The following is a 72,089-nucleotide window of genomic DNA, read 5'->3' as shown; positions in this document are numbered from 1 at the left end:
GGTTCATCAAAGACTTCTCTAAGATTTCTAGGCCTCTTACCAATCTCTTACAAAAGGATATTCCTTTAGTTTTTGACGATGATTGTGAGGAAGCCTTCGAAATACTTAAGAGGGCTTTGGTAACTGCACCTATTGTTCAACCACCTGATTGGAACTTACCTTTTGAGATCATGTGTGATGCTAGTGATTATGCTGTTGGTGTTGTTCTAGGGAAAAGAATCGATAAGAAGTTGAATGTTATTCACTACGCTAGTAAAACTCTAGACAGTGCCCAGAGAAACTATGCTACTATGGAGAAGGAATTTTTAGCAGTCGTGTTTGCATGTGAATAGTTCAGGTCTTACATAGTTGATTCCAAAGTCACTATTCACACTGATCATGCTGCTATTAAGTACCTCACGGAGAAGAAGGACACTAAACCTAGACTTATCAGATGGGTTCTCTTGCTACAAGAATTTGATTTGCATGTCGTCGACAGGAAGGGTGCTGATAACCCAGTAGCAGATAACTTGTCTAGGTTGGAGAACGTTCTTGATGACCCACAACCTATTGATGATAGCTTTCCCGATGAGCAACTGAATGTCATCAATGCTTCACGTAGTGCACCGTGGTATGCTGATTATGCACACTATATCGTTGCCAAATATATCCCACCTAGTTTCACGTACTAGCAAGAGAAGAAATTCTTCTTTGACTTGAGGCACTACTTTTGGGATGATCCTCACATTTATAAGGAAGGAGTAGATGGTGTTATTAGACGTTGTGTACCTGAACATGAACAGGGACATATCCTACAGGAGTGTCACTCTGAGGCCTACGGAGGATACCATGCGGGAGATAGAACTGCACACAAGGTATTGCAATCAGGTTTCTATTGGCCCACTCTCTTAGAGAATGCCCGTAAGTTTGTCTTGTCTTGTGACGAATGTCAAAGAATAGGTAATATCGGTAAACGTCAGGAAATGCCTATGAACTATTCACTTGTCATTGAACCATTTGATGTCTGGGGCTTTGATTATATGGGACCTTTTCCAAAATCCAACATGTATACTCATATCCTAGTTGTTGTTGATTATGTCACTAAGTGGGTAGAAGCTATCCCCACTAGTAGTGCTCATCATAACACCTCTATCAGGATGCTGAAAGAAGTTATCTTCCCTAGATTTGGAGTCCCTAGATATCAAATGACCGACGGTGGTTCACACTTCATTCATGGTGCTTTCTGTAAAACACTTGCTAAGTATGATGTCAACCATAGAATTGCGTCTCCCTATCACCCTCAGTCCAGTGGTCAAGTAGAGCTAAGCAACAGAGAGATTAAACTGATTCTTCAAAAGACTGTCAACGGGTCTAGAAAGAATTGGTCTAAGAAGCTCGAAGATGCACTGTGGGCTTATAGAACTGCCTATAAGAATCCCATGGGCATGTCTCCGTACAAAATGGTGTACGGTAAAGCATGTCATCTACCTCTTGAGCTAGAGCATAAAGCTTATTGGGCAATCAAAGAGCTCAACTTTGATATCAAATTTGCCGATGAGAAGAGGTTATTTGACATTAGCTCACTTGATGAGTGGAGAACTCAGGCATATGAGAATGCCAAGTTGTTCAAAGAGAAGGTTAAGAGGTGGCATGATAAGAGAATACAAAAGCGTGAGTTCAACGTAGGTGATTATGTCTTGCTATATAACTCTCTTTTAAGATTCTTTGCAGGCAAGCTTCTCTCTAAATGGGAAGGTCCCTATGTTCTTGAGGAAGTATATCGCTCCGGTGTTATCAAGATCAACAACACGGAAGGTAATTGTCCGAGAGTTGTAAATGGGCATAGAATCAAGCATTATATCTCACGTACTCCCATAAATGTTGAAAGCAATATTATCAATACCATAACTCCGGAAGAATACCTAAGGGATATTTATCAGCCTGTTTGAGACTCCGAGAACAAAGAGGTATGTGATTCGGTAAGAAAACAGAGTCCAAAACTTTTCCAATAGGAAATTTTCTCCGTTTTGGAATATTTGAAAAATACAAAAAATGGAAGTAGTCCGGAAAGTGCGCGAGGAGACGGCAAGCCTGCACGGCACGGGCCCACCCCTGGCCGCGCCGCGAGGGTTGTGGCCACCTCGTGCGCCTCCCGGACTCCATTTTCATGCAGGGTACTCCTTCTGGTCTGGAAAAAATCATTATATATACTCCCGTTTGGTCTGACCCCTGCATCACACAGATTTCCTCTGTTTTTTGTTTCGAGCCTGTTTTCTGCCACAGATCTATGTCAAGATGTCTTCTTAGGATTCAGAGGGGGAGAGCTATGTGGCTAATTACCTTGCTAACCCCAAGGTCTATGGGAACTTTGATCCATATGGCTGGACCACTAATGAGGAAGAAGACTATGATCCCAAGGGGAAGGAACAAACAAGTTCCGATGAAGAGGAGGCTCCTCTACCTCAACCTGGACACACACATGTGGAGTTCAAGAAGTCAAGCCTCCCTGACTCAAGGAAGAGGCCTCAGACCTTGTTTATCCCTTTTCGTTTCTTGCAGGAGAGTAGGCAGGAATTATGTCAAAGGGTGTTGAAGCCTGAAGAGGAAAATGATGATCTGAGGGAGCAGAATTTTATGCTCAAGTGGAAATTAAACAAGCTCCAGACCTCTGCAACAACAACTCCACCATCACCACCAAAGGAAGACAACTGAGCATGGGTATATATGGGCAATCCCCTTGGCTTGTGCCAAGCTTGGGGGAGTTTCCCCGGTATCGTATCACCATCACATCTTTGGCCTTTAGCTTTGTTTTAGTTTTCCTTTTTCAGTTTTCTCTTTCTCTAGTAGATTAAAAGTTCTAGTGTTTTAGTCTTCAGTTTTGCTTTGTGTCACCCCCGATGTATTCGAGCTTGCGAGCCATATAATAAAGAGTGTCTTAGTTGAAGGGCTTTGCCTCTTGCCATGATCAAAAGAGTGAGAATAGAACAAAAGCATGAAAGATCATGTAATGATCTTATGGGAAGTGATGGCTTCACATATAAAAAGAATGAGGATTGAAACTTGTTGAGGGTAGGCAAACGTAGACCTTGGTCATGGTTGCACTTAATAGGAAGTGATAAAGAAGGAGAGGTTCACATATAAATACATCGTCTCTGACACCATCTATGATTGTGAACACTCACTAATCTATTACATGCCAAAAGTAGATGTTGGACAAGGAAGACAACATAATGAATTGTGTTTGCTTGGTTCCGAACAATGTTATATGATTCGAGATCCCTTACCATGTGACGATTGCTTCCACCTCATATTAGCCATACCTCCCGCACTAAGTAGAGATACTACTTGTGCATCCATAAACCATCAACCCAGTTTTGCCTTGAGTGTCCACCATACCTACCTATGGATTGAATAAGATCCGTCAAGTAAGTTGTCATCAGTGCAAGCAATAAAAATTTCTCTCTAATATGTATGATCTATTAGTGTGTGGAAAATAAGCTTTATATGAACCTGTGATGAGGAAGACATAAAAGCGACAGACTACATAATGAAGTTCTTTATCACAGTAGGCAATATAAAGTGACGTTCCTCCGCACTAGGAGAACACACATCCAAACCTAAAAAGCGCATGACAACCTCTGCTTCCCTCTGCGAAGGGCCTATCTTGTACCTTCACTTTTTTCCCTTGAAAGAGTCAAGGTGATCTTCACCAATTCCTTGTTCCGCCTTTATCTTGGCTAACGTGATATGCTTGGGAAAGATCTATATTCATATGTCAACTTGGAAGTAAGTATTCATGAATTATTATTGTTGACATTACCCTTGAGGTAAGCAGTTGGGAGGCAAAACTATAAGCCCCTATCTTTCTCTGTGTCCAGTTATAGCAATTGTAGAGAATGAAAGAATGATTGAGTATGTGGATTTGCTTTACAAGCTCTTATTTGACTCTTTCTGATGTTGTGATAAGTTGCAATTGGTTCAATGACTAAAGGCTATCGGTTGTTACTTCTCGGTAAGGTTCTTGATCCATGCTTTACTTTGTGAAGGAATTATCACTTTGGCATGAGAGATTATATGTTGGTATTGCAGTTCTGATCATGATGCATGCATGTTTGTATCTTGTTTTGTCGACACCTCTCTCCCTAAACATGTGGACATATTTACTGAGCTAGGCTTTCCCTTGAGGACAAGCGAGGACTAAGCTTGGGGGAGTAGATACGTCCATTTCGCATCATGTTTTCATGTTGATATTTATCGCTTCTTGGGCTTTTATTTCACTTCACGGTACAATTCGTATGCCTTTTCTCTCTTATTTTGCAAGGTTTACATGAAGAGGGAGAATGCCGGCAACTCGAATTGTGGACTGAAAGTGGAGCAAGTTTGAGATACCTATTCTGCGCAACTCCAAGCGCCGTAAAAATCAACGAGGATTTTTTCCGGATTTATAACAAATACTCGGCCGAAGAAGAGCCAGAGGGGCGCCAGGAGTTGGCCACAAGCCTGCACAGCGCGGCCACCTCCCAGGCAGCGCCATGAGGGCATGTGGGCAACCTGCGAGCCCACTGGGCCCCTCTTCTGCTATATGAAGGGTTTCGTCTGGAAAAAATCAAGGAGGATCTTTTCCATGGATTCGTCGCCGCCACGAGGCAGAACTTGAGCAGAACCAATCTAGAGCTCTGGCAGGATGATCCTGCGGGGGAAACTTCCCTCTAGGAGGGGGAACTCGTCGCCATCGTCATCACCAACAGTCCTCTCATTGGAGGGGACTCGTCACCATCAACATCTTCATCAGCACCATCTCATCTCCAAACCCTCGTTCATCACTTGTAACCAATCTCCGTCTCGCGACTCCGATTTGTACTTGTAAGGTTGCTAGTAGTGTTCATTACTCTTTGTAGTTGATGCTAGTTGGATTGTTTGGTGGAAGACTTTATGTTCAGATCCTTGATGCTACTCATTACCACTCTGGTCATGATTATGATTATGCTTTGTGAGTAGTTCCTTTTGTGCCTGAGGACATGGGATAAGTCATGCTAATAGTAGTCATGTGAATTTGGTATTCGTTCGGTAATTTGATGAGTTGTATGTTTTTTTTCCTCTAGTGGTGTTATGTGAATGTCGACTAAATAACACTTCACCATTATTTGGGCCAAGAGGAAGGAATTGGGAAGTAGTAAGTAGATGATGGGTTGCTAGAGTGACAGAAGCTTAAACCCTAGTTTATGCATTGCTTCGTAAGGGGCTGATTTGGATCCACTAGTTTAATGCTATGGTTAGACTTTGTCTTAATTCTTCTTTCGTAGTTGCGGATGCTTGCGAGCGGGGTTAATCATAAGTGGGATGCTTGTCCAAGTAAGGGCAGTACCCAAGCGCCGGTCCACCCACATATCAAACTATCAAAGTAACGAACGCGAATCATATGAACGTGATGAAAACTAGCATGACAGAAATTCCCGTGTGTCCTTGGGAGCGTTTTGCCTCCTATAAGACTTTGTCCAGGCTTGTCCCTTTCTACAAAAGGGATTGGGCCACTTTGCTACACCGTTGCTATTTCTTTACTTGTTGCTTGCTACGAATCATCTCACTACACAATCACTTGTTATCGACAATTTTAGTGCCTGCAGATTTTACGTTGCTGAAAACCACTTGTCAGATCCTTCTGCTCCTCGTTGGGTTCGACACTCTTACTTATCGAAAGGACTACGATTGATCCCTTATACTTGTGGGTCATCAGTCCCTAATCTACATTTAGGAAGCTCTGCGTCGGTAGGTCCCAGTCCCGCACATTTCCCCGCCGTCGTGAGGCGCAACCTGTTACCAATGTGGTTCCTCACGGGGCTGGGCCCTGGCACCGGGTTGCCAGGTGGCCTTGTGACTGGTAAAGCTCCTGGGGAGTTATGTTCTGGATCCCCCTTAGGCGCTCAAACTGTCCCAAGATAAACAGATGTTGTGAGGAAAAACCAAATGTTTTTCCCTCTCCATGGTGGTGCGTCGAGCCGCGCTTAGGTCTCGTGAGCGAGTGCTAGTTGGCATGAGTCTGCCGACTCATCAATGAGTACCACATGTGTATTCGGGCGCCAAGGCCTTGGCAAGGTGTCGGCACCGTGCCCCCAGCCCCTCCACGTGTGGTACGAGCGGGTGAGGGAAAACGGACGCATGACTTAGAGGAAAAGAGCATGCTACGAAGAATGTGGGGAAAATAAGTTTTTGCGGAAAGCTTCATTTGGAAAGGCCCCGAGTTTTGGCTTCGTAAATATCATTAAATCCAAGTTAGAAGAAAGAAAATGCCAGCCGCGTCCGGCACCTAATCTAGTCTCGGCCTCCATCGCCACCCAGCGCAGAGCTAAGGTCTTCAACTAGGCGTGGGGTCGACACCTTCCGCGTCCTCGGGGGGTCCTGCGCGTATACAGCCTCAGCTCGTTATTACGTGAGAGTGTCATGGTGGGGGTGTATCTGGGAGGTCGCGATGACGCTTTGGCCTCGTGAGTGTCCCTACCCCTGAGGCATTAGGCGCCTGATTCCGGAAGTCATTGGTGGACTTTGTTAATTTCCTTCGTCTTCCCCACCAGCGTGGGATGGACCCCTTCCGTATCCTCGGGGGCCCTAGGCGTATATAGCCACGTCTCGTTATTACGTGAGAGTGTCATGGGAAGAAGTAGGTTCTGGAATAATTGAAGGATCATGCAGGGTCGATGCAGAGGCGGCGCGGAGGCAGTGCATGGACGGTGCAGAGTCGTCATGGGTAGAACTTGCGGAGGTCCTGGATGTTCCAGGCATTCTAGATGGGGACTCCATCTTGAGTCTCGAGATGCATGGAGCCAGGCCTGGAGACGTGGATGACCTTGAAAGGGCCTTCCCACATAGGAGAGAGCTTGTGCAAGCCTTCCCTGGATTGGACCCGCCTCAGGATGAGGTTGCCGACTATGAGGGTCCTGGAGCGGATGTTGCGGCAGTGGTAGCGCCGTAAGGCTTCCTGGCACCTCGTGGATCGGAGAGAGGCCCGACGACGCACCTCCACTCCGAGTATGAGGTCCGTCCCTCGCGCGGCCTCCTGACGCTCCTCATCGAACGCCAGGACCCGCGGGGAGCGGTGCTTGATTTCGTGGGGAAGAACCGCCTCCGCTCCGTAGACGCGGAAGAATGGGATCTCGCCGGTGGGGTTGGTGGCATTCGTGCGGTGGACCATAGTACTGACGCGACCTCATCGACCCAATCTCGGCCGCACTTCTTGAAACTACTTACTTTGAGACCCCGCGGGACCTCCGCGTTGGCGCGCTCTGCCTGGCCATCGCTCCGCGGATGGGACACCGATGCGTAGCATATATGTGTACCGAGGTTAGCACGGTAAATCTTGAAGAGCTGACTGGTGAACTACGAACCGTTATCCGTGATGATGCGTCTGGGGACGCCGAAGCGGCTCAAGAGGCCCTTGATGAACTTGACGGCGGACCCGGCCGGGATGGTGCGCACGGGCTCCACCACCGCCCACTTGGTGAATTTGTCGATGGCGACGTACAGGTAGAAGAAACCCCCCGCGGCCCGGGGAAAGGCCCAAAATGTCCAACCCAGACCGCAAAGGGCCAGGTGAGAGGGATGGTCTGGAGGCCCTGCGCGGGCTGGTGGATCTGCTTGGCATGGAACTGACAGGCCTCGCAAGAACTAACCAGCTCGGTAATGTCGTCCAAATCTATGGGCGAATAAAAACACGACATGGACGCCTTACCTGCTAGTGCGCTCGAGGAAGAGTGATGTCCGCAATCCCCTCCGTGAATGTCGGCCAGTAACTCGGACCCCTTGTCCCTGGAAATGCACCGCAGCGTGATGTCGTTCGGGCGCCTGGGATAAAAGGCGTCGTCTCGCACGCAATAAGCCGAGGCTTGTCGTACTACATGCTCCGCATCCTCCTCCTTTTCCCGCAATGCACCATGGAGAGATATGCCCCGATTTCTTGCATCCATTCATCGTCTTGAGCCTCCAGTGCTAGGAGCAGTCGAGCCCCCGAGGCTTGACTATAGTCCAGAGCCCCCGAGGGTGGTGCAGGGGGAAATCCTTTCCACGCGGTGCCGGGTCTTCGGGTGACAACGTCGTAGAAGGCATGAAGAGCCGCTCCTCAAAGATGCATGGCTCCTGAGCCTCGTGATGCGAAGCTCTTTTGGCGATGTCGTCTGCCTCCTAGTTTTCGCCTCGCGGGACGTCTTGCAACTCCAGGCCTTGAAAAAGTTTCTCTACTTACGAACCTCTTGCAGGTATGCCTCCATATGCTCATCTTTGGCCGTGTACTCCTTGTTGGAGAAATTGACGAGGAGCTTAGGGTCACCCATCACGGTGAGGCGCTGGACCCCCAGGGCCACCGCTACCTTGAGGCCAGTGATGAGGCCCTCTTACTCTGTTATGTTGTTGGAGACCGTCTCCCCCCTTTGGAAGTAGAGCTGCACGGCGTAGCAAAGTTTTCTCCCATTAATGACCCTGGTCATGCTGAAAGAGGACGCCAGCCCCTGCTCCCATTCGCGCGAAGGCTCCGTCGAAGTGTATTGTCCATCCCGCGGGCGCGTCTGCTCCAAGGGCAAGGGATTGGTTCCCTTCCAGCCCCCGGTCCGGCGCGTCCGTCCATTCTGCCACGAAGTCGGCCAAGGCGGCTCCATTGATGACCCTGGTCATGCTGAATTCGATGTTGATGGCCTGAAGCTCGATGTTCCACTCTGCAACTCTTCCTGCATCATTTGGGTGGTGCAAGATCTTCTCCAAGGGGTAAGCGGAGATGACCTTGATCGGGTGTCCTTGGAAGTAGTGACATAGCTTGTGCGAGGTGACGAGGAGTGCCAGAAGGAGTTTCTGCTGCATGGGGTAGCGCGAGCGGGCGTCCCGTAGTACCGTGCTGACGATGTACAAGGGGTGCTCGACGAGGACGCGACCGCTCGGTGCGTCGTGATCCTTGGTGACTTCAGGAGGTTGGAAGGCTTCGTCGTCTGGAGGGAAGGCCGGGGCCTTGGGAGGACAAGGCTCTTCAAGGCCTGCTTCACCAGTCTCGACCTCGGGTCTCTCTAGTCACGGGGGAGTTGGAGCTTGCGGATCGCGCGAGCCCTCTAGAGCATCAGGCGAGGGGCCGTTGTGGCTTCCCAAAGTAGTGCCTTTGTCGGCTCGCTCCTCCCTTACTGCCACCAAAGCAGCGCTGGTGGAGTGTGGGGTAGCAGCAAGGTACAGAAACAGGGGCTCCTGAGGGCGAGGTGCCACCATGGTCGACGGGCTCGTGAGATAACGCTTGAGCTCTTCGAAGCCACCATCAGCCTCTGGGTCCACTCGAAGGGCCCCTTCCTTTTCATGATCTTGAAGAAGGGCAGTGCCCGCTCGCCAAGCTTGGAGATGAAATGACCCAGGGAAGTGACACACCCCGCCAGCTTCTGCATTTCCTTGAGGGTTGTGGGCGCGCTCATCTTGTTTATGGGATTCACCTTTACAGGGTTAGCCTCGATCCCCTGGTGCGACACTAGGAAACCAAGTAGCTTGCCTGACGGGACTCCAAAGATGCACTTCTCGGTTTGGAGCTTCAGGTTCACCTCCCACAAGCTGGCGAAGGTCACTTCCAGATCCTCCACAAGGGTTTTGGCTTGCCTTGACTTGACCACGATGTCGTCGACGTAGGCTTCCGCATTCCTCCCGAGTTGCGGCCCCAACTCAATGTGCATCAACCGTTGGACGGTCGCCCAGTGTTCCACAACCCGAAAGGCATACACTCATACCAGTACACCCCGCACGGAGAGAGGAAGGCCGTCTTCTCAACGTCCTCCACCGCCATCTTGATCTGGTTGTAGCCTGAGAAAGCATCCAAGAAGCACAAAAGGTCGCATTCCGCGGTGGAGTCCACGATCTGGTCGATACGTAGTAGAGGGAACGGGTCCTGAGGGCAGGCCTTGTTAAGGTTCGTGAAGTCGACGCACATGCGCTCCTTCCCCCACTTCTTCGGGACAACCACCGGGTTAGCCACCCACTCTGGGTAGCGCACCTCCCTGATGAACCTTGCTTCCTTCATCTTCCGCACCTCTTGAGCTATGAAGGCATGCTTCTCCGGAGCCTGCATCCTTGCCTTCCGCTTCACCGGACGCGCGTTCGGGCATACCATGAGGTGGTGCTCGATGACGTCCCTGGGGACCCCCACAAAGTCAGAGGCACTCGAGGGGAACGCGCTCTTGTTGGCCTTGAGGAAGTCCAGCAATGCCTTCTCTTGGTTTTGGGGAAGATTCGCGCCGATGGTGAAGGTGGGGGTCAAGCTCCCTTCGTCTACCGGCGCTTGCTTCGTCTCCGCCCTATCCTGGGAAAACAACGGCTTCTTCTTCACGGGTCAAGGGCATATCTTGGGTCCCCCGTGGCGCGCGCCTTGCCCTTGGAATCGGCACATGCAGCAGCCGCGGCCTTATGGGTTAGCACGAGCAACCGCAAGGCGTCCATGACGTCCCCCACGACGGTAAGCACGCCGCTGTTCCCTGGCATCTTGACGGCGTTGTAGTCGGGTGCTATCACACCCTGTTTTCACTTCACTTTTACTATGGTTCAAAAATCTGAGTTTATTAAAACTTTTCAAAAACCAATGTTGTGAGTGCCACTTTTGTCATTTTATGCTTTTATGCTTGATTGTGTGATATCAACACCCATATTTTCATAACCTAAATATTCTCAAAATCCTTTTTCTTATTTCTGATGTGAGGACCCCGACTTACGAGTCGAGATCGCCGAATGAACGTGCTCAATGATCCCGCAGATCAATGCTTTCCGAACACACAGAAACTGAATACAAGAGTCTTACATCCATACATACCGTTTCATATTATAAATAACCATTGCGGTCAAGTCCTACATATATATGTCCTTGAGGGCCAACACACCAAACTTGACCAATAGCGGAAATATTGGTCGAAAGCGTGAACCCATGCCATCAGCCTTAACCTGCAGGCATTCTGAGTCGGAAGCGTCCTACCTCCCAGGAACATCACCAAGCTACTCTTCACCATATCCTGTTGTCTCATACCTGGTCAATGAAATAACCAGCAGCAAGCCAATGAGTACTTTAAATGTACTCGTGAACAACCCATGATATGGATAATGCAGCTAGTATGGTAACAAGTAATATGCAATATTGGTGGATAGCAGCTTAATAGTAAATAAACATGATCATAGGTGGATGTGCATCATAAGCTAGATGGTATTAGAAGAACAGGTTACAGATGTCAATATATCTGTCATGGGGCGAACACTTCGGGTTCACCCGATATGCCATGTCACCAAACTTGGTTATTCAACTATTTTATATTAACAACATTTACCACACACTCACACACACCATATGACAGTATCATCCATGCGGGGACCAACGGTGTGCCTGGAACACGTAAAAACGGCATAGTCTCCCAACCTGGCACGACCCCATCACGAGAGTGACCACACATCACTCCCGCCACTAGTAATGTGGCTCTTTGCTAGCACCGACCAGAGTAATCAACAAAGCCCCATCCCATAAAGGGGTGACATGGTCGTACATGTAAGGTTTGGATGATCGACACATCATAAATCTAATCCCATTTCCAAAACCATACACACTCAAAATACCCAGTGCACCACTTCACCAAAAGTGGCCACCTAACTCATCATCACCCTCGAACATTAGTGGCACCCGACGGGGTTTTCATAAACCTTTGATTTCTACCATCATCATGCTCACGCTACTATGGTTATCTCTATTTGTCAACATGATATTAGTGTGACCCTCATAGGTGGTAGGATCGTGCTCAACATGCAGGTACTCCGGAGGAGCCATTGGTAACATCACTTCAATGATTTACCGGTACTTATGATCACATGCAACGGAAATATTTTTCTTGTACCATCCTGTTCAGAAGAAAAATACGTGAAGCTTGCTATAGGAGGTTTGGACCATCAGTGATTTTTGAATGGATGAGAGGAGGAATAGGGAATCCTTTATGAAGCCCACGGAAAATATTACGATAAATATGAGTGGAGGCACTCATTAAGAGAGAACAATTTTAGAAACATTTAGGAAGTTGTTTCACTGGATTTGGAGTTGAAGTGAATATTCTATGGATTTTCCAATATTGGATAAATAGCAAAATGAAGCTATTTATTCATTGCAGCAGAAATATGCGAGATAAAAATGTTGGCTGTGGCTATAGAGAGTTATCTCTCCAATAATTGACCAGTGACCATGGACATGTTACTAGAGGTAAAAGGTAACTAGAGAGGTCTGTGGTTGAAAGTTGAGGTCAAGGGTAAAAGTGGAAGGGGCCAAAGTAGCCATTAAAGTGAGTGCACACAAGGTGTTTGATAATTCTAAGAGCAACCAAATGAACTTCAATGGATATGAAACTTAACAGGATCAATTAATAGATGAAAATAAGCTTGGACACCAAATTTGGGATTTGGTGGAGAAGGTTTCCAATGTAGACTTGGAAAAACCATGAAATGGGCAGAAATGCACTTTTGCTTACAAAACTATTGAAATAAATTCCTACAGATCCAATGTTTGGTGTGGGGGCCTTATTTGAGCATTAAGATATGCCCAAAAAGTTTGGCGTCAATTGGAGAAACTTTATAATGTAAAGTTTCCCAAAGTCAAAAATCAACAGAGAGGGTTTTGAGGCGCTTGGGACAAGTTCTTCTACTCTCCTTGATGCACCACTTGGTGTGGATGCATTATTGGAGTATCAGAACATGTCCACCAAATTTGAGCACAATTAGAGATACTTGAAAATGTAGAGTTGCTCAAATTTGGATCTGGACAGATAGGGTTTTAGACTAATTAGGAGAGTCAAATCAAGTTGGATTGAGATGAAACTTGGCAAGATCATCAAATATCATATGTGGCATGCTAGAATTTTAGTGGAATTTATGGAGAGAAATATAACAAAAGCTTGAAATAGGTAGGAATGGTTTTGAAGGGTTTGCCCAATATTTTGAACATGGCAATGTGTTAAAACTCATATATATGAAATATATGTGTACTGAGTTTCCCTAAATTTTCACAAATATTTTGAAAGCAATAAAAATAACTTTCCTTCATAAGAGACCATTTCGGGCCTCACAGGAAGGCATTTAAATAAAATAGACAAATAAGTTTTAAAATAATAATATTGTGGTTTTGTGAAGCTATTTTGATAATGGGTTTTAAATAAAATAATTGGTGCAAAATAAATTCCCTAATTTGAGGACTTGTAATACAAATCCCATCTCAGGGGTTTTGAAAGCTCAATTCAAAAGAAATACTTTTTGATGAAAATAATATTTGGTAAAAATAGTTTTTGGTCCTAAACACATCGCATGATCATTACGCGGGAGTTTTGGTCAAGGAGCTAAGTCTGGAGAGTAACATGAATCATTGAGAATCAAACACAAGCATACAAGCAAGCAAGCAAACAACAGTTACTTCAAGCATCACAAGCACTCACAAAATTTTTAATTGGAACTAATTTTTGAAATAAGTTTACTAGTCAGGAAAGCTAAACACAGGGTGTTACAGACCTTACCCCCTTAAGAAAATCTCGTCCCCGAGATTTCTAGGCTAGGGGTTGGAGAGATACAAAATCTTTAGTTGGAGGTAGTCTTCATGTCCCCATGTTGCTGTTGTGGGTCTTGGGGTGCTTGATGATACAGCTTCGAATGCTCCGCACGTCTTTGCTTGACTGAGCAGGTTCTGGCATTAAGTTAGGCTTGACTGAGGGTCAAGGGCTTGGTGAACTAAGTTTGTGCAAGGTTCTGGCTTGCAAGTGCATTCCAAGATAACAATATGTGGAAAGATAATGTGTCTGGTTTGGGTCCAAGGGCCGCTCATGTCGGTTAATGACATCTAAATGTCTCGCGTTAGAACATAAGGGTCAAGGCCTTCACGTAGCTCCCTAGTGACGGGGAAGTCATAGAGTCCCTTAAGGCAGGCAAGCTATGGTCGCGGGTGGTGTTCCTCCTCGAGGGTGTTGTAGTGGTATTCGAAGGCTTCTCGCGAAGGGTATGGGTTGGGTCTTTCTCATGAGTCTAAGCTCGGAGACTAAGAGTACAGAACATGCCCTACCATCTCGGAGGGTTTGCAAGGGGTTCTAGATGGGATGGCAACCCAAGAGTATAGACCAGTCATCCACTCCAAAGGTTTGCGGATGGGCAAGCGGGTGAATCACCTTTAGCGGGTTTTCACCATGATCCAATTAGGACTCTCGTCCTTCGTTTGGACTAAGATGAGATTCTCTGATTTCCCTCGCTGTCCAAAGGCTTCATCGTCTTGAATCGCCGAGGTTTCTTGACATCGTTGATGTAGTAAGCGCGGAATCGGTGCTTGATGTTTTCTGCTTGCTTATCATTGTCGTGGTTTCCCAACCATGGTGGTTCTTCGTATTGTCTTGGGTAGGATAGATTCTCGCAGCCTTGAGGTCGCTTCGAGAAGCCCACCTTCTCGAGATAACACCCTACTCTCGAGGGGCATAGCGATCGGCGTTCCTGGGGCTCGTCCAAATAGGACTAAGGTGTTCTTCCTCTTATCGGGTGAATAAGTATGTCATCCGTGAGGATAACAACATATATTCCCCAAGCATGACATAAGCACAGTGCTCATGAGATAAGTGAGGAGAACGAGAACTTGCTATGGGTGGTTGCTGGCCGAGGGGTTCGGGGTCCAGCATGATCTAGTTCTTCATGCCCATGTTCGTCATGGACACGATGGGTGGTGGTCGGGCGGAGTATTGGCCATATTCCAATGACTTAGAGTCGTCTTCTATGGTCGTAATCCAACCACCTTATGGCTGGGTGAAGCTTTGGGGTGTCAAGGAATTTAGGATGTGGGTGAGTAGTCACCATCTTATCTCTAAGCACATTCCTTAGATGCCAATAGTATGACCTCTCACTCTGGACAAAATCACCCTATTTCATCAAGATACCATCTCACATAAGTCAACTCCACACCGCTCATGCTAGTCCACACGAGGGTTGAGGAAAGAACTAAACCCAAACACTACAAGTATCATACAACATACATTGCACATGTGTCCCTATGCGAGAACCACGGGGAAGCATACAAGCTGCTAAGCTTGAATTGGGATTCTACAAATCCAAATGTCCAGCTAGATCATCCATCGGACAGGGTAATGCATTCTATATTAAGGAAACACGTAGTATTTCAATCCAAGATACGGTTTCCTTCCTCCTAATCCGATCAAGTGGTTCACCAATCTGGTCGATCATTACTGGAACCATCACTCCTACAAATCCAATATTGATGGGGTTCTACATAATCGCTTAGAGACCTCATAATTCACATATTATTGCCAGAACTACTTCGTAGTGTATCCGCCAACTTCCAATATCATGGCCAACTAATCTCCAAGTCCATGCTTATAAAGGTTCATAAGTTATTTCTAGAACTCCAATTACTTCCACTTGTTATCCAACGAGAATCATGGTATCGTGATCGGGATCATCGGGCTAAATCCAATTTACTCCGAACCATGTGGTGTGTGTCATCAACCATACACTATTGATACTACCGATTTAAATCCAAAACTCAAGTCCAACAAGAACTCTTACTCGATACTCCAAGTCATTATGGTAAAAGCATCAAATCATTTCAACTACTCGATAAAGTCAATTAACCACCGAAAATTATCACCCGCGATCATAATCATCCTACTGAATCCAACCTTACTCCAGGAACATGTAGGTGTGCTATTATATCAACATTGTTCCACAAAATTCACCTACCTTGGTAAGGGTCTGATGATCCACCAAATATAGTCTAGCTATATCCTCCAGGCAACTATCATCATCACAACAATCTTTAGTCTAATACTCCTATATCCGAGAATGGTCCTTCTTATGGTGCTAGCTTAAGAATGAAGGATACTCATTCTCATTGATCACTCGTTCCATAAAGAACCCGGTGCTAAGAGGGGGTTTATCGGGGCTCGACGGGTGTACTGGAAAATCTGTGTATTAGACACGTCACCAGAAAATAGAGCCGAAAGGCTTGGGGAGGTTAGTCTGGTCTAGAGAGGGTTTCCGATCTTGAGGGAAAAGTATAACTCCTACGGGTTGTGTGTGCTTAAGCATGGTATAGTTAGTGTCTTCAGTGTGAGCCGTCCATCGAAGTGGATCCTTGGTGCATCTTGTCTTGCTGGTCTTCAATTATCGAGAGGGGTGAGAGAGATAGTAGCTTAGAGCGGAGTGCCTAAGGGGTGCTACAGTGCGAGTGCAATCAAACAAGTGTTGGAAAGTCAACTCAAACATGTGTCAAAATCATTTCGAACATCAAGATAAGACAAGTGATATAATCGCGTACTAGTTTCCTAGAGCAAAAGCGTGACTTATATCAAGGCACGAACAACAAAAACAAACAACACACATTGTGGTTCCATCGGAACCATTTCACGGACTCCACTTCGCATAGGGGATTTATGACTCATCCTACTCTAGGTGTTCTCGGACTCGGCAGTCGTGCTTGCTTCGTGCTCCAGGGAGGAGTCCGCTAAGTCTTTTGGACCTTCTCATGGTGTTGTCACGCCTCTTGTTGTTGCTCACCGAAGCGACTCAGTTGAGTTGGAACGAGTTCTTGATGTCTTCTCGTCTCGGGAGTTGCTGATGAAGGTGGTTCTTCATGGCTGTCATTGAGAGGGTCTTCTTTTGTCTTCATAATCTTGTCATTGTCTTCTTGTCTTCTCAGGCTTCAAGAGTTCCAATTGGACAGCTTCATGCAATGAAATTTGCAAGGTATGATAGAGTTCCGACCTGTCAGTCTAAATGATCGTGATATAGACACCTAGAGCAGGGATGAAGAGAACTGTTTTCCTGCTCACTAAGGTGAGGCGGACGAAATGGCGAGGTTCTCATCCACCGGTGGTGGTCGACACAACCTTAAGGTTGACAGTGTCACTCTATTAGCAATGCAAATCATGGTCTTGCACACATTATGTCCTGATTATCGTAGGTGAAGGTTGCATCACTCTGGAACAGTGTCGAGGGTGTCACCATCTTCTAAGCCTCGATGTCCTTGTTCCTCTTGGAGGTACTTCTGTTAGTGTCGTCTGGTCGTAGAGTAGTTATCTTTGTCCTTCAGGACAGGGGTGATTGTTTGGAAAGGTTGCTTCCTTCCAAGTTGCCCACGAGGATTTCAAGTAATCCCGTGCTCAGAGGGCATAAGGGTGCTAGCGACCATTTGCAAGTTTTGAAATAGTTGGCGAGGAGTGTCAGAGAATAAGGGTGGAAGTCTAAAGTATAACCTTCATTTTCTTTGAAGATTTAGGAGAGGCGAGAAAATATATAGGTTTTGCAAATACTTTTAAAGGTTCTGGAATGCAGTTTTACCCTAACTAACGTCCGTGCTAACTAAGGGCTTCCTACAGTCAGGATGGCCCTGATGCCAGCTCTGTGAGGACCCGACTTACGGGTCGAGATCATCGAATGAACGTGGTCAGTGATCCCAGAGATCAATGCTCACCGAACACACAGAAACTGAATACAAGAGTCTTACATCCATACATAGAGTTTCATACAATAAATGACGGTTACGGTCAAGTCTTACATATATAGGGCCTTGAGGGCCAACACACCAAACTTGCCAATAGAGGACATATTGGTTGAAAGCGTGAACCCATGCTATCAGCCTTAACCTACAGGCATTCTGACTAGGAAGCGTCCTAGCTCGTAGGAATGTCACCAAGCTACTCTTCAACATATGCTGTTATCTCATACCTGGTCAACGAAATAACCAGCGGCAAGCCAATGAGTACTTTGAATGTACTCGAAAACAACCCATGATATGGATAATGCAGTTGGTATGGTAACAAGTAATATGCAGTATTGGTGGATAGCAGCTTAACTCTAAATTAACATGATCATAGATGGATGTGCATCATAAGCTAGATGGTATTAGAACGACAGGTTACAGATATCAATATATCTGTCATGGGCTGAACACTCCGGGTTCACCCGATATGCCAAGTAAACAAACTTGGTCATATCAACTGTGTTATATTAACAACATTTACCACGCACTCACACACACTTGGTTTATGCGGAAACAACTAGATGTAGTTTAAGCAGCACCACCCAACTGTCCTTGCCCGTGGACACAGCTATTCGAATAGTTTTACACTCTGCAGAGGTAGTACGCTGGACCCACGAGATCCGACTAACTTCTGTGTCATCCATGACTCACGGTATATAATATACCCGAGGTAAGTACCCAATCATTGCCTTTCCCCTGACGATACTAGACAAAGAGGTCCACTCGATTGGTACCCGGCCCACATGATGTACGTCTTACCAGAACCGACTCTAGACAGGATCATCCATGCGGGCACCAACAGTGTGCGTGGAACAAGTAAAAACGGCATGGTCGCCCTAGCTGGCACGACCCCATCACGAGAATGACCACACATCACTCCCGCCACTAGTAATGTGGCTCTTTGCTAGCACCGACAAGAGTAATCAACAAAGCCCCATCCCATAAAGGGGTAACATGGTCGTACATGTAAGGTTGGGATGGTCAACACATCACAAATCTAATACCATTTCCGAAACCATACACACTCAAAATACCTGGTGCACCACTTCACCAAAAGTTGCCACCTAAATCATCATCACCCTCGGGCATTAGTGGCACCCGACAGGATTTTCATAAACCTTTGATTTATACCATCATCATGTTCACGCTACTATGCTCATCTCTACTTGTCAACATGACATTAGCGTGACCCTCATAGGTGGTAGGATCATGCTCAACATGCAGGTGCTCCGGAGGAGCCATCGGTAACATCACTTCAATGTTTTACTGATATTTATGATCACATGCAACGGAAATATTTGCTACACTAGCGTGCAATATAACATATGCTCAGACATGGTCAAAGGGCTGCTTGCCTTTGTTCTCATATGTTCTCGGGTCTTCGAGGTCTTCCGGTCCAACGCGGAGTACTCCCTCTACTCCTTCAACTATCGTCCAAAACCACAGAGTAAGACACACAACAAGCAGAAAGAAAAAGTGCTAAATAAATGAAAGTTATATTTTTCTTGGACCATCCTCGTCTTAAGGAAAATACCTGAAGCTTGCTATAGGAGGTTTGCACCATCAGGGATTTTTGAATTGATGAGACGAGGAATAGGGGATCCTTTATGAAGCCCATAGAAAATATTACCATAAAAATGAATGGAGGCACTCATTTAACAGAGCACAATTTTAGAAACATTTAGGAAGTTGTTTCACTGGATTTGGAGTTGAAGAGAATATTCTAGGGATTTTCCAATACTGGATAAATAGCAAAAGGAAGCTATTTATTCATTGCAGCAGAAATATGTCAGATAAAATGTTGGCTATGGCTCCAAAAATAGGGCCTGATATTAGAAGGCTCTGGAATTTGGTATCACTCCCATTGGAGTTGATTTGAATCCTCTAGGATTTTTTAAAGGTGAGGCTAGGAGTATTTAAATTTGTTTTCGAATAATAGCATAACAGATAAGTTGCTTCGAAAAATGTCAAAGCACATATTTGGATAGGTCTTGATTTTAGGAACGTGTAGAAATTTGAATCATCAAAATTGGAGCTCAAATGAATTATCTATTGATTTCTGAATTTACGAGAAAAATAAAAATAAAAGGTGATTACTTTGGGTTAAGATGCGCTCAAGCACAAGATGGCCATTGGGCCGGCCCATCTTCTCGGCTCACCACCAAAGGAGCATCGCCGAAGGCGTATTCTGCTGAATACGCCTCCCATGCAGGGATGCATCATCCAGTCAGAGGCACGGCCACTTAAACTAGTGGCCCCGGGTCCTAGTCGCTGACCGAGGGGCCCACCCATCAGCTCCTTCGTCGTCCTCCCACCCGACACAAAGGAGGGCAGGCGAGGCTGGTCCGCGCACGTACCGGTACTGATCTGGCTGCTCAGGCCATCTCCCGCAGCGATTCGGCCACCAGCACGCTCGAGGCAATGAGTCGCGTCGTCCTGGGGGGCCCATTTCGGCCGGGGAAACATGGGGACGAGCGGGGCCTTGGTCGCGGCAGGTCGGCCGATGGGTTGCCGTGGCTATGGTGCTCCGACGACGGGAGGGAGAGGGGAAGCACAGGGGAGCTCCTCGAAGGGACTGGGGCTCTAGGTGTGCTTCAAAGGAAAGGAACAGAGGTGGGGCTGCTCGCATATGCCCGAGGCTGAAGCGGCATCCTTGCTGTCATGAGAGGCTTGGGGAACTCGGGAACTCCAGTGGCTCGATCCAGGAGGTTCCTCGGAGGAGGGGAGAGCGATATGGGGACAGAGAGGGCTCGGGTTGAGAGGATAAAGGAGAGGGGCGACATGGTGAAGCTCGGGAGCTCTCCGGATGTTCTGGGCGCGATGAGAGCACGCGTGCCACAAGGGCTTTGGAGGCATGTTGGCGTCGAGGAGGGGTTGGACTGGTCAAGGGGAATCCCGTGGCATGCTCAGACAAGGTGCGGTCGCCTGAATCGAGCTATGGGAAGGACACAAGGTGTAGAACACCATTCTTGCACGCCACGGTAGTGGCCACCACCCCACTTAGTGCCCTGGGCCACCCCTTGGCCAGGCCAAGGTGTCAAGCATGCAAGGCATGCGTGCCATGAAGCACTGGTGGAGTTTGAACCGAAGAGGATCAGTTTAGATTGGGGTTTGACTGCTATTAAGTTTGCAACAGAAAACTTAGAGTTAAGGAAAGTGAGTCTCAAATGGGGAGTCTTGGGAAAACGCTATGTCTGGCAGTGTTAGCTATGCAAGGACAACACCACTACCAAGTTTGATCTCAAGCAATGAAGGATAGCTAGTACTTGTTGTACAAAGCTACATTTCAGTCAGAAATATAGATGTAGATGTGCTGCTCATTTTGTCCACATGAGCATGCCATATCTTGATTTGAAATAATGCTTTGGGATGCTAGGGACCCTCTGGGAAGAGGTGGAGACTTTGTCTTAAGCAGAGGTGGGTCAAGAGGGGTAAAGATGTTGATCCTAGGGTAAAAATGAGGAATAGCTACAAGTGTCTCTCTCCAATAACTGACCAGTGGCCATGGAAATGTTACTGGAGGTAAAAGGTAACTAGTGAGGTCTGTGGTAGAAAGTTGACCTCAAGGGTAAAAGTGGAAGGGGCCAAAGTATCCATTAAAGTGAGTGCACACAAGGTGTTTGCTGAATGTCAGAGCAACCATATGAACTTCAATGGATATGAAACTTAACAGGATCAATTAATAGAATAAAATAAGCTTGGACACCAAATTTGGGATTTGGTGGAGAAGGTTTCCAATGTAGACTTGGAAAACCAATGAAATGGGCAGAAATGCACTTTTGCTTACAAAACTATTCATATCTATTCCCACAAATCCAATATCTGGTGTGGTGGCATTATTTGAGCATTAATACATGCCCAAAAAGTTTGGGGTCAATTGGAGAAACTTTATAATGTAAAGATTTCCAAAGTCAGAAATCAACAGAGAGTTTTGAGGGGCTTAAGTTCTTCTACTCTCTCTGATGCAGCATGTGGTGTAGATGCATTATTGGAGTATGAGAACATGTCCCCCAAATTTGAGCACAATTGGAGATACTTGACAATGTAGAGTTGCTCAAATTTGGATCTGGATAGATAGGGTTTTAGCATAATTAGGAGAGTCAAATCAACTTGGATTGAGATGAAACTTGGCAAGTTCATCAAACATATCATATGTGACATTCTAGAATTGTAGTGGAATTTATGGAGAATGTTTCTTATAGAAATATTCCAAAATCTTGAAATAGGTAGGAAGGGTTTTGAAGGGGTTTGCCCAATATTTCGAACATGACCATGTGTTAAAACTCATATATATGAAATATATATGTCCACTGAGTTTCCCTAAATTTTCTCAAATATTTCGAAAGAAATAAAAATAACTTTCCTTCATAAGAGACCATTTCTGGCCTCATAGGAAGGCATTTACATAAAATAGACAAATAAGTTTTAAAATAATAATATTGTGGTTTTGTGACGCTATTTTGATATTGGGTTTTATATAAAATAATTGGTGCAAAATAAATTCCCTAGTTTGAGGACTTGTAATACAAATCCCATCTCACGGGTTTTGAAAGATCAATTCAAAAGAAATGTTTTTTGATAAAAATAATATTTGCTAAAAATAGTTTTTGGTCCTAAACACATGGCATGATCATTAGGCATGAGTTTTGGTCAAGGAGCTGAGTGTGGAGAGTAACAGGAATTATTGAGAATCAAACACAAGCACACAAGCAAGCAAGCAAACAACAGTTACTTCAAGCATCACAAGCATTCACAAAAAAATTATTGGTCCTAATTTTTGAAATAATTTAATTAGTCACGGAAGCAAAGCACACGGTGTTACATCTCACTATTTGAAAACCCTCCTTTGGGTTGCACTACAAGTCCTTGGCAGCAATGGAGTGCTTTCACCAAAAGATGGCGATCTAGTTTTAAAACTATTTTAGATCACCAAAACCATAAAATAATTATTTTATAAATTATTTTCCTGTTTTATTTGCATGTCAATTTCTGAGACCAGAAATGATATTCCTATATGGAAAAATACATTTTTGCCTTAGAAAAATCTGAGAAAATATGGAGATATTCAGAGGACATATATTTTCCATACATAAGATTTTCAACCTCTATTTATGTTAAAAATATTTGAGTAAACCCTTGAAAACCTATTCTGTCTATTTTTATGTTTTGGAATATTTCCAAAGGAAATATTTCCAATAAAATCCCAGAAAATTTCAGCAACCTTCCCAAGCTATATTTAGCGGCCACACCAAGTTTCACCTGATTCCACTGTGGTTTGGTTCACTAAATCATTCCAAAACCATTTTTGTTCAGAACCAAGTTGAATCATGTCTACATTGCAAAGTTTACCCAAATGGGTTGAAACTTTGCAGGAGTGTTGAACACCCAAAATGAGGAGTCTACGCCAAAAATGGGATTTGCTGGAGGCAATCTACCCACATTCCCTTTGGAAGGGACATAACTGCCATTTGGGGGGTGATTTCAAGTTTACATTACCAAACTCATCTAATGAGGCTCAAATCTGGTGGAGTATCTTATTTTTGCACCCAAGCTAATCTTGTTAACTCTCACTACGAGTGGTGAGGTGTTGCTACTCCAAAAACCTGTCGAACACCTACTGTCATAATAGCAAAATAACTCCTACCCCCCTCCACACTCAAGCTCTTCCCTCCAAACTCTTTGACCAAGTAACCAGCACCACTCCCCAACTGCAGTAGAGTGGCCGCCCTTTGAATCGAAGCTGAAGGCCCCAAAATCCTCATTCTAATTTTTGGTCTAGCACTGGCATCTCTTATTTCCTCTCCTCCCATGGGCAACATTGAGCCATCGGCTCCCAAACGACTAGGCATCTCCAAGCAAATCCCCAGGACAGCCCAGACATGGCCAAAGCGCCCCAGAGCGTGCCAGCATGCCGCGGCATGCCAAAACTGTGCTCTGGGCATGTTGTTGGGCACACCCGAATCTAAGGTGGCCAGCCCGGCCGGTTCAAGCCTCCCCATGTTGCCATTTTGAGTCCCCGACCACCTCTGTGCATCAGGGTAGCTCCACGTCCCCTCCTCCCTCGTTCTGTTCACCGGAGCAACGCGTGCCCACGCACGCCAGATCCACCAGAAGACCGTGGCCACACGTGCACGCTCCTCCTCGCTCTCTCTCCCTCTTAGTGGGTCTCGTAGGTCCTAAACCACGTCCGCACACCGTGGTTTCAAGCCCGAAAGCTCACTACTCCTCCTGCGAGCTATGGTGAAACCATCGGGCCACCGGCTCTGTACACCGTCGGGATCCTATAAATAGGGCCTCCCCATCGATCCAGCAGCTCCATCCCACCTCTCCATTTGAGCACATCGAGGTCCTGTGCTCGAGATGGACCGAGGACCCACCGCTTCAGTGCTGTGTCGATCTTGGGCTACGGGCCAGCTCCGGTGCTCCTTTTACCTCGTACGGGTTCCTAGCAACCTCAGGGAGCTTATCCATCACCTCCCCGAGCTTATCCATGCCCGTATCACCCAGTTCATCAACCTCCCGAAACTGCTCCGCCATAGCACCTCGTCGCCGGTGAAGCAAGACCTCCCCGTCGACCTCTTGACCACCAGTAGGTAGGCGATGGTAGGCTGGTTCCATTTCATCCCTTGGTTGGGCTCAAGGACATCAGTAGCATCACTGGCGAGCCTCCCCTCCTCTCTGTCCCGAGGTGGAAGACGACCCTGACAGGTGGGGCTCACCTTTCAATGGCTCGGGTCTCTCCCCCTCTCTCCTCTCTGCCGCTAACCGTAGGGGCCCACGCGTCACGTTTGAACCTCGCCGCGCGCGCGCCTGGGCTGGCTGGCTGGCTGGCTAGCTCGGCCAGCCCAAGCCTCGGGCCAAGCCAGGCATGAGCCTAGCCTCTTTTCTTTTTCTGTTAAATCTGGTTTTGAAAGATTTTTATAAAAATAATTATTCAATATATTTTTATTATTCTTCCACAATAATTCTTCTAAAAATGAGTAGTATTTAACAGATCCTTTTGAACAATTTTTGAGACAATCTTTCTGTTTTATAATAATTAAAAAGGTTATTTCGAATAGTTTTGCTTCTGTTAAAATAATAGTAAAAATAATCCTTTCACTAAAACCAGAGACAAATATTTTTAAAATAACAATATGGATTTATCAGAATTAAACAACATTTTTAAAGTGACTTTGTGTTCTGTTTGTGAGTGAGCTACTTATTCCTTTTTATTTATTACGACGAAAAAAACCACGTGTGACGAAGGAGTTGGACTTGAAGATCCCGAAGTCCCTGGATACTTAGCTGATCAAGGCAAGCAGCCCTTTGACCATGTTTGAGCATATGTTATATTGCATGCTGAGTAGAACAATATTCCCGTTGCATATGGTCATAAGTATCGGTAAATCATTGAAGTGATGTTACCGATGGCTCCTACGGAGCACTTGCATTTTGAGCAAGATCCTACCACCTATGAGGGTCAAGCTAATATCATGTTGACAAGTAGAGCTAAGCATAGTGTAAGCATGAGCATGATGATGGTATAAATCAAAGGTTTATGAAAACCACGTCGGGTGCCACTAATACCCGAGGGTGATGATGAGTTAGGTGGCCACTTTTGGAGAAGTGGTGCACCGAGTATTTTCATGTGTCGACCGTCCCAACCTTACATGTGCGACCACATTACCCCTTTATGGGACGGGGCTTTGTTGATTACTCTGGTCGGTGCTAGCAAAGATCTACATTACTAGTGGCGGGAGTGATGGGTGGTCACTCTCATGACGGGGTCATACAAGGTAGGTCGACTATGCCATTTTACGTGTCCCCCCATTGGTCCCCCCATGGATGATACTGTCCAGACTTGGTGATAGGAAGACTTACATCATGTGGGCTGGGTACAAATCGAGTGGAACTCTTTGTCTAGTATCGTCAAGGGGAAAGGCGTTGATCGGGTACTTACCTCGGGTATGTTATATACCGCGAGTCATGGATGACACGGAAATTTCCCGGATCTCGTGGGTACAGCGTACAAGCTCTGCAGAGTGTAAAACTATTCGAATAGCCGTGTCCATGGTCAAGGACAGTTGGGTAATCCTTCTTAAACTACATCCAGTCGTTTCCGCATAGACCAAGTGTGTGTGTGTGTGTGTGTGTAAGATTACGGTGTTACCTGGAAGAGTTGATATGAACAAGTTTGGTGACTTGGCATATCGAGTCAACCCAGAGTGTTCATCCCTTGACAGATATATTGATATTTGTAACCTGTTCTTCTAAATACCATGTAGCTTATGTTGCACATCCATGAGCATGTTTATTTTTAGTTAAGGTGTCATCCACCAATACTGCATGTTACTTGTTATTCCGTCAATTGCATTGTACATATCATGGGCTGTTTGCGAGTACATTCAAAGTACTCATTGGCGTGCGACTCGTTATATTATTGACCAGACATGGAAGGACCGGAGTTTGGAGATGGGTACATCATCGGAGACGGCCCTGCGAAATAGGACGCTTCCCAGTCAGAATGCCTGTTGGTGTAGGCTAATGGCATGGGCACCCGCTAAGCCCTAAGATTTCCGTTACTAGTTGTATCAATGTGATTTGGCCTTATAGGCCCTACGTTGTGAACTTGACCTTATCGGTCATCTGTTGTGATATTTCGGTACTTGGATCTAACACTCTTAATATTCAGCATCTGTGTGTTCGATGAGCATTGATCTCTGGGATCACTTAGCACGTTCATTCGGCGATCTCGACTCGTAGGTTGGGGTCCCCATAGGTGCGTCACAGCCATGAACTGCGCGAGGGCATGGTAGCCAAGTATAGCATTGTACGGAAGGTGGATGTGAGCGACGTCGAAGTCGATCCGTTCGGTGCGGAAGTTGGAGCGGGTGACGAACGTAACAGGGAGACGGACCGTCTGACGGGGATGACAGATCCCGCCACGACCACTGAAAAGGGCTTCGATGGCGCGAGCTGCTCTCGGGGCAACCACAACGCGTTGAAGGCCTCCACTTCAATGACGTTCAGGACCGCGCCGACATTGAGGAGGGTCCTAGAGACAGCCACAGCGGAGATGGTCGGCGTGCACAGCATGGGAAGCGCCCCGGCGACCGTCGTGGCTTTAGGGTGGTCGTCGGGGCCGAAGGTGATGTTGACCTCTGGCCACACACGGCGTTCCGAGGGCTCGGGCCTTAGGCAGTCAGTTCCCCGTGATGCAGGAAACGCTTGACGTGACGGCTGGAAGGTGGCACCTGCGATCCGCTGAGGATGCAAGCGACCGCAGGGGCGGCACTCCCTACTGGGACGCCGCCCGCCACCGTGGGCCGGCGGTTGTCGATGGTTGCACTTGCCATAGTGCTGCCGAGCCGAGATCTGGTTCCTGCTGGTCGCATGGAGGCTCCAACACGCGCCCCTACCTGGCGTGCCAAATGTCGGATTTTGGGCTCCGCAAAACTCTAGGGATTCAAACTTGGGGGTGCACACACAGACCACTTAACAGGTTCAGTTTCCTGGACTCGCTACACGTTGGGCAAGGCTAGAACTCACTCGACGGTGAGGAGAAATCGGGACACAGTAGTTTACTCACGTTCGGGCCGCTGTGAAGCGTAACACCCTACTCCTCCTTTGGTGTATTGCCTCTCTCGGAGGTTGATGAACGAGATAATACAATGCTTTTGAGCCTCCGGAAGCCAGGTGGCTTGGTTTTTTCCTCTAGGGTTGTGATGATCCGATCCCTCTCTGAGGTATCCTATCCTCTCTATTTATAGAGGAGGCCAGGGTCCTCTTCCCTTATTGTAGGCAAGAAGGAATCCCACAATGGCCAGTTTCGGTGGGACACAAGGGAACATGCTTCCCCTGTCAAAAGTGGTCTTTGCCTGCAAAGTAACTGTCCGCGCTGCAGGGAAAGGCCCGTGGTGACTTCTTCTCTATTGACGGGTGGCGATGGCTTTGTTGCACTAGAAGGGAAAACTTTGGGAGATGCCTTTGGGGCCCATGTACGCTCCTGCCCTCTTTGCACCAAAGGGGCAACTACACGGCTCTGCCATCTACGGGTAAATTGTCCACCTTGTACGTCATCCTTGATTCCCGAGGCTGGGCTTTGCCTCGGAATGTCCGCCGCTCCGGAGGGGTCCTGAAGAGGACCCTGCAGGTCTTGATCCCATTCTTCCTCGTGAGGCTTGGACCCTCAGGAGGGCCTTGCCGTGCCTGTTGGTGCTTGATCGATGGAGTGGGCCAGCCTAGGGCAGCAGACAGGCAAGTCTGGGGACCCCCATTCCTAGGACGCGACAGTTACCCCTATGCCTTGTGATGCATGTCACACGAGAATTTGATCATTTTATTACACTAGGGAAAAAATTTCTTTCCGCAAAATGAACAAACAAGTCATACATCATATTCCATTATTGCCTTGTTCCACAACATGGGTTGCTTGCGAGTACATTCAAAATATTCATTGGCTTGCCACTGGTTATTTCATTGACCAGGTAAGAGAGAACTTGAGATGCCGAAGAATACCTTGGTGACATTCCTGCGAGCTAGGACACTTCCCAGTCAGAATGCTTGTAGGTTAAGGCTGATGGCATGGGTTCATGCTTTCAACCAAGATTTCCGCTATTAGTTGAGTTTGGTGTGTTGGCCTCCAAGGCCCTATCTACGTAAGACATGACCTCAATGGCCCTTATTTGTAACATACGGTATTTATGGATGTAAGACTCTTGTTATTCTATTTCTGTGTGTTTAGTGAGCGTTGATCTCTAGGATCACTGAGCACGTACATTCGGTGATCATGACTTATAAGTCGGGGTCCCCACAGAGCTGGTATGAGAGCCTTCCTGACTGTAGGAAGCCCTTAGTTAGCACATACGTTAGTTAGGAAAAAGCTATTTTCCTGACCCTTCAAAAGCACTTACAAAAAATTTACGTTTCCAAAGGAAGCAAAGGTTTTTTGCTTTAGCACTTCCACCCTTATTCTCTCGACTCTCCTCGTGTGCTTTTACAAAACTTGCAAATGGTCGCTAGCCCCCTTATGCCCCCGATCACAGGATTACTTAAATCCTCATGTGTAACTAGGAAGGGAGCAACCTCTCCAAGCGATCACCCCTATACTTGGAAGACAAGGTTGGAAACGCTGCGACAAGACAACACTAACAGAAGCTACCTTCTCGAGGAATGAGGGCGTCGAGATGCTGACACCCTCAACTCAGTTCCAGAGTGATGCGGCCTTGGCCTGCGATGACCAGGACATTAGATATGCAAGATCATGATATGCATCACTAATAGAGCGTCCATGTCATTATTGTCGATGTCTCGACCACCACCGGTGGATGAGAACCTCGCCATTTGGTCTGCCTCACCTTAGTGAGTACGAAAATGGTTCTCTTCATTCGCCACTCTTGGTGTCGATGTTGTCATCAACATCATTGACAGGTCAGAACTCTATCAAGCCTTATCAGTGTCATTGGATAAAGGTTGTCCACTTGGAACTCTCAACGCCTTGGAAGGCAAGAAGACATTGGCAGGATCACGAGACCTACAGAAGACCTTGTCAACGATAGTCGAGAGGAACCACCTTCATCGACAGCTCACCAGATGAGAAGTGTTGTGGAACAACACGAACACCTATGGAACCTACGGGCTCCTCACGGTTCAGCTGGGGGAGGCGGATGCACGAAGAGCAGACCTAAGGATCGGGGCACAATCGTTTTACCCTGGTTCGGGCCGCTCGGAGGCGTAAAACCCTACTCCTACTTCGTGTTAATGATGTAAAGGTGATCGGCTGCTTAGCCTCAATTGTCCAACTGGCTAACCTCCCCAAGTGCATGCCCAGGGCCTCCTTTTATAGGTTGAAGGGGACTCCCACAGGGGCAACATATGGTTTTCACGAGATGCAGAGTAGTACAGTGCACCCACAAGTTGCATTGTAATCTATAGTGGTTCTGGCATCTTAGCAGACGCATTAATGGCTTCGTTAGGTGCCCCAAAGATGGGACAAGCGTGCGTCCCATCGTCACTGTGCCCCAGGTTCTGCTTGACACGCGTCGATAGGAATGACACATATCAAGTGGCTAGGGGCAGCTGGCCATTGCGATGGCACAACTATGCTTCGGGGCCATTCCGGGCTTGAGTAATGCTGGAGCGTTCGTAGCTCCCCCGACAAGGACGTCTTGCTGCCTTCCTCCCAGCGAAGGGCCTTCCCAGGGCCTTAGTTCTGGAGTTTGGTATTGAGGTTCGGGAGCTTCCAAAGTAACCTTGGCGTGTCACTTTGGGAAAGTGCTCTTGCGGGGATCATCTTGCCGTGCGACTGTGCTACCCCCTGCTAGGGATTCTGCTGGTTCCTTGCCAGCCTCCCCCGACAAAAGGGGCTTGTCGGGGTTGGCGCCTTGTTATCAGCCTAAGAGGTTCTTTTGGGGTTTGGCCCTGCCTCTCATTATCCCTGGCAAGGCCCGCCCAGGGCTAACACTCCCCGTGCACAAGTCAGGGGTACTAAAGACACATTCTTTAGTGCACCGACAAGAAGTCGTCAAGGACTCTTCCCAGCTCAACCCAATTCGTTTCTGCAAACAACAAGAAAGATATAGAGACACCATAAGAAGACCCAAAAGACGAAAGGACTCCTCTCCAAGGCACGAAGAAGGCACGACTATTGAGTTCGAGGACCCCTAGGGTAGGATGAGTCATGAATCCCCTATGCGAAGTTGAGTCCGTGAAATGGTTTGAATGGGACCATATTGTGTGCTGCTTGTTTTACTTGTTTATGTATTGACATACGTCGAACATTTCGCCTAGGCAACGGATACGCGACCATATCACCTACCTCATCTGGATGCTTGTGTTGGCTTGCGGCAGTTGTTTGATTGCACTTGCACTATACCGCCCCCTTAAGCACTCCCCTCTATGTTACTTCTCTATAGCCCACCATTCTAGACAATTGAAGACCAGCAAGACAAGATGCACCAAGGATCCACTTCGGCAGACGACTGACATTGAAGACGCCGACTATAACATGCTCAACCAGATGCGACCCGTAGAAGTTATGCTTTCCCTCGAGATGGGAAACACCTTCCTAGACTAACCTAGACCTCCCAAGATTCCCCAGCTCAAACTTCTGGTCACGTGTTTAATACACGGATTTGCCAGAGTATCCGTTGATATTTGATAACCCTTACTTAGCACCAGGTCCACTATGGAGCAAGTGATCACAGTGAACAAGTGTCTTTCAGTCTTAAACTAGCACCAGAACACTGGGGCCATAGGAAGGATCTTCTCAAATATATGATTTGTAGACAATGGGTTGTTGTGATGATAATAGGTGTCTTGAGGATATAGCTAGGATATGATGGTAGGTGAACTTAGTGGGACAAGATGATAAAGTGGCATAACGTACATATTCATGGAGTAAGTTTGGATTTAGTAGGACAATTATGATCACGAGCTAAAATCCTTGGTGCTATCATAAATTAGCCATATCAAGTGTTAACCATGGTTTTATGATGTTACCCTAATGGCTTGGAGTTGTAAGAAGGAATTGTGAATCGGATTTATATAGGTAATCCTACTACAGCATCAGCAATGAATGAGGCTACGTGGTTCTGAGTAAGTTGGATTTAGTCCGATGATCTCGATCATGATATCATGATTCTAGGTGGGTAATAATTAGAGGTAATTGGATTTCTCGAATTGATTTATGAATCCATATAATCCTAGCCATGGGTATTAGTTGGCCATGATATGGCAAAATTGTGCATATACTATGGCATAGTCCGGCAATGATATGACAATTATGAGTACTCTAGGTGATCACAAAAAACCCCGTATATATTGGATTGTAGGAGTGATGGGTCCAGGATGGTTGATAGGATCGATGTACAACTTAATTGGATTCTACGTGTTCCCTTAACATAGGAATGCAGTACCTTGTCCATTGGATGATCTGGCTGAACACTTTGATTTGTAGTATCTTAATTCAAGCTTAGCAGCTTGTATGCTTTCCCGAGGTTTCTTACATAGGAATACATGTGCAACTTAGCTATATCATACTTATGACATTTTGGTTTATTCCATCTCTCAACCCTGGTGTTCACTAGCACGAGTGACATGGTGTTGACTTACGTGAGATGGCACCTTCGATGATATAGGGTGATTTTTAGTCCAGAGATAGAGGCTAGATTGTTGGCATCTAAGGGATGTGCTCAGGGATAGGATGATAGACGTTCACTCACATCCTAAGTTCCTTGAAGCCCCAAAGCTTCGCTGAGCCATAAATTGGTCAGATTAAGACCATAAGAAACGGCTCTAAGTCGTTAGACTATGGCCAATTCTCCGCCCCGACCATCACCAATCATGTCTATAAGGAACATGGACATGAGGGACTAAGTTGTGTTGGACCACAAACACTCGCTCCTCTCACCAATCTCATGAGCAGTGTGCTTATGTGATGCTTGGGGAGGTATATGGTTATCCTCTTGGATGACATACTTATTCACCCAATAAGAGGAGGAACACCTTAGTCCTATTTGGACAAGCTCCAGGAACACCGATCGCCATACCTCTCAAGAGTAAGGTATTACCTTAAGAAAATGGACTCCTCGAAGAAGTCTCTAAGCAGCAAAAGTCAATCATTCCCAAGATGAGGTGCAGCACCGCCAAGGTTGGGAAACCACGATGAAGGAGAAGAAGTAGTAGGAGTCGACCGCCGCACCGCTGCCGTCTACATCCACTATGCAAAGAAACATCGATGTTCAAGACAATGAAGCCTTTGGACATTAAGGGAAAATCAAGAGCCCTTCTTGGTCCAATTCAACGACGTGAGTCCTAACTGGACCATGGTGAAGCCCTTGTCGGAGGGAAGTTCACACCGCTTGCCAAGTCACAGACCAACAAGATTGGATGACTGGTCTATACTTCCGGGTAACCAGCTCATCTAGGACCCCTCATGAACCTCCCCCAGGTGATAGGACTCGTTCTAACACTGTGTCCTTAAGCTTAGTTTGATGGACGAGACACAACCCAAACCTTTTCACGAGAATCTAGGAAGAGGCTACAAGACCAAACATATGAAGACACACCGGAAGCATGCGTCCATGACGACAATGACAAGCGGCCGGAGAAGAATGAAGCACATACACGTGCAACTTACTCAAGAAGAAGATCTCAACGAAAAGCCTATGACGAACCCTTCTATTCTAAACCGAGACATCTAGGTGTCACTAACAGACGTGTGCAGCCCCAGGACCAGCACCCAGACACGCTACCTTGCCACGTATTCCGACCTTGGAGGACACATGCAAGCCAAACCCTTGCGAGAACTTAGTTCACCAAGCCCTTGACCCTTAGTCAAGCCTAGCCTACTTCAAGAACCCCGTTAACGTTTAGTTGAAGATGAGCGGAGCATTCGAAGTTGTATCATCAAGCACTTCAAGACCCACAGGAGCAACATGGGAACGTGAAGCTGCCTCCGACCCAAAGTTTTGTATCTCTCCAACGCCTAGCCTGTGAATCTCGGGGACAAGATTTTTCTTAAGGGGGTTAGGTATGTCACGTTCTGTGTTTTAAGTCTCCTGACTAAGCTAATATAGCTCAAAAATTAGGACCAATTAATTTTTTTTGAATGCTTGTGATGCTTGATGTGATTGTTGCTTGTTGCTTGTTTGCTTGTGTTTTAGATCACAAGATTCCTACAATTCTCTAGACTCACCTCGTTGAACCAAACCTTTGTCCAATGACCATACGATGTGTATAGGACCAGAAACTATTTTTACCAAATATTATTTTGACCAAAATGCATTGTTTTGATTTAAGCTTTCAAAACCGCCTGAGTTGGGATTTGTACTACAAGTCCCCAAATTAGGGGAGTTGTTGTGCCCCAAATATTTTATTTGAATCACATTATCAAAAAGACTTACCAAAAAACAAAGTTATTATTTTAAAAGTTATTTTCCTAATTCATTTAAATATCTCTTTCTGAGGCCAGAAATGATCTTTTACAAAGAAAGATTATTTTTCTTGGTTTCAAAATATTTGATCAAATTTAGGGAAACTCAATGGATATATATATTCCATGTAAGACTTTCACCACAAGGTCATGTTAAAAATATTGGACAAAACCCTTCAAAACCCTTTCTACCTATTTCAAGCTTTTGAAATATTTCCATATGAAATATTCTTAATATATCCCAGTAAATTCTAGCATGTCACATATGATATATCTGATGATCTTGCCAAGTTTCATCTCAATCCAAGTTGATGTGATCCACCTAAATATTCTAAAACCCTATCTGTCCAGATAGAAATTTGAGAAACTCTACATTGCCAAGTGTCTCCAATTGTTCTCAAATTTTTGGTACATGCTTTGATGCTTCAATAATGCATCCACACCTAGTGGTGCCTCAGGGAGAATAGATTAACTTGTCCAAAACCTCCCAAGACCTTCTCTATTGACTTCTAGAATTGGGAAACTTTACATTGTGAAGTTTCTCCAATTGATCCCAAGTGTTGTATTTGTGGGAATTAAATTGCATGTGTTCATCTTCAGAAAGTCATTTCTACCTGTTTCTTGGGTTTTTCATGTCTACATTGGAAACATTCCTCACCAAATCCCCAGTTTTGTGTACAATCTCATTTTGATGTATCATGTGATATGTTAAGTTTAATAGAAATTGGAACCCATTTTCTAGATCTAACGCCCATCAAACACCTTCTGCCCACTTAAGAAACTTGTTTCTTTGACCCCTTCTACTAATCTCCTTGAACCCAAAATTTTACCATAACTTCTTCCATACCTCTATCACTTCCAGTAACTTTTCCATTGCCCCTGGTCAATTATTGGAAGATGACTCCCTCTCTTTACCTCTCCTTTTTATCATGGTTGCCCCTCTTTTACTCTCTCCCAATAATTATATTCAAGCCAATGCCTCCACATCCTTCTGGAGTATCTCTAGTATGACAATGCACTATTTCAAGCAAAGATATTGCATGGTAATGTATGAAATTTGAGAAGCACCGCTGAAACTTCATTTTCGCAGAAATGTGGCCTTGAAATGCAAGTCCTAGCTACACTCCTCTCCCCCGTCTCAAACTTGGTGCACTTGTACTCCTTCCATACCTAATACCCCTAGACAACGTTTTATCCCTTATTCCCAGCAGTAAAAGCCCTTTTGAGAAGGACCGAACTCCTCCATCCATCTCGTGCATGCATGCCTCACACGTCAGACATGGCTGGCCGGCAAGAAGGGCACTGTAGACATGAACGGTCGTGGTGACCACGCTGGCGACATGTATTAATGGTGCTCTACACCTTGTATCCTTCTTGCACCTGTTTCTGGTAGCGGCAGAACCCCAGCGCGCGTCGGCAATTCTCTCTTGACCGCTTATGCCTCTCCAAAACGGGAGCAAGACACTAGGATAGCTCCGACGCATGTGCTCGTCGTGCCAGAGCGCATCCGAGCACAACCGAGCTCTGTCTCGTGCCCTAGGCCACTTATCTCACTCCCGGAACCCCCTGCCAAGTCCATTAGAGATCTCGGGCTCGAGAAGCCTCCCATGGACGCCATTGTGACTATTTGGCTCCGCTCGAATTCGAGCGAAGCGAGCCCCCTCACCTCGTTTCCACCTCCATTGAGGCCCATGTGGCCACTCCATCCTACCCCAGCAATCCAGCCATCGCCCTCCATCGTGGAGCAGTGCTAGCCAGTAATGGACGAGGCCGTCGTCTGCCTCTTCATCGTGCTCCTGCTCCCGGCCGCTCCCGCGACCATAGAGCCCATCGCCGGGCGCGACAGAGAGCGGGGCATACGCCCACGCCCTCGGCCCAACATTTGGGCGGCCAAATAGCCAGAGAGTCTACGGCCAGTGCTCCCTGTGCCTCCTGGCGGGAGGAAGAAGAAAGGGAAGAGGAGAGAGAAGAGGCCCGACGGACCCCGCTTGTCGGATGGTGGCCGTGCCATAGATGGGTGGACCCACACAAACTAGTGTAGGCGCCCGTCACTTATCCTGCTTCCCTGTTGCGAAGGCGCATTTCATGGGGGCACTTTCGACGTGGTCGTTGCCCGCCAGGCTGAGTCACTGGGCTGTCCCATCTCAATCCCTATTCAAATTTGAGTATTTAAAATCCCACTTTGCAAAAATCCTATAGAACTCAAATCAACTCCAAATGGAGTGATTCCAATTTCAAGAGACTTCAAATATCATGCTCCAATTTTCTAGCCTTGGTGAACATTTTTTTCTCATGCATTATTTCTGTTCGACCAAATTAATGGCACATATTTCCATTTACCCCATCTTAGTAAATCCATAGGAAATTCATACCAACTCAAAATCCAGTGAAACGACTTCCTAAATATTTCTAAAATCATGCCCTATTAAATGAGTGCCTCCACACATTTTAGCAGAATATTTTCTGTAGACTTCTTGTGGGGACAGTGATGCCTCCATTTCCACCATTCAAAAATCTCTGGTGATCCAAATCCCTTAGAACAAAATTAGGCATTTTCTTATGACCAGAGATGTCCAAGAGTAATGAAACTCCTATTTGAGCAACGATATTTGTCGAAATAAGCGGAGTACTCAAATTTGGACCGGAAGACCTCAAAGACCGCAAAGACCTTTTTGAGCAGCGCAAGCATCCCTTTTACCATGCCTAAGAAACTTTTACTTGCATGTCATATGATGCCTTACTTATGCATATATTCGAGTTGAATTGGAGACCCCCCTAGTTGGGTTGTCCTTGAAGAACACCTCGTTGAAAGCTGCATTTGGGCATGACATTTAATAGTAGGAAAAACCTTATAGGTAGGAGCCTAGTAGTAGGGCTGGACAATAGCAAGCGCTGCTGCTACTTAGCAGTAGAACTGGAAATAGTAAGCGCTACTGATAACTACTATAGTAGTAGCGATGGTTGTGGATCCAACGCTACTGCTAAACGGGGCCCAACGAGGCCATCCGCGGTATCCGTAGTAGTAGCGCTTCCCCGGAGCCCGCGCTACTACTAATTTCCATAGCAGCAGGGCTTCCTTGTGGCGAGCGCAACTACTGAATGGGGCCCAACGAGGCCACTGAGAGCAGCTGTAGTAGCAGCGCTGGTTGGGGAAAAGTGCTACTGCTAAGTTCAATAGCAGTAGCGCTCCTCTGGAACCAGTGCTACTGCTACACATTGGCATCTTGATTTACACCCACACACACTCTCCCCCTTTGCCCTGCTTTCTCCTTTCCTCCTCCATTGTTACTTCTCCACCATTATTGCATTTTTCTCTCTTTCTTCTACCTATCACCCACACATACACCCTCCCCCTTTCTCCCCCATTTGCCCTATCCCCTCCTATCTCCTTTCCTCCATCATTGTTGCCCTTTCTCCCACACACACCACCTCTCCCCCCCCTTAGCCCTATCCCCTCCTTTCTCCTTTCCTCCACCATTGTTGCCCTCATTTCACCCACACACACCCCCTCTCCCCCTTCCCCCCCCTTAGCCCTATCCCCTCGTTTTTCCTTATCTCTCTCTAAATTCTCCACCATTGTTACCTCTCCATTATTTAGCCGTGCACAATCTCTCTCGGGGATATATATAGGTGAGTAAAAAGTTGTGCATTTCAATAATGGGAATATGTTTGTTTGCGATATGAAGGGATATTGTGTGAGTGACATGACCCGTGAGTTGCTTATGTTTTGCCGAAATGTCAATTTATTTCCATTTCGACGAATTACGAGCAAACTCGATTTGTCCTATTTTTAGGCAAGGTCATGCCGAATATTTATATGCATGCATTTTGTTTATGACCCTTTTTCTTGTTATACCTTGCAGGCATGAAGGTGAGTGGTTGGAATGTGGAGCGATACTTACAATCCATGATTATGGACATGTATGAAAATAAACGGACTGGGATTAGATGTCCGTGTAAAAGATGCACAGAAGGAGTAATTTTGGACCCTTTTGATCGCGGCAGTTTGAAGGCCCACTTGCTGATCAATGGTTTCATGGATGGCTATACTCGATGGATAAGTGAAGATGATGATGAGGACGTCCACATGGCAGGGAATAACGAGTCTGTACATGGCGTGAAGTGAAGATGAGTCTGGACATGGCGTCGGTGAAGATTCTGGACACGACAAAGTAGAAGAGTCCGAACATGGTGGAGAAGAGTTGATGGACATGCCACAGACCTCGACGCTACTAAGTTCAATCGTGCAAGACCCTCATGTTCAAGACCTACTCCGCAAGAGTACGAATAGCGACAGAGTTGATGATAGAGAGGAGGGCGAGCTGGCGCAACTTTAAGTAGACTTGAAGACTTCATTATATGACGGTTGCGATCCCGAGGATACCCTCTTGAGTTTCATGCTCAAACTTCTAAAGACGAAGGCCAAAAACAAATGGACAAACAAAAGCCTCGATGAGCACTTGAAGTATCTACAAAGTAAAGTTCTCCCCGTAGGGAACCTTTGTCCTACTAGTGTCGATGAGGCCAAGAATATCATTTTCCCTCTTGATCTGCCGCACATTAGATACCACACATGCACCAACGATTGCATCATTTATCGGGGTGAGCACGCTGAAAAAACCAGGTGTCCAGTGTACAATGCTTCTCGATACAAGAAGGCAGGAAAGAAAGCTCCTCAGAAAGTTGTATGGTACTTTCAGATTACTCCCCCTCTACAGCAGTCTTTCATAGATCTTGAGGAAGCAAAGCTGATGCGCTGGCACATGGAGAGGAAGAAGCCTGATGATGGAGATGATCCAAAGCTGAGATACCTCGCAGTTGGTAGCCACTGGAGAGCACACAATGCCGAATATCTTTTTCGGAGAAGATGCAAGGATCATCATGCTTGGTGCGTGTACCGATAGCATGAATCTGTTTCAAAACGAGAGCACCAACCACAACACATGGCTCGTCTTTGTATGGATGTACAACCTCCCCCCATGGAAGTGCATGAAGACAAAGTACATACACATGAGCATGCTAATTCAAGGGCCGAGACAACCGGAAAATAATATTAACCTATATATGGGGCTTCCGAAAGAGGAGCTAGACACGTTATGGAAATCCCCGGTCAAGACATGGGACGCCAACACTAGAGATTATTTCTATATGACAGTTGCGCTGATGAAGACGGTGCATGACTATCTCGGTTATGGGTACACCTCAGGCCAGGTGTGCCACGGATACAACGGATGCACGAGGTGGATGGATGATACAACGTCTCAGAAGCTTACGTCAACAAAAGATTGCAGGTCTGGGAAAATCGTGTACATGGGGCATCATAGATGGCTCGAAAAGGATGACCCGTGGAGAGAACGTGGAGAATAATTCAATGGTTTGGATGAGCATCAAGGACCTCCATGTAAGAGGAGCGGCGCCGAAATCAACGAGATGTTGAATGTTTGGCAACAGTGCCCCGCGCCGGGAAAGATGGAAAAGGCGCTGGATCCGCTGCTGAAGGTATGGAAAACGAGGTCTATTTTCTGGGACTTGGAGTACTAGCCAAGTCACGACACACCTCATTGCCTTGATCAAATGCATATACCAAAGAATGTCCTCGAGAGCTTTCTTGGGACACTGAAGAACATGCCGGAGAAGACAAAGGATGGCCGAAGGCAAGGAACGACTTGGAGGATTTGGAGATCAGGGGGGATCTCCACATGCCCCGTAACAAGTTAATGGAGGAGACGGAGACGGCGACGGGGCTAAGGGGAAGAAAATTCAACAAGAAGGAGCAGAATTGTTGCCCCCGTTCTTGCTTCACCTTAAGTCCGAAGGAGATCGGTCAATTCATCAAGTGCCTTACGGGAATCAAATTTAGTTCTGGTTACCGTGGGAAGATAAGCAGATTTCTAGACACCAAGAAGAAAAGGTTCAGTAGGAAGAAGTCTCATGACTGTCATGTGATGATGATGCAGATATTCCCGGTTGCCATTAGAGGGATAATGGACAAGCACGTCCATGACACACTTACTGGTCTATGCAACTTCTTCTACGTTATCTCTTGAAAGTCCATGATTGTGAAGCAGTTGTGAAGGCTACACGAAGAGATCGTTTTCATACTATGTGAGCTTGAGATGTACTTCCCGCCCACATGCTTTGACATCATGGTGCATCTGTGTGTCGACATCATGGACGACATCATTGACCTCGGGCCGACATTCCTTCATAGCATGATGTCGTTGGAGAGGATGAATGGGGTGATCAAAGGATTGTTTTGTAACATGGCCCACCCCGAGGGGAGCATCGTCCAGGGGTATCTGACCCAAAAGTGCATGTCCTTTTGTGAGAATTATATGACCAAAGAAGACCATGTTGTTGGTTTGCCCATCAACAAGCACCATGGGAGGCTCGGAGGAGAAGGTCACCACAACGGCTGGAGGGAATTGCAAGTGGACTACTCAGATCGACGGGACGACTTTGACAGGGCTAACTTAGTAGTGCTACAACACCTAGATGTGGTTGAACATTATGTAATACTTCACAAAAAAATAATCGCAAATAAGTACCGTGATCAGGGGATGCACAAGATGGACAACGAAGTTACTATAGAGCACAACCCCACTTTCTTGTGTTGGTTCAATGAGAAGGTTCGGGCTAAACCCCCCGAAGAGGGCAGTGCGGATGAGTTTCTCTTACACATCTTAGCACAGGGCCCCGCGCTCAAACTCTTGTCCTATGAGGCATATGATATCAATGGGTACACGTTCTACACATAGGACAAAGACATGGAAAGTGATTACGAGAACTTAGGGGTGAAAACTGAATGCGTGATCGACTCCAACGGCACAACTGAAAGATTCTACAGAAGGGTCGAAGAGATCTGGGAGCTTAACTATGCTGGAAAGCACGATGTGATGATGTTCCATGTTAGGTGGGCTAAGGTTGTCGTAAGAGAAAACAAGTATTTCACTACCATGTCTATACCTGACGCAAAGATCCCTACCGTCAACGTTAACTTGATCGCCAAAACTGAGCCATGGATACACGTTAAGCACGTGACACAATGCTTCGTCATAACCGACTCGACCAATCCTAGCCGTGTTGTCGTGAGGAGAGGGAAAAGGAACATCCTCGGAATGGATGGAGTCGCCAACGAGGATGACTACAACCAATACGGCAACCCGATGAGGGAAGATGACGATGACGATGAAGGATACGTGAAAAGAAGAACCAAGACTACATTACCTAAGAAAGATCGTACTCCATGGTGTCGTAAAAGAAATATAAAGACAACGAAAAAGAAAGGGAATAAACTCAACGTGAAACATCTTCAACGGAGCTGAGATACAATCATTCATATATATGTATGTACGTATTTTCTGTACACAACAACACATGGTTCCGATAATATTCGCGTAGTGTGGGAGGGATATGTTCTCGTCATCTACTACATGCGTACGAGAGGTCGTCGGGAGAAAAATAAAAAAAATAATAAGGGAGAAAGCAATACAAAAGAAAAAGAAAAGGAAAGGAAAATAATAAAATGGAAAGAAAGGTAATAAAAATAAAATAATACAGATAAATAACTAAAAGAAATTAATGAATAAAATCAATAAAGAAAATAACTAAAACAAATTAATAAAGAAAGTAAAGTTAGCAGTAGCGCTGGATTGGCCCCGGCGTTAGTGCAATGTTAGCAGTAGCGTTGTAAGCAAACCGGCGCTAGTACTAAATATCCTACGTCATTTAGCAGTAGCGCTGGGCTAGCATCAGCGCTACTCCTAACTTAGCAGTAGCGCTGGATCCAATCCAGCGCTACTACTAACTACGTATAACCCTACCCAAAATCCCCTCACTCCCTCTGCCCCTCCACTCCTTCCCTCTCCACCTCTCCCACGCGCCCTCAACTCCCGTGTCACCGCCGCCGCCGCCCCGGTAAGCCCCCCCCCACCAGAGCCCTCCCAATCTCCCCCCGTCGACCCCCCCCCCCGCCGGAGCGCTCCCGCGACGCCGCCCTGGTAAGGCCCCCCACCGGAGCCCTCCCCATCTGCCCCTATCGCCCCCGCCCCCCGCCGGAGCCCACCCCCGCCGCCACCGCCCCGATAAGCCCCCCCCCCACTGAAGCCCTCCCCATCTCCCCCTATCGCTGCCCCCCGTCGGAGCACACCCCCACCGCCGCCGCCGCCCTAGTAAGCCCACCCCCACCGGAGCCCTTCTAACCCCCCTCCCCCACCGGAGCCCTTCCCCACCCCACCTTCCCCACCCCACATCACCCACCGGAGCCCTTCCCTCTCCCCTCCCCCACCAGAGCCCTCCCGAGCTCCCCCGGAGCCCTCCTGCACCACACCTCCCCCGTAGCCCTTCCTTACCCCACCTTCCCCGTAGCCCTCCCCGGCCACCGGAGCCCTCCTCCGCCGGCCCCACAGGAGCCCTCCCCACCTCCGCGCAGCCCTCCCACCTCGCCCGGAGCCATCCCCACCGAATTTTTTTGTTTTATTATGACTAGGGAAAGTTTTGCTTTTAGTATGTCTATGGAAAATTTTGGTTTCACTATGTCTAGGGAATATTTGTAGCTAAATCTAAAATATGTATGTCTAGGGAAAGTTTTGGTTTTAGTATGTCTAGGGAAAGTTTTCGTTGTAGTATGTCTTGGGAAAATTTTGGTTTTACTATGTCTAGCGAATATTTGTAGCTAAATCTACAATATGTATGTGTAGGGAAAGTTTTGGTTTTAGTATGTCTAGGGAAAGTTTCGGTTTTAGTGTTGATGATGATAATGTTCGTCACTTGTAAATCAATTATGGGTGAATAAAAAGGGCATTGATGCAACAAAATATAAGCAAACATTTCAAGTTCATGTTCTTACTCATTTTATATGCCATCTATGTAGTTTGTATTTTCAGGGAAAAGCAACAGGTGTATTTTAAATGCGAGTTATATGATTTATATGCAATCTTTGAATATTGAAACCATAATTTTTGTGTGTCCAATTTTGAATATTGAAAGTAGAAACCAGAATCTTATATGCAATCTTTGACTATATGCAATCTTACTCATTTTATATGCAATCTCTGAATATTGAAAGTAGAAGCCAGATTTTTTTTGTATGGACATTTATGCATCTTCATAAGAAGAATTTAGCCCATCTGTTGTACTTGTTCATTGTTGCTATATCCGAGTGGCCTATGTTTTGCCGGAATGTTGATTCATTTCCGTTCCGGCAAATTTCAGGCGCTCCATATGACCACTTTTTAGCAAAGGTCATGCCGAAATTTTCCGTGAACTTCGGCATGGCTAGTGCTAGAAACTAGGACAAATGGAGTGCCCTGGAATTGCCGGAAATGGGAATGAATCAACATTCCGACCAAATATAGGTCCCTTTTTATTATTCATGCTTCTGCTTATATATAGATGTTCAATTCTTTTGATATAGTGTCACGGTTGTTGTTTACGCATTTACAAACACGTTCCATGGATTATAAGTTAAATTACCACATTAAAAAACGAAATGTCTAACGATGAATATTGGGAGTGTGAATATTGCGGCGACTGTCGGGGTATGTGTGACACGCCTCACCTGCAAGATGACAGGTTCTTCAGCATGAAGCTTGACGAGACCTTCAAAGTTTGTATGGTACGCAACGATGACAAGTGTTTTTTTCGTAATTAAGCATGCATGCCTTCTTTTTTTGCTTCAACGTGTAATTTTTATTTTATACAATTCGACTAGTTCCTCCCTTGCCATGCAAGAATATATTTGTTGGAGATACTCGGTTTCGAACACCACGAGCATATGGAGACGATGAGCGCTAACCTGAGAACTATATATGGTCACACATTTGTGATCAAAGTATTAAATTTAGTTTTTAACACAGAAATAGGGTGCTCAAAGTGGGAAAATCTTTCCAAAGCATATGGATTTCAGGAGGTTATGGAAATAACCTTCAATCTTCATCCTGAAGATAATATGCCAGGCAACATCGACATTTGGGTGGTTGTCGATATGCTTCCTCTTTTACCTCCATGTGAGTTCCTCAACCATATTTGTCAAGCAATTTGCATTCTATATTTAGAAATAGTTGGAGTTCATCCATATACTAAATTTGTTAAATTATAATTTACAGCTTATTTCGGTACTTCCAGTGAATTACGGAAATTAATTGACACGACACACGAAACATATGGATCACATCTAACTTGGCAGGAGAAGGATGTTCTTCTCCATTTTCTTGTTGGTGTCCTGGTTGCTAGGGAGAACTTCCCGTATAATTTGGGAATTGGCCAAAATTATACATTTTACATGCCACTAGTGCATAGGTTGAGGCCGGATGACATTCGCCGAAATATCTTGGTAAGAGTTTCTTAATTAAGTACGCTCTACTATTGCATAAATGGTGTGGATTACATTGCTAACTAGGTTATTGTTATGTTCTTCAAAAGCAACTGCCAAATTATGTAGTGCCTCTTTCGATGCACCTAGAAGGTCATATGAAAATTAAAAGCCCGCTCAGGGCTGAGTTCGATGCTCCATACTCGACTAACCGCAAATCAAGAAAGCTCCACATTGAAGCATGGAGAGAAATAAAAAAGGATCGCAACCCACAAGTTGGAGACTGTTTGATCTATGTGCTTCATCATGGAGACATAGGTGTTATTCTGTTTTATGACATTATGTCTAGGAGCGAGGACTAGGTCTTATGAGAGACAAGTTTTTCTAGTTTATGTGGCATGATCGATTAAGATGCATGCATATGATGACTATTATGATGTTTTTCTGTTTTACGAGATTTTAACTTGATATATGATTAAGATGATGATGAGTTATATGACATGATACTTTATGTGTACGCTATGATGAGAATAATGCATGTTTATTATGATACGGTGAAATTATTGTTTAGAGCATGCACAAATACGTAGAGGGGGCATAAGGGGAAGAAGAATAAGCGACCATCATCGACGATCGAAAATTTAGTGTGGGAGTGTCCTCCATATACGAGAGAAGAAGAATGCCGACTCTTGTCATGGGGTTGGTTCTCCTTCTTCTCCTTGTGCTCGATATTTGTTATACACTAGGAGAAGTAGGAGTAGCGACCATCATCGACGGTCGAAAAATCATTGAGGGACTGTCCACCATATACGTAAGATCAGAGTTTTGGAAGGAAGACTCGACAAACCTAAAGTCAACCCGTTGCATATTGAGTAATAGTTCCTCAACTATATTTATTAAGTATTTTATATTGTTTATTTAAAAATAGTTGACAACTAATTTCTATTGATAGCTTATTTCCATTCAAGCAAACATATGCAGTGCTTGGTAGACAGCACCTACTACTTTCTCGGGGCTGAACTAAACTGTGAGGAGATAGGTCATTTTGTTTCATGGCTTGAGGATCTTGATACTATCAAGACAGGTTATTTTCCTGGACTTCAAGATATTAGTACTTAAAACGTGCGATACTAGCTAGTGTGCATATTGAACTATGGTCACATCTATTTAGGAAAGATGGTAAGATATTTACTATTTTTCCTCAGTGCATCTTTTGCATCCATTATTTTGTAAGCTAAACTTCATTACTATGTATGTTACATCTATGTATTGAACAGGGACTCCCGATAAGTGTCGTGCCTCGTCGGATCGAGTCTAAAGGTCGCATGACAATGGTTAGCTTACGACCAAGATATCCTGTATTGCACATGAGTGCATCTACACATGTTTTATGCTATTTTACCTGAGAGGAAGCAGCAGGGGTATAGGTCCTAGGTATTAAGAAAAATTAGAGATGTACCATGGACGAAAATGATGTATCATGGACGAAAATGATGATGAGCAGGAGTTGTTATATTACAATGATGTATTATGATGATACTGTATGAAAACGTGTATAATGGAGCTACTAATATAACGGGAATTAAATATTGAAAGTAGTAACAATAGCAGTAGTGCTGGAATATTAGTAGTAGCGTTGGTTTATCAGTAGCCCTTTATCCGCTGCAACGCTACTGCTAATGTGTATACCAGTAGCGCTGGAGCAGATAAAGCGCTACTGCTAATGTGTATACTAGTAGCACTGGTTAAGAAAGCGCTACTGCTAAAAGATTAGATGTAGCGTGATTGCAGTAGCACTAGCTCTAGCGCTACTAGTAAGACACGAAACAGCGCTACTAGTAGCCTTTCTCCTACTAGTGATGTGGGATGTAGTTAGTTACTAGTAGTTGCTACCCCAGAAGGGTTGGGAACATTCATCGTGACAATCAAGGGTGTGTTACAAAGGCTTTTCGAAAACCCCATCGGGTGCAACTAATACCCGAGGGTGATGGTGTTGAGATGGATGACCACTTGAGAAAGAAGTGGTGTACCAAGAAAGGTTTGTGTGTGTGGTTTAGAAAATGGGATTAGATTTAAGATGTATGGACCATCCCAACCTTACATATGCAACGACGATACCCCTTATGGGACGGGCCTTTGTTGGTTACTTTGGTCGATGCTAGCAGAGAGCCCGCATTACTAGTGATGGGAGTGACGTGGTACCTCTCGGGATGGGGTCGTGCTAGGAAGGACGACTATGCTGTTTTTACAAATTCCGAGCACAACGTTGGCCCCTCCATAGATGATACGATCTAGAGCGAGGCTCGTAGGATGTACATCATGTGGGATGTGTACCAAATCACTGGACTCTTTGTTTAGTGTCATCATGGGAAAGGCATTGTTCGGGTGCTTACCTCAGGTATTTTATATATACCACGAGTCGTGGATGACCTGAAAGTTCCCCGAGTCTTGTGGGTACAGGGCGCAACCTCTGCAAAGTGTAAGGCTATTCGAATAGTTGTGTCCACGGTCAAGGACAGTTGGGTGGTGCTGCTTAAACTACGTCTAGTTGTTTCCTCATAAACCAAGTGTGTGTGTGGTAATATGAGGAAAACATGGAGACATGGGAAAGATGATGTTTGAGCTAAGTCTGGTGACTTGGGATGATAGGTGGACATAGGATGTTCGACCCTCAGTTGATATTGATATCTGTAACCTATTCATTGGGTTACCTCTATGCCTTGTGATGCATGTTGCACGAGAATTTGATCATGTTATTTCACTAGGGAAAAATCTCCTTTCCGCAAAATTAGCAAACCAGTGATACATCATGTTCCATTATTGCCTTGTTCCACAATATGGGTTGCTTGTGAGTACATTGAAAGTACTCACTGGCTTGCCACTAGTTATTTCATTGACGAGGTAAGAGAGAACTGGAGATGGTGAAGGATACCTTGGTGATGTTCCTGCGAGCTAGGACGCTTCCCAGTCAGAATGCCTGTAGGTTAAGGATGATGGCATGGGTTCACGCTTTCAACCAAGATTTCCGCTATTAGTTGATCACGATGTGTTGACCTTCAAGGCTCTATCTATGTTAGACCTGACCATAATGGTCCTTATTTGTATCAAACGGTATGTATGGATGTAAGACTCTTGTTATTCGGTTTCTATGTGTTAAGTGAGCATTGATCTCTGGGATGACTGAGTACGTACATTCGGTGATCACAAATTATATGTCGAGGTCCCCACACTCAGTGTACATATATAAGAGTTTCGACACATGGTCATGTGGAAAATATTGGACAAAACCCTTCAAAACACTTTATGCCTATTACAAGCTTTTGAAATATTTGTACAAGAAATATTCTCAAATAATTCAAAGAAAATTCTTGCAAGTGACACATGATATATGTGATGATCTGGCCAAGTTTCATCTCAATCCAAGTTGATTTGGTTCACCTAAATATTCCAAAACACTATCTGTCCAGAACCAAATTTGAGCAACTCTACATTGTCAAGTATCTCCAAATATGCTCAAATTTTGTGGACCTATTCTGATACTGTAATAATGCATCCACACCAAGTGGTGCATCAAGGAGAACAGGTGAACTTGTCCAAAACCGCTCAAAAAATCTTTTGTTGATTTCTAGGGTTGGGAAATTTTACATTGTGAAGGTTCTCCAATTGATACCAAACTTTTTGGGGATGCTCAAATACTCAAATAATGCCACCACACCAAGAGGGGCGAACACGCTTTTTCAACCCTGGACAACACCCTTTTCTCTCCCCCTCAGTTGTCCCCTTCCCTAGATAGCACCTAGGGCATCCAAGGCCCCTATCCATCTATTATACTCCTCCTACAACTATTGGACAAGCTGTGACATGCCTAGAGAACGCGCACATAAAGTGACATGCAATATGGGTGCTCTGGAGCTTTCTACAATGCCCAGCCGCACAGTAGCTACCTCCCAATGCATGGCTCCAACCACCTTGGGCTTCCCCATCGTAGCCCGCGAGGTGCCCATAACGTCCGTGACATGACAGCGTGTGAGGATCCTTCTCCCTTTCCCTCCACTCTCTCTTTCGCGCGTGCCAGCGCCTCTTTGCTCGGCCAATGGACGACCTCACACACATGATGCTCTAGCGCTCCCCCGCTCTCGCTGTTTCTCTCCCTAGATGTGGGACTCAACCACAAAGCCCACAGACACGTCCCAGAGTGCCCCCGTTGCCTCTAGTGCGGTCCGGACCGTTGACGTGGACATGGCCCACGGTGCCCGATGCTACGGCTATATCAGGTTGCCCCGAGCCCCTCTCTTTTTTTCATTTCCCCCCTCTCACTCCCGCGGACCTCTAGAACATCCCCCGGCTCATCCAGCACCCTTCCCCTCCTCCCACGACTAGCATTGCTACCCTTCGGCTCTGCACAAATTTGAGCAAGATGACCCTTCCTCGCCTAATTTCTCTCCTCCGAAAGGACCCCTGTGCCGACCCTATTTTCTCGGACACCCCGAGGCTCCCTCATGCCTGCCATTTCCGTCGGGCACCTTGCTCCTTGTTGCCCCGAAGCCAGCAGAGCCATCCACAAGTGCACCGTGGGGCGGGGCATCCGCCCCGGCCTCTGGCTCGATGGCCGGCATAGTAGGACGACTGAAGCATGCGGTGGCCGGCGCCCCGCAACCTTCTGGCGGGAGGAGGAAGAAGGCCCTACAAGAGGGGCCGGCATAGTAGGACGACTGAAGCGAGCAGAAGCCGGCCCCCACCCGTTTGAGTGGACACGTCACGACGCGTGTCCCGCGTCCTAATGGAGAAAGCGCACCAGAGAAAGTGTGCCTTCGACATAGTCTCTTCGCTTGACGTTCCAAGCCACAGGTCTAGCCCGACTGTTGTCTGGTGCACGGTGTGCTAATTTGGCCTTTCGTAATTTTTTTTCCCTGTTTTTTGGAGAGAGGCAAATAATTCGTAACTAAATATTATGAAATCCAAATTGGATGATTCAATATCCTCGATGCTCAAATGAACAAGGACTAACCAAATATGTGCATTGCACATATTTCTAGAAACATTTTCTATAGAGATCAAATTTGAATCATTCAATCCCCACCTTGCAAAATTCCTAGAGACCTCAAATCAACTCCAAATAGAAAGGTTCCAATTTGTAGGTGACTCTAAAATCATGCTCTAATTTTCTCGCCTAGTTGAACATTATTATCATGCCTTATTTCTATTGGACCAAATAAATGGCCCCTTTTCCATTTATTCCAGATTATAAAATCCATAGGGAATTCATACCAACTCCAAACTCAGTGAAACCACTTCTAAACTTCTTCTAAAATCATTCCCTAACTCATACACACATCCATTCATTTTTACAAAAATCTTTTTGTAGACTTTTATAGGATCATAATTCCTCCATTCAAAATTCTTCGGTGATCCAAATCCCCTAGAAAAAACTTCACGTATTATTCTTATGACCATAGGAGTCCAAGAAAAGTAAAACTCCTATTTATAGGGCAATTTGCTTCTCTCGTTGATTCTGTGGTTTATCGTGGTTATTTTTGACGATAGTTGACAAAGTAGACTAAGTGCTCGGGGTTGTATGAGAAGCGTGAGAAGACCTCGAAGACTTTGCTGAACCAGGAAAGCAACCCTTTGACAATGTCTAAGAAACTATTTTCATGCATGTCATATATATCACTTCGTTCTGATGCGTAAGATCATCTTGAATGGGTGACTACCACAGTGGGGTGTTTCTGATAACTCCTCATTGACACTTGCACTTGAGGATAACCCTACCTTCCCATGAGGGTTGTGCGGGTGGGTAGTAGTTATGTTGCTATAAGTTGCTACACAATGGGATGGGAACATGCATGGTGACGATAATGGAAAGTGGTTTCAAGGGTTTTATGAAAACCCTGTGAGGTGCCACTAATGCCCGAGAGAGTTGGTATGAGCTAGGTAGCCAGTTGACAAAAAAGTGGTGTACCGAGGCTAGTGGGTGTGTGGTTTTTGAAATTAGATTTGTTTAAGTTGCGACTGTTACTCCAACCTTACATTTACAACCACGATACCCCTTATGGGACGGGGCCTCGCTGATTCCTATGGTTGGTGCTAGTAGAGAGCCCCCATAACTAGTGGCAGGAGTGACGTGTTCACTCTCGAGATGGGGTCATGCAGAGAAAGGGCGACCATGGGCTGTTTTCAAAGACATCGGGCACACCGTTGCATGCCCTCGGGGATGATATGTGTGATGTATATCATGAGGGATTGTCACCAACGAGTGGTCCCTTCGCTAGTACCGTCATGGGAATGGTAATGTTCGAGTACTTACTCGGGTATGAGAAATGCCGTGAGTCATGTAATGACACGGAAGTTTCCCGAGGCTTGTGGGTAGAGTGGGTAATCTATGCAGAGTGTAAAACTATTCGAATAGCCGTGTACATGGTCCAGGATAGTTCGATGACCGCTCTTGGGCTACGTCCATGGGTTACAAAACTTGGTGTGTGCGTGTGAGAAATATGATGCTTGTGTTAAGTCTATTGACTGGACATGATAAACGAACAAGAGATGATCGACCCCTTGCTTTTGAAGATGTCCATAACGTGTTCGTATGGATATCTACAACCTGTTGGTGCATGCTTTCACAAGTTGTTTGATCATGACATTGCACTCAAAATTTTCTTTCTGCAAATGACCTACTTAATGTTATATCGTGCCTCTTATTTCCTTGTTCAACACATCAGTTGCTTGCGAGTACATTCAAAGTACTCACTGCCTTGACCCTGGTTATTTCATTGACCAAGCATGAGAGAACATGATATGATGTAGAATATCTTTGTGAAGTTCAAGCGAGCTAGAACGCTTGCCAGTGAGAATGCATGAAGGTTTCAGGTAGATGGCATGGGTTCTTGATATCTTTGAAAATTTTCCATTGCACATATATAAAGACTTGCCCATCGAGGCTATATATGGAAAAAACGGTATGTAATGGATGAAGACTCTTGTTATTCAGTTTATGCGTGTTAAGTGAGCATTGATCTCTGGGATCACTGTGCATGGACATTTGGTGGTCACGACTAATGAATCGGGGTCCCCATAGAGCTGGTATTAGAGCCATCCTGACTCTAGGAAGCTCTTAGTTAGCTCGGACGTTATTTAGGACAAATCTATGTTTCCACACCTTTCAAACCACTTATAAAACATGAATATTTCTCACCTCTCCTAAATTTTGAAAGGAAGCGAAGGTTCTTGCATTAGCACTTCCACCCCTTTTCTATTGGATATCCTCATCTACTATTAATTTTTTTGCAAACCGCCACTAGCACCCTTATGCCCCTAACCACTTGATTCCTTGAAATCCTTGGGGGGGGGGGAAAGTGACCTTGCCAAACAATCGCCCACATACTTGGAGGACAAGGTCGAAAACACTATGACAAGACGACACCAACATAAGCTACCTTCTCGAGGAATGGCGACATTGTCGGTGTTCTGGGAATGGGGGTACCCAGACCTGCCTGCCTGCGGCCCACGGCTAACGCACCTCATCGACCAGAAACTAATAGGACCGGCACCACTCAAGGCAAGGCCCTCGTGAGGGGCCAAGCCTCGCGAGGAGGAACAACTTCAAGACCCGTAGGTGGCCTCCTCAGGACCCCTCTAGAGCGGCGGAGATTCTGAGGCAAAACCCGGCCTCAGGAGTCAAGGATGACGCGGGAAAGGACAGGCGAGCAGCGGACAACAGGACGAAGCAGTTTCCCCTTTAGTGCAAAGGGGGCAAGGACGTACGTGGGTGCCAAAGGTATCTCCCAAAGGTTTCCATTCTGGTGCAAGAAGGCCATCACCGCCCGCCGGCAGGACGGGCGTCATCCCTGGACCCATCCCTGCTGTGCTGACATCCACTTTTGCACGCGAAGACCACCTTTGGGACAGGGGATCATGTTCCCCTGTTACCCTTCAAAGATTGGCCGTTGTGGGATCCCTTCCCGCCCTTGCATAAGGGAAGAGGACCTAGGCCGCCACTATATATAGAGGATAGGCTACTTCGTAGAGGTGGATCTGATCTGATCCACCCCGATCCATCCATCCATTCGCGCCCCCCGCCACACGAAGGCCACCCAGCCTCCGGAGGCTCAGAAGCACTCTACTAGTTCATCCACCAACCTCCACGAGAGGCAATCCACCAAAGCAGGAGTAGGGTATTACGCTTCCCAGCAGCCCGAACCTGGCTAAACTACCGTGTTTCGTGTCTTTCTCACCATCGAGTGAGCTATCTTCCATCTACAACGAGTAGCGAGTTAGGCGAGGTGAGCCCGCGAGAGATCTTCGTACACGCCCGTGAGTTCGAATCTTTAGGGTTTTGTGGAGCGCCAAATCCGACATTTGGCGTAATAGGTAGGGGGCGTGTCAAGCTCGTCTCCGAGCTTCATCTTCCCTAGGCCTTGCTGCTCCGATGGCCGGCGCCCAACAAGCTTCTTCGAGCCTCATCGAGTTGGCTTTCGACCGTCATACCACATCGACCGGAAGCATGTGTACCAATGTTATGGTACCAGGAGGCTCGTACAACATCGTCAACGTCGTCTCCACCATCGCAACCACCAGCACCGCCCGGGCGCAAGGCGGCTGGGAGGCGCCCTCGGCATCCACGATGCGCTGCATCAACCTTCGGGACCTCGGCGAGTACAACGCGTTGCAGATGGCGAGCGAGATTCTCCACCAGCGACCAACGCAAGGGGGCTTCGATGCCTGGGCAGACCACAGCATGGAGCTGATCGCCATCGCCCATAAGGCCCTCCGAACCCACTCCTCTCTAGGGCCGCAGGCGCTAGGACCCGGGGGCTCTCACACCCCTGTCGGACCTTAGGTATGCAGGCGGCGGGGCCCCTCCGGTGCTGGACAGGGCCGAGAAAGATGTCTTGCATGCTGCCCTCCTCCTACTCCAGATTCCGGTTGCCAGCCTCCAGGCACAAAATGCTGGCAACCACCAGAGGCGCCATGAGAATGGCAGGACGTTCGATGCACACACCACCGCACATCACCAAGACTAGGACAACCCCCGACAACCCAAAGCGGCCAGGCAGGTGCGCTTCCTCACGCGCAGCCAGTACCGTGCGGCGGAGGCGCGGGCGCGGGCGAACCACGGCCATGGAGAAATGCGAGGGTACCAAGGGAGGAGTGTGCACCGAGCAATGCCAGGGCCACCCAACAGCGGCAACAAGAACAAGCGACTTCATGCGGAGGCCCATAGCAGGAAGAACTCCGAGAAACGCAACCGCGGGGACCACCCTCCTTCGCCGAGAGAGACCACCACCATCGCGTTGCTGAACGGCTTTGGGGGTCGATCGAACACATACGCGGAGCCCTACGTACCGTATTATGTAAAACCACTTGACCCTCCTGATGAGGGGAGCCTCACACGTGGACCCCAGATGCCAGTCGTCGTCAGTAGTAAGGAACGCCCTGGGGGTCCCCTGGAGCCGCACCCTAGGGTTCCCAATGGCGGAGCACTAGGCGCAAGTAGCACCGGGAGGGAGGCGCACCCAAGCCGCGGGCCATGACGCCAGCCGCTGCCCCCGCGGAGGAACTGTGAAAAACCGGGCCCCCGGCCTGAGGAGGACGAGTCGGAGAAAGCAACAAGACGCAAGTGGCATGGGGCGCCCGAGGCGACTACGATGCTGGTGAGGGCGCCGAGGTCCGGGCCTCACGAGGTACCCCTCAGGCGCGAAGAAGCTATGCAAGGTAATTTTTTGGTTCACTACTCTAAGGAGCGTCTGCTGGCCACATGAACTTCAAGTGTTCCGGGCACACCTCTTCCCATCATATCATTTACGCATGCTTCGATAACTTCTGCGCCATCCACTCAGCGATCTGACATCTTGCCTTGCTGCGGCTCCCCTGGACCACAATCAACATGATGAAATGGGGACCTCTTGAGCATCAAAGGGGGCTCCTGAGCATCGAGCCTCAGGGGCCTTACCGGTCATAAGGCCAACTGCCGCCCTTGATATAGTCCACGGACATTCGGTCGTCATCAGGGGTGGTATGTCTTTACCCCATAGCTGAGATCATCCATTCGGTTGCAAGCAACGACAGCTGGGAAATGTGCGGGCCTAGGTCTGGGCGATGCAGAGTCGCTCAAATGTCAAAGGGGGCTCCTGAGCATCGCGCCTCAGGAGCCTTACCGGTCACAAAGCCACTTGACCACCCTGGTGCCATCCAATCATATTCGGTCAGTATCGGGGGGTGTCGGGGCTTTGCCCCGTGAGGTGCCTCACGGTGGCACGGAAATGTGCGAGACTGGGACCTGCCGACGTAGAGCAGTAGAAAGCCCTCAACTAGTCTCAGGAGAAGGAGGAAACATCATGAGTCGGAGCTCCCTTGCGGTCCCCCTACAATCCCCATGGGACTTGCACCAACTCGCGGCACCTCTGCATCGTCCTTCAATCCTTCCGGAACCTACTTCATCCCGTGACACTCTCACATAATAACGAGCCGAGGCTGTATACGCCGAGGGCCCCCCGAGGACGCGGAAGGGGTCCACCCCACGCCTAGTGCAAGACCTATGATCCACGTTGGGTGGAGGCTTAGGCAATCAATACACTCCACCAATGACTTCCAGAATCAGGCGCCTATGTGTCGGGGGTAGGGACACTCGCAAGGCCAAAGCGTCCTCGTGACACTCTCACGTAATAACGAGCCAAGCCTGTATACGCCAAAGGACCCCCGAGGACACGGAAGGGGTCCATCCCATGCCTAGTGGAAGCCCTACGGTCCGCACTGGGGAGAGGATGAAGGCAATCAACTTAGTCCTCCAATGACTATGCCAGCAGCTGGAGGAGATGGCGGCGGAGATTAGCCTACGTGCCGGATGCGGCATTTGCTTGTTTCTTCCTAGAGTTTGAATTATCCTCTGCTGGATTTGAATTTGCCGATTTCAAAGTTGATGTTTGAAAAACGAAATCGGGGGATTTTCTCTTGCACCGTCTTGTTTTCCCGGCTTTGAAGCCTCCTTTTCAGGATTTTTTGGGGAATTGAGCACTCCGCACCACCCCTAGGCGCCAAGGAGCATGAAAGAAAGGACTTGCCGCCCCAAGGGCTAACACTTTCAGCGGTCGACCCCCGCTCACGGGCTTGGATCGAAGCACGATACCACCACAAAGAGTCTCGGGCGGCCTCAAGGCGCCCTGGGGCTATGACCAGAGGGTCTCCACCCTGTCCCACCAACAAAGCACGAACTACTTATGAGGAGTTGCGGAAGGGACCGACGCTAACCCACGAGCTAAGTACCCCCCCTATCTCGGACGGGGACCATCTGGTTTCGTGTCGAACCAAGAACGAATTAAAAGCACGCGTACCAACGAGAAAATGTAGGGCCTAAGGACTAAGTTGCGACAAAGAACGAGGCCACCGACCAAGCATGCACCAGCACAAACGATGCCTCAGGTTGTCGGGTCCTCCTGAGGGCCCTGGCTGCCGTTGCTCCGGAGCAACGGTTGGGTTATCGACGGGTCGTATGCAAGGAAGCCAAGCGGCAGCGAATACCAGTGGGCAAGGCGCCGATTCCAGAGCGAAAGGGAAAATGGAGAACGGCGAAGGTAACATGCAAAAGTTTAATGCCTGACAGGGAAAAGTTCATGGTCCATTATTACAGGAGCGGGAAAACAGAAGCTAAGGGACATCTAGGGGGAGAGGTTGCCGACGCCGCCCTTCTCGCTCGCACGCTCGCTGTCGAAACCCTCCTCCTCACTAGAGACGGGCTCCTGGACGTAGCGCTCCACCAGGGCATCCACGTGTGCGTGGCCTTTGTCCCGGAGAAGACGCTGGGACTCAGGAGACACCGGCTCAACGACGCGCTGGAGATCAAGATCTGGGACGAGACGACGAAGTTGGAGAAGACGAGCGTCAAGGCAAGGCCCAGAAGCTCGGCCGCGTTGGACGCATTGTCCTCCTCCACGCGGGAGACGCGAGCCTCCAGCATCTCCACCACCTTCTGAAAGAAGGTGAGGTAGCCCCCGTCGCTTCTCACCCTTGGCAGCGCAGGGGCATCCCCCACGAATCGGCGCGTCGTGCGCACCGTCCGACCGATGATGCCCTCAAACTGCTTGACTCGCTGGGACGCCATCATCCAGGCATAGGATGCCTCGTCCTGGGAGACCGCCTCCTAGACCTGCCTCTGCAGTGATGCCACCTCCTCCTTGTCCTCCTCTTCGCCCTGGCGGGCGGCCTGGAGGGCGGCCTCGGCGCTCCCGAGCTGAGCCTGCGGCCTCTCTGCCTCCCCCTGAAGCTCCCCGAGCTTGAGTTTCTTGGCTAAAGGCCCTCTGGAGAAAAGGGAAGATCGACCACCAACCAGAAGACGGGGCAACAAGGAAAGGGAGTGCATGCGAGGAACTTACTCATCGGCCAGAGTCCAGCGGCGGCAGATGGGCGGCGACCCTGAGGGTCCTCCGCCACTACTCCCGAGGGCTGACGAGGGCGCGGGAAGAGCCATGCTTTTTCCCCCGGTCGGAATCGCCTCCTGGAGACGCCATGGAAGACGAAGAAATGAACGGGAGAAGAGGTTTTTCTGAACGGAACAAGGGAGGCAAAGAGGAAGCTCAAGATTGCGGTGCCTCCCACTTGCCAGGGGCGGGGCAGATTTATAGGCGAACCAGAGCCACCAACCGGCGTGGGAGCGTGAGCGTCGCGCGCCCCTCAGGGGTCGCGAGGTGGGCCAACGGGAGCGTTGCTCCCACGTCGCTTCACTTGTCAACCGATCGGTCACGTCCATGAGGATCGTTGGGTGAGATCAGGACGCACCGGTGCCATTCAATGAGAACAATGATGGCCAGTGTAGTTCTTGGAGGCTGCGCCATCGTGGTCTAGTGCGCCCTGGATGCCTCGAGGAGCGAGAACGTCGCCACATGGCAGCAAGACATGTATGCTGCATGGCCCGTAGGCAATGAGGGCCCGCGATGCTTCAGGCCGCCCTCAAGGCTTCGCTGAGAAGCCAGCCGAGGCTCGCCTTGGGCCCGGGAGCTACTGTTGGCATTTTGGGAATAGGGGCTGGGTTGGCTTCTCGGCGAAGCCTTGACGGCGGCCTAAAGTGTCGCAGGCAGCACACGTGTCCGTCAGCCATGTGGTGCGCTCTCGCTCCTCGAGGCGTCCGAGATGCTCCAGGCCATGATGGAACGATCTCCAAGAACCGCGCAGGCCATCATTGTTCTCATTGAATACCATCGGTGCGGCCTGACCACACCCAACAACCCTCGCGGACATGACCGCTCGGTGGATAGGTGAAGCGACGTGGGCGCCAACACTCCCGTTGGCCTATCTCGCAACCTCCGTGGAGCGCGCTACACTCACGCTCCCACGATGGTTGGTGGTCGTGGCTCGCCTATAAATCTGCCGTGCCCCCGTCAAGGGGGAGGCACTGCAATCCTGAGCTTGCTCTGTGCTTCCTTTTTCTCCATCGAGAAAAACTCCTCTCCTCTTTGTTTCTCTGTGTTCCATGGCATCTCCGAGAGGCGGACCTGGCAGCGGGAAGCGCATGGCTCTGCTCACGCCCCCCTCCGCCCCCGGGAGCAGCGGTGGAGGGCCCTCGGGGTCTCCGCGCATCTGTCACCGCTGGGCTCTGGCCGACGAGAAAGTCCACCGCATGCGCCTCTTTTCCTGGTCATCCCTTCCGCTGCTTGGTGGTTGATCTCTCCTCTTCTCTAGTGCACAGGCCGCCAAGAAACCCAAGCTTGGCGAGATTCACGAGGAGGTGGAGGGGCTGCGAGCCCAGCTCGAGAGCACCGAGGCCGCCCTCCAGGCTGTCCGCCAGGGTGAGGCGAAGGCCAAGGCGGAGCTGGCGTTGCTGCAGCAGCAGGTCCAGGAGGACACCGACGCTGTTCAGTCCTCCTAGGATGAGGCGGCGTACGCCCGGATGATGGCGTCCCTGTGTGCCAAACAGTTCAAGGGCATCGCCGGCAGGGCGGTAAGCGCGACGCGCTGGTTCCCGGGAGACACTGGAGGCTGGCGTTTCCCGCGTAGAGGAGGAAAACGCGACCGACGCGCACGAGCTTCTCGGCCTTGCCTTGACGCTCGTCTTCTCCAACCTATGCCCCCTTGTCCCGCAGGTCCATCTCTGACGCGTCGTCGAGCCGACGCCCACGGACTCCCATCGTCTTCTATAAGACGAAGTACGCCCGCACATGGACGTCCTTGTGGAGCGGTACTTCCGGGTGCCCATCTCCAGCGAGGAGGAGGGCTCCAACGCCGAGCCTGCAGGCGCCAAGGGCTACGTTGGGGGCCTCTCCCCCTAGGTGCCCCCAGCTTCTGCTTACCTGTTCCTGCGATGTTGGATCGAGAACTCTGCCTTGGAGGCGTTAAGCTTTTGTGTTATTACCTTTGTCGTCCGCCATTTTCCGTTTCTCCCTTGAATTGATGGTCCCTGGTCCCGTGCCTTATGACCAGTGAGGCTCTTGAGGCGCGATGCTCACGAGCCCCCTTTGGCGCTTGAGCGTTTTCCCTTTCGCCCTTGAATTGATGGTTTGCTAGCTGGTGGTCGTTGCGGCTCGACTCCGAATGCCTAGGGCCCAACGCTGCCCCAGCGATTGCTCAGGGGGAGTGGCGGTCAGGGCCCTCTTGAGGTCTCGTCCTCCCAAGGCACCGCTCTTGCCGCTGCACGCTTGATCGATGGCCTCGTTCCTCGCCGTAGCTGATTCCTTAGGACCTGCATCCCTTCGTTAGCACACGAGTTTTTAATTTGATGTCAGTTTGGAGTGAAATGAAATGACCCCCATCGGGGCCTGCGGGGTACTTAGCTCGTGGTTTTGCACCGGTCCCTTCCGTAGCTCATGCTCTATATGTGGGATGGGATGGAGACCCTTTCGGCACTCTATGCTTGTGCTCCCTGGTCCCACACCTTATGACCGGCGAGGGTGCTGAGGCGCGATGCTCAGGAGCCCCCTTTGGTGCTTGAGCGATTCCTCTTCCCGTTTCTTTGGTCATCGCCACAGGACGCCCTGAGGCCTCCTTAGACTCTTTGTGGTGATATAGTGCTTTGATCCGGACCCCCGAGCGGGGGTTGATCATCAAAAATGTTTGCCCCTGGGATGGCAAGTCCTTGCTTTCGCTCCTTGGCCCCTAGGGGCAATGCGGAGCATGCCGCTCCTTAGAAAATCCAGAAAGAGAGGCTTCAAAGCCGAGAAAGCGCAAGAGAAAATTCCACCACCTTTTTGTTTTTAAAACATCAATTCTTAAAACTGACAGAGTTAAGTCCAGCAGAAGATAGTTCAAAATCCAGGAAAAAACAAGCAAACGCCGTGTCCGGCACCTAGGTCGGCATAGTCATTGGTTGGTTATGTGGGTTTCCTTGCCAGCTACGGGCATAGTCACTGGTGGACTGAGTTGATTGCCTCTGTCTTCTCCCTAGCGCGGAGCCTAGGGCTTCTACTTGGTGTTGGGAGGACCCCTTCCGCGTCCTCGGGGGGGCTGGGCGTATACTATCTCGGCTCGTTATTACGTGACAGTGTCATGGTGGGGGTGTATCTGGGAGGTCGCGAGGACACTTTGGCCTCACGAGTGTCCCTATCCCCGAGGCATAGGCACTTGATTCCAGAAGTCATTGGTGGACTGTGTTGATCGCCTCCATCTGTACCCAACGTGGAGCATAGGTCTTCCACTAGGCCTGAGGTGGACCCCTTCCGCGTCCTCAGGGGGGGCTAGGCGTATACAACATCGGCTCGTTATTACGTGAGAGTGTCACGGGATGAAGTAGGTTCCGGAAGAATTGAAGGACCATGCAGACTCGGTGTAGAGTCGATGCGGAGGCGTTACGGGTTGATGCAGGTCCTGTGCACTCCTTCTCGTGAGGCCGGTTGAGGGCTTTTCTATTGATCTATGTAGGCAGGTCCCAGTCCCGAACATTTCCCTACCGCCGTGAGGCACCTCTTGGGGCAAGGCCCTCGCTCCCCCGATACCGACCAAATGTGCCTGGACGGCACCAGGGTGGCCAAATAGCTTTGTGACCGGCAAAGCTCGTGAGGCACGATGCTCAGGAGCCCCCTTTAATGTTTGAGCGTTCCTGTGTTGCCAAGATCCAGTCCCGCACCTTTCCCAACCACCGTTGCATGCGACCAAACAAACGGACGTAGCTACGGGGTCAAGCCTTGCCACCCCTGATAACGATCGAATGTCTGTGGACGATATCCAGGGTGGCAGGTGGCCTTATAACTAGCAAGGCCCGTGAGGCGCAATGCTCAGGAGCCCCCTTTTGACGCTCAAGCGGCCCCCATCTCGTCCTTTTGATTGCGTCCCTGGGAAGCTGCAAGGTCCCCCAGGTCCCGCGACGGGGTGTCATGCACCGGCCGGAGCCCCTGAGCGGGGGTTGGGGGTAGATCGCCCGAAGATGTAAGCAAGGCAAGATGTTAAGTCGCCGAATGGATGCAACAGAAGTTATAGAGACATGAGTAAATGATATGATGGGCAGGGGTATGTCGTGAACACTTGAAGTTACTGCGGTCAGCACGCACTCCCTAGAGTAGTGAACCCAAAAAATTACCTCGCATATCTTCTTCGCGTATGAGGGGCTCCTCGTGAGGCCCGACCCTCGTCGCGTGCTGCATCTCCGTGGTTGCGACGGGTGGCCCGCGCCACGTGTGTCTTTTTGCTTCATATGACTTGTCCTCTTGAGGCCCGGGGTCCTGTTCTTCGCAGTTCCTCCGTGGTGGCGGCGGCTGCATCATGCCCCGCGGCCTGGGGGCGCTCGGGGCCTCCACGGCGTTCCGTACTCGTGAGGAGAATAGGTGCCCGGGGTGGACGTTTGAGGCTCTTCCTCGTAGAGAGTGTCAGGTGGTATCGCATACTCCGGTACGTAAGGCTCCATGTAGGCATTCGATCGACCTCCAAAGTCGTTCAGTAGCACGACGATGGCAGTCCCTCTCACTGGTGGAGGGTGATCCCCTCGGCCGTGTTGCTCAAAGATCATCCTGCGATTGACCTCCGCACGAAGTCGCTTGTTCCTGTTGCCGCCTTTGGTTAGTCCCGGTATTGGCCGGTGCAGACTCCCCCCTTGGTTCCCTAGCGTGTTTCCGTTGTCGTAGTTCAGCCACACCGACGCCTCCGCCGCCTGCTGGCTGCGCCTGAGGGAGCGCTCCCACCTGGCCTCCCTCATCCCCTAGCCATGGTTAGGGGCAAGCGCCACCTTGAACTAGAGAAAATTTTATAGATGCAAGCTGGGGGTGGTCAATGTCTCAGGAGTTGGGGGATGAGAGAAACTCCCTTGCAAACTTCCTAATTTATAGGGCGATGCGCGAGGGGCTAGCTCCCCTCACTCCAAAAACCGTCGCCCCTCTCGCCGAATCACCCATGATCACGGGCGAACAGGGAACCGCCCTGCTGCACCAATGCATGCGGGGGCGGGCCCTGCCACGACTGCGGGCTTTATGGCCACAGACGCCACTTGCCTGACCCTTACTGCACATGCTTCACGCGTGGGGAAGTGGGGAGGCTACTGTGCGTGCACTTCTCCCCCTCGCGCGCTTGATGCGCGACATGGGGAAGGGCCGCCTACAACGGCTCCGAAGCTATAGAGTCCCCTGCCAAGGAAGCTAGTGCACTACTTCGGGCCTGGTCCAGCAACGCCCCGCGCGCGTGCGTGGCCCAGGCTCGGGGGTTCCAGTCGGTGCACTTGAGACTGGGGTCCCTTGTGGCCCAGACTTGTGCACGGGCATCGGCGACGCCCCTGACAGGAGTGCACAGGGGCGTGGAATACAAGGGCTCCAGATGAAAGGCCCCGGCAAGCCCTCCTTGCCGGGAAGATTCCCATGGCCCCGGCAAGCCCATTTCACCGGGAAGACTCCCAAATATTAGCAAGACCCCAGCAAGCCTCCCTTGTCGGGAAGGGTCGCGCAGACTGGCAAGGCCCCCAACATGCCCTCCTTGCCGGGAAAGTGTTCAAGCCCCCGACAAGCCCTCCTTGCTGGGAAGGTGACCAAGTCACCCGACACAGACTCCAGGAGAGCGAGCCCCTTCCGCTCGCCAGGTGCCCTCCCCCGTTTCTACCACAATCCGACCGCAGCAGCACATTCCTCATGTGCCAGCGCAAGACCAAGGTGTCGATTCACCTGGGTGCATGTCACGACCACCTTGCGGCGGGTCAGGGGTCAGACAAGGCATTTACTGCCCCTGACACCACCGAAGAAGAAGAGCGGTGAACACTGTTCACTATGCACCCCGTGAGCACACTGTTGGTGACCCCTTTGCCTACAAAAGGAGGCCCAAGGCTCATTCTCGGTTGTTGGACTTTTTGGGATCGGAGACTCCCGAATCACCTACTAAGTTACTGTAGCAAATCACCCTACAGTAAGTATGCAATACAAACTAAGCTGGATTAGAGTTTTACGAGCCAAGCGGCCCGAACCTGGGTAAAAGACCTTGCCGGTGTTGATCGCTAGCTCCACTCTCGATGTCGTACCTCTCTCTCCTCGCCGAACGATCAAGGGACTCCTCGAGTCTCCAATAGGTGTCAGTTTCCCCAAGAACCTGGCGCATGTCGCACCCATGTCACATGTTCCGTATGTGCACTAATGCACAGTGAATGAGGCACAACCCGCCTGAAGACTCTGAAGACTGATACTAGGAGCTCCTGAGCCTTGTGCCTAGGGTATCTGACAACTCTGTAATCGCCGCTCACGACACTCTCATGTAATAATGAGTTTGGGGATGTACAAGCATTGGAGTCTGCTAACTGCAAGCCCGCGATGAGCCATGCCGTGGCCTCAATGGAGGGCTCCCGCCCAAGCCCAAGTGGAAGAGCAGATGATCCATGCTGGCAGAATTAGAGTCGAACCACGACTATTCCAACGCCAAGTCGAAGCCCCATGCATCGCGCTGGGGAGGTTCATCCGTGCTCCACGTTCACGACCTGCCTCTTGTACTATGCGCGAATGGGGGCTGGACACGATGCATGTGCTCGGGTTAGTCCATGCAGCATGAAAAATCCAAGCGACCGAGCTCTGTCTCACGGGCTTACCCCCGTCCATGTGACCTCGTGGGGTGCTTGGTGTCTAGTTTCCCCGCGCGACACCCAAGTGTAAGCTGGCAGGCACACGGTGCTCCGACCAATTCGTCCGTGTGTGAGCCACTTGCGAGTCAAGTGGGGGAGGGTTCTTGACCATTGCATCTCAAGAACCTTCACTAGTCTTGTAGCCCCTCATTCCCTAGCGTTATAGTGGCGGCTAAGGTGTGCGCAGGTATGGGCCTTGCAGATGCAGAGTACAAAGGATCTCAACATGGAAGGCGGGCTGCTTGAGAGTCAAGGGGGCCTCCTAAGCATCGCGTCTCAGGAACCTTCACTAGTCCTATAGCCTCTCACTCCCTGGCGTTCCCGTGGCGGCTGAGATACGTGTAGGGCTGCGCCGTGCCGATGCAGAGCCCATAGGCTGCCAACGGTAAGTACTAAGACCCTCGAGGAAGTTGCTTGCACGTCAAGGGGGGTTCTTGAGCATCCTGTGTCGGGAATCTTCACTAGTCGTGTAGCCTCTCACCCCTAGCAATCCAGTGGTGACTGAGATACGCACAGGGCTGGGCCATGCCGACGCAGAGCCTAAAGGCTCCCAATGGTGAATGCGAAGGCCCTCAAGCGAGCGGCTTGCGCATCAAATTGGGGATCTTGAGCATCACGTCTCAGGAGCCTGCACTAGTCATATAGCCCCTCATGCCCTGGTGTTCCAATGGCGGCTGAGGTACATGCCGGGTTAGGCCCTGCTGATGGAGAGCACAAAGGCAAGGAAGAGAGAAATAAAGCATGGAACAAGAATCTACGGATCACAAAGAGTTATGACAAAGTTCAAATTGTTCCATACGATAGAATTGTCATCTGACGCCTCCTCGAGGCAAGTGTAATCTATTTCAGGACAAGGACAAGGGTCTCCTCGTCGAGCTCCTCAGCATTGCCACAGGAAGAACGTTACCACCAGCGTGTTAACATGGCCTTCCAAAGTGGCTTCGCCGCAAGATTCCTTGGGCACTAGACCCATCACCTCCTCGAACTTGAAGAGGTGATCATGAAGGAGGATATGGTTGAAGACGTGAGTCGCCGCCACGGAGAAGATGTCACGGCATTCCTCCTCCAGGATGTCGTCTACTTTTTCGGCCACACCCTCGAGCTCCTTCACGAGCTTGGAGGAAAGCTTGGTATAGCTAGCATCCTAAGAGAAGAGGGGAGACTCGAGCTCCAGCCTACAGATAGAGTTCATGGCCTAATGGGCCCTCAGTTCCGGAGAGGGGAGCACGACACGGTCCGCTACCGCCTTCGCACTGGTAGCAGACTCAATCTCCTCCTCCCGGGCGACTAGCTGGGTGTTGGCCTCGGAGACTCTCTTGGCATGGGCGTCATGGGCCTCGACCACCTACCTCTATAGCGCCTCCAAGCGCCCTGGTTTCGTAGCTTGTTCAGCCGCCACTTTTGTGAGCTCGGAGTCACGGTCCACAAGCTTCCCCTAGCGGGCCCTAACATCCTCCTCCCAAAGGTGGAGCTACTATGTATCCTCAACCCGCTCATCAAGTGCCTTCAAGCTGGCCTCCGCTTCTCCATAGTGCTTGGCAAGCATCTCCTTCTCGACAAGAGTGCTTGCACGAGCAGCCTTCGCCTCGGAGGCCTCCTAGTGGCCCTTGTTCGGCCTCCTCGGCCTTTCCTTGGCCTCCTTGGTGGAGGCGTCAGGCTCGTGCCACCCCGTGGCTAACCTTGCACGCTCCACAGCCGAACGCGCCTCAGCATCCCAGAAATCCACCTCGAGCTGGGAGATTATGTCCCAAGCGTTGGTCGAGGCCCCACACCTAAGCAACGCATCTTGACCCACCAGAGCAAGGGCCTCCCGATGCGCTATCGTCCCGGTGCTGCCCGTTGTCGTAACCATGGTGGCCCCGATACTCTCCGCTTGAGGCACCGGGGGCTCTTGATTCTCCCCCACATCTGGCATTCGTGGCACACTTCCAGGGGGTGTTGCATCAACCTATGTGGCCCCAAGGGTGGTGGCGGCCTCGACAAATAGCATCGGTGGCTGGACCGCCTTGGCTGGTTGCGCTCCTTCGCAGTGCAAAGGGGACTCTTGGAGCAGTAGTGGTGCCCATAAGCCCGAGCATGGATCCCGGCCGCTGCAAGCCGCCTTTGCGCCCACCGAGACTCCGACCAAGGGATGAGGGCGCCCTCAAGACTTGCGTCACCTTTTCCCCCAATGGCGGCCCTCGCTGCCACCAGGGTGCTTGCACTGAAGAAGGGTTGTCCCAAGTAAACCAATCACGGGTGAACAACGTGAGGATGGGTTAAGGTACTTACTCATCCCCGGTGGCTCACTTCCTCTTCTTCTCGATGGCGGGCGGCGGACGACTCGCTCTTCCTGGAGGACTCGCTCTCCTCGGAGGACACTGTAGCATGGTTGGGCGTTGTAGCTTGCTCCCAAGCGCCTTTTTGGCATGCCATGGTAGGCCACTTGTGCCCTGGGTGCGTCCATGCATGTCCTCTAGTCCCTGGGTGTCCTGGAGAGGCTCTAAGGACCTTAGGTGCTATGTAAGTACATGGAAAAGTAAAATCCGGAGGGGAGCAATGTTGCCATGGTTGTACAAAGAGCGAAATAGGGGTTTTACCCCCTTCAATGATTGATCCTATGCTAGGGAAACTTACTGGAGGTAGAGTAGAATAATGTGAAGTTCTGGTCAAAAGATGGGGCGAAGGAGATCAGGGGAAGAGGTAAAAACAATAACTTCCAATCTTCACCATAAGGTGTTTGATATAGGTTTTGGCAACTAAACAGAGTCTACCAGCCATGATATTTAACATGATCAGATGTTAGGTCAAAATAAGGTTGATCACCAAATTTGGCATTTGGTGATGAAAGCTTTCAATGTGAACTCTATAAACCCTAGAAATGGGGAAAATGGTTTTTACTAGATCTATCCATGCAAACTAATTCCCCCTAATGCACCACTTGGTGTGGTGGCATTATTTATGGATTAGAGCATGCACAAAAAGTTTGGGACGAATTGAGGAAACTTGACAATGCAAATTCTCGATGTACTAAGGAATGGAGGCCCTTAGTCCCCCTAACTTAGGCATGGGTAGCCGTGGCCTGCAAGCCGACAACTCCTTACCAGGGTCATCACATAGCCCCGAGGAAAACATGACAAAGGCTAGGGCGGGGCGGCAAAGCGCACCAGCCTCTATAGGCGTCCTCTCATGGCGCCTAGAAAGCCTCGCAGCCCGCCCAGTCGCCGCTCCCCCTCACCAGGGGCTGATTTTCAACATCAACAGAGGTGTCAAGAGGGCAGGCAGACTGACAAGGCTGGAAGAGACACGTCGCCGTGGCAGCGGGCGCGTCCGAGTCGCGTTGACACATGTCCTGTAGCATGGCACCAAGATAGAGAAGCAGCTAGTCGACATCCCAAAGAGAGAGGCAATCCTTGCTGGGACATATCGTTCATACGCCACCTCCCAACGCATTTAATGTGCATGTCCCAGTCTGTCAGAGTTAGGTATTTCCCACTACCACTCTGGAAGAGCAGTCCCATCACCGGAGTTCGCACTGTGCAACTAGTAAAATGACCATTCTGGCCACTATAGTAACCCCTTTTCCCTATAAAACGAGGTACATGTCTACCTTTGCCAAGGTCGACACTTTGTTCAATCGCATGGAACCTGAGCCCTCGAGCATCCTTGCCGGGCCACTGCACTCCCATACCTATTTCCACCCAATTAATCACTACCAATAGGATGTAGGGTATTACACTCCCGAGCGGCCCATACTTGTATAAATCCCCTCGCGCGTGGTCTTGCCGACCGATGTTGTGTGTGCACCGAAACCCCCCTATAGAACAATGGAAGGGGGCCTCCAGGGTCCCACAGATTGTCGTGGGTGTGTTCCCGTGACATCTTTGGCGTGCTAGGTAGGGGGATCTTCTATGCGCGTACCTTCATCGACATCTCCGCATGCCTCTTTCAACACCAATGGCACCCAAGAAGAACAGGGGTGGCACAACGGCCGCTCCATCAACATCTATAATGCCCACGTCGACCGCGAAGGGTAACGATGGCGAAGGGCTCACCATGCACATCGTGCTGATGAGTGTAGCCACATTACTTATCAGAGTTCCGTGAGCCATGGTCCAGACACCGCCGTCGTGTTAGCGCAAGCCGCTCCGACGGCAGCCAAGGGCGACGCCACTTCAGCCGCAAGTGCTGCCATGGTGACTCCCAAACCTCCTGCACGTCCCTCCTTGGTCGGCCACGACCCGCGCTCGTGAGACGATGACATGGGTCATCATGTGGACAAGACCCATGCGCAAGGAATGATGGCGGGCGAGCACGCAGGAGAGTCCTCCTTCTGGCACTGCAAGGAGTAAGAGTGCTACCCGCACCTTGGCACGCCCAGTCCCCAAGACTGCAGGAGGAACTCTAGGGAAGGCTCAACTGCTGCTGAACTTTCTACCTGCGCCGGAGTTGATGGAGGACTAGAGGCCGGCCATCCAGATCCTGTAGAGATTTTCCAACAAAGACAAGCCGCATGTGGCATGTTCCTCGCGTGCGCGCCGCGCGACCCCTATGGGGCCCACCGCTGGCTAGACGTTGGCTGGGGCCCCATGGTGTAATCACCCCTACAATAGCAGAATACCACCTACCGGCCCGATGAACAAGACAGGTGTCTTATCCCTCGAGAGACCTGATGACCCACAAGTATAGGGGATCTATCATAGTCTTTTCGATAAGTAAGAATGTTGAACCCAACGAGAAGCAAAAGGAAATGACAAGCAGTTTTTAGTAAGGTATTCTCTGCAAGCACTGAAATTATCGGTAATAGATAGTTTTGTGATAAGGTAATTTGTAACAGGTAGCAAGTAACAATTGTAACAAAGGTGTAGCAAGGTGGCCCAATCCTTTTGTACCAAAGGACAAGCATGGACAAATTCTTATAGAAAGCAAAGCGCTCCCGAGGACACGTGGGAATTTCTGTCAAGCTAGTTTTCATCATGCTTATACGATTCACGTTTGTTACTTTGATAATTTGATATGTGGGTGGACCGATACTTAGGTGCTATCCTTACTTGGACAAATATCTCACTTACGGTTAGCCTCTCTCTCAAGCATCCGCAACTACGAAAGAAGAATTAAGATAAATCTGACCATAGCATAAAGTAGGGTTTAAGCTTTTGTCACCCTAGCAACCCATCATCTACTTATTACTTACCAATGCCTTTCCCTAGGTCCAAATAATGGTAAAGTGTCACGTAGTCGATGTTCACATGACACCACTAGAGGAGAGACAACATACATCTCATCAAAAATATCGAACGAATACCAAATTCACATGATCACTTACAGCAAGACTTATCCCATGTCCTCAGGAACAAACGTAATTACACACAAAGCATATTCATGTTCATAATAAAAGGACTATTAATAATCATTAAGGATCTGAACATATGATCTTCCACCAAGTAAACCAACTAGCATCAACTACAAGGAGTAATCAACACAACTAGCAACCCCCACGTACCAATCTGAGGTTTGAGACAAAGATCGGATACAAGAGATGAACTAGGGTTTGGAGAGGAGATGGTGCTTATGAAGATGTTGATAGAGATTGACCCCTATCGATGATACCAACATTGGTGATGACGATGGCTTCTATTTCCGCCTCCGGGAGGGAAGTTTCCCCGGAAGAATAGCTCCGCCGGAGCTCTAGATTGGTTCTGCCAAAGTTCCACCTCGAGACGGGGGCGCTTCGCCCTGAAAGTTCTGATATGATTTTTTCCAGGTTAAAACCCTTCATATAGAAGAAGATGGGCACTGGACGCCTACCAGGGGGACCACAAGGCTGTGGGGTGCGCTAGGGGTAGGCCGTGCCCCACTGGCTTTTGACCTCCTGGTGGGTCCCCTCGGGTATTTCTTTTGCCCAATATTTTATATATATTCCAAAACCATTATCCATAACTTTTCAGGACTATTGGAGTTGTGCAGAATAGGTCTCTCATAGGTGCTCCTTTCCAGTCTAGAATTCGAGCTACGGGCATTCTCCCTCTTCATGTAAACCATTTAAAATAAGAGAGGCGGGCATAAGTATTGTACCATAATATGTAATAACATCCCATAATGCAATAAATATCGATATAAAAGCATGATGCCAAATGGACCTATCAAATCCCCCAAGCTTATACCTCGCATGTCCTCAAGCAAAAACTGAGATCGATAAATATGCCCGCATGTTTAGATATAGAGGTGTTGATAAAATAAAATACGAACATGAAGGCATCATGGTTATCTTTTGAACAACAACACATATTGACAAATAATTTCTTATGCTAGAGTAACTATTCATTCACAAGGTAAAATATGAACCAAGAACTCTACTGAGAACTAACAAACTATGATTTCAGTCACTGAAGCAATTCCAATTTATCGCAACATAGGAAAGAATCAATATAAGAGCTTGTAAAGTAAATCCACATACTCAATCATCTTATAGTCTTTCATAATTGCTAAAACTCATGCGGTACCTATGAGGTCAAAGCTTCAATCGGACACAGAGAAAGATAGGGGCTTTTAGTTTTGCCTCCCAACTATTTACCTCAAGGGTAATGTCAACAGTAATAACTCATGATCACCCACATCCGAGTGAATATATTTTTCTAGATCATTCCCCAACACATTACACTTGCCAAAAGATAAAGGCGAAATAAAGGGAATGGTGAAGATCACCATGACTCTTACATAAAGGTAAGTACTAGAATTTAATGGTAATAGATAGGCCCTTCGCAGAGGGAAGCAGAGGTTGTCATGCGCTTTTATAGCTGGAAGCGCAATCCCTTAATGCAAAAGAACGTCACTTTATATCGCCCCTTGTGATAAATAACTTTATTATGTAGTCTGTCGCTTTTATTTATTCCATATCACGAGTTCGTATGAAGTTTATTTTCCTTGCACTAATAAATCACACACATTTAAAGAGAAATTTTTATTGGTTGCATCGATGTCAACTTACTTGAAGGATCTTACTCAATCCATTGGTAGGTATGGTGGACTCTCAAGACAAAACTGGGTTAAAGGTGTTTGGATGCAAACGTAGTATCTCCCTGTGGTGCGGAAGTTTTGGCTGATATGGGGTGGAAGCAAGCGACACATGTTGAAGGATCTATAATCATATAACTTCTATTCGGAAATAACCAAACATAACTCATTATGGTGTCTTCCTTGTCCAATATCAACTTCTTAACATATAATATTTTAATGAGTGCTCACAATCAAAAAAGATGTCTAAGATAATATATTTATATGTGAATATCTCTTTCTTTATTACTTCCTTTTAATTGCAACAATGACCAATAGCTTTGTTTGTCAACTCACAATAAATTTCAATCAACATACTTTTTATGTGAAACCATCACTCCCTGATACGTCCATTTTCCATCATGCTTTTATATTGATATTAATCGCATTATGGGCTGTTATTACACATTATGGTACAATACTTATGCCTTTTCTCTCTTATTTTATAAGGTTTACATGAAGAGGGAGAATGCCGGTAGCTGGAATTCTGGGATGGAAAAGGAGCAAGTTTGAGATACCTATTCTGCACAACTCCAAAAGCCGTGAAAATCAGCGAGGAATTATTTTGGAATATATAAAAAATACTGGGCGGAAGAAATACTGGAGGGGAGCCATGAGGAGGTCACGAGCCTGCCAGGAATGCCCCACCACCTGGGCGCGCCTAGGGGCTCGTGGGCCCCCTGTTACCCCTCCGACTCCCATCTTCTGCTATATAAAGGGTTTCGTCCCAGAAAAAATCAGGAGATAGCTTTTGGGAAGAAACTCCGCCGCCACGAGGCGGAACTTGAGCAGAACCAATCTAGAGCTCCGGCAGGGCCGTCCTGCCGGGGAAACTTCCCTCCCGGAGTGGGAAATCGTCGCCATCGTCATCACCAACACTCCTCTCATCGAAGGGGACTCATCTCCATCAACATCTTCATCAGCACCATCTCATCTCCAAACCCTAGTTCATCTCTTGTACCCAATATCCGTCTCGCGACTCCGATTGGTACTTGTAAGGTTGCTAGTAGTGTTAATTACTCCTTGTAGTTGATGCTAGTTGGTTTACTCGGTGGAATATCATATGTTTAGATCCTTAATGCTATTCAATACCGCTCTTATGATGAACATAATTAGGCTTTGTGAGTTGTTACGTTTGTTCCTGAGGACATGGGATAAGTCTTGCTATAAGTAGTCATGTGAATTTGGTATTCATTCGATATTTTGATGTGTTGTATGTTGTCTTTCCTCTAGTGGTGTTATGTGAACGTTGACTACATGACACTTCACCATTATTTGGGCCTAGAGGAAGGCATTGGGAAGTAATAAGTAGATGACGGGTTTCTAGAGTGACAGAAGCTTAAACCCTAGTTTATGCGTTGCTACGCAAGGGGCTGATTTGGATCCACCAGTTTAATGCTATGGTTAGACTTTGTCTTAATTCTTCTTTCATAGTTGAGGATGCTTGCGAGAGGGGTTAATCATAAGTGGGATGTTTGTCCAAGTAAGGACAGCGCCCAAGCACCAGTCCACCCACATGTCAAACTATCAAAGTAGCGAACGCGAATCATATGAACATGATGAAAACTAGCTTGACAAAAATCCACATGTGTCCTCGGGAGCGCTTTACCTTATATAATTGTTCGTCCAGACTTGTCCTTTGCTACAAAAGGTTTTGGCCATATTTCTGCACCTTTGTAACTAATGTTACTTGCTACCCGTTATGAATTATCTTATCACACAACTATCTGTTACCGATAATTTCAGTGCCTGCAGAGAATACCTTGCTGAAAACCACTTGTCATTTCCTTCTGCTCCTCGTTGGGTTCGACACTCTTACTTATCGAAAGGACTACGATAGATACCCTACACATGTGGGTCATCAAGACTCTTTCTGGCGCCATTGCCGGGTAGTGAAGCGCCTTTGGTGAGTGGAATTTGGTAAGGAAACATTTATATAGTTTGCTGAAATTTATTGTCACTTTCACTATGGAAACTAATCCTTTGAGGGGCTTGTTCGGGGTATCTTCACCTTGACCGGAAGCAAAAGAATTGCTCCTCAACCTATTGCACCTACTGAAAATATTTATTATGAAATTCATTCGGGTATGCTAGAGAAACTGTTGGCTAATCCTTTTACAGGAGATGGAACATCACATCCCGACTTGCATCTAATCTATGTAGATGAAGTTTGTGGTTTATTTAAGCTTGCAAGTTTGCCCGAGGATGAGATCAAGAAGAAGTTATTTCCCTTATCTTTGAGGGATAAATCATTGACATGGTATAGGCTATGTGATGATACATGATCATGGAACTACAACAGATT

This window comes from Hordeum vulgare, chromosome 4H (assembly GCF_904849725.1).
Source record: "Hordeum vulgare subsp. vulgare chromosome 4H, MorexV3_pseudomolecules_assembly, whole genome shotgun sequence".
Lineage (NCBI taxonomy): Eukaryota > Viridiplantae > Streptophyta > Magnoliopsida > Poales > Poaceae > Hordeum > Hordeum vulgare.
This window is presented reverse-complemented; position numbering follows the sequence as displayed.